Consider the following 61,438-nt stretch of genomic DNA (forward strand, 5'->3'; position numbering starts at 1 on the left):
AAAAGAGCGTCATTCATTTTGACGGGGGGGGGGGGCGGAGAAGTCAGGTTTCGCAGTGGGCTTCCCAGTGTTGGAAAATTGCTGAGGTTTTCAGAAGAGATCGTTTTTGTTACGGTCTTACAAGATGTGAAAATAGTTCTTCAAAAGCTGCTATCTGTGCCGCGTTTGCCTGAAAAACGCTTTTGACCCAATTCCATCTATGTATTTACAATCCGACAAATTATATATCTCGCAAAAGATGAAAAATAAATAAAAAAGGTGTGTTTTATTTATTTTAAACAGACCCAAGTCGAATACGTTCATATTGGCCCGACTTCGCTGGCTGGTATTTGATAGCGATGCTGTGCCTGCCGTTAGAGCGATCAGGCGGCAGCACATCATGCTTATCTGTACAGCTGACACGTATTATGTAGCTGGTAGCCACAAATTAGAAAATAGCAAATCTCTATTCTTAGCCTAATAATAGCCAATGATATCATTTATTTTTGTGCGGTCGCTCGTTGCGTTAGATTTGAGATGGAACAGAGTAGTAGGTCAAGTTGAATTCATGCCGCTCTACTTTTCTTGTACGAAACAGTATCGTACGTGTATATTTTTGATCGTCCGTGAAATTCGGGGCTGTACCGGATTTTGATGCAGCTCTGGTTATCCTCGTATATAGTGTTAGAAAATCTAAGTTCTTTGGAGAGAAGCTTGAGGAATATCATCTCTTGCATGCAGTGGCATAGGGCGATATATTCTGCCTCTGTTGTAGAAAGAACTGCAGTATGATGCTTTCGTGAAAGCCATGAGATAGGACTGCCTTTTAGCATTGTCACGTATCCTCCAACGGAGCGTCTCGTGTCGGGACAGTTAACGTAGTCAGAGTCACTGTAGGCAATCACTTGATCAGCTAGGTTTTCCAAGGTAACATCGGTCGAGTCTCACAGAAGAAGACCGTATTCATTCGTACGGATAGATATTTTAGACCACGGATGACTGCTTTCCAGTGATCCATACCTGGATTTGCTAGGAATTGGCTGACCTCTCGCATGTAAAATACCATGTCGGGTCGAGTGCCGTCCGCTAAGTACACAATGACTGCCTACGGGTTGGCGATACGAAATCGATTTCATCGCATCTTTCTTTTGACCACTGCTAGCTGGCTGCTTACGGAGCGTTTGGCGTTCCGTTCTGCTGATGTTGCAATAGGGTACGGAATATAGTCGCTGAAGCGGTCAACGACCTTCGTAGCGTACTTGTGCTGGTGGATTAATATCGTTCGATTCTTGCGGATACGTATAATGGACCGGCCTAGTATATACTTCACCGCCCCTAAATCTGACATGGGAAATCGCTTTTTTCAGGGCTGATTTCAGCTCACTGACGAGAGTTGGTGCAATGATCAAGAAGTCATCGACGTACACTGCAGTGCAACAAGTGATGTCACCAATTGTGCGCCGAAATACACATCGACCTTTATTTTTTTTTTAAGTTTCAGGAGATCAAGACTCTCTAGATAGGCAGTCAGAGTTTGGTACCAGACACGGGGCGCTTGATTCAGCCCATATAAGCTCTTAAGAAGTTTACACACTAGGTGATCCTTGCCCGGGAATTCGAAACCTTCCGGTTGAGCATTAAAGATCTCCTCTTCCAAATAGTCATTCAGGAATGCGGTCTTAACATCCATTTGGTGAATTTCAAAGTCGAGAAGAGATGCAATACTTAGAAGTAGTCTAAGTACCTCCATTCTGATGACAGGAGAGGATTTCTCGTTGTAGTAGATGTCATATTCCTGAAGGACTCCTTTGATCACACGACGCGCTTTAAAGCAGTCGATTTCGCCAGTGCTGGTATACTTCACAACAAATATCCATCGGCTACTTAAAATCTTCCTTCCTTTAGGAGGGGATACCAACACCCAAGTGTGATTGTCCATGAGGGACTTGTATTTTGATTTAGCTGTTTTATGCCACTGGCTAGCGTGGGAAGACTTCATTGCTTCCTGATACGTAGTGGGCTCAGACACATACCTAATAGCTAGTAATGTGTACAGTAAATGCTGACGTTGCTCCTGTTCGTGTGTGTCTTCCTAAGCGTTGATGGTTACGTCATTGGCTTCCTCAGAGCTATCAATGGCTTCCGCAGAGAGGCGGGGTCGCTTAGCAGTCGAATGATGCGGATATCAGAGTCCGTCTCCTCTCGAAAAGAATAAGGTATGGCTGTTTGATCAATAGCCTCCCTCAGTGAGAGCGGTACACGTTGGTTCAATGTGCCTGGTGCTGTTGTCTTTGCAGGGCCTGAGGTGGGTGACGGTTTTGTCACTGGTTCTGACACATGTTCAGGCTCCGGTGCTACTGTAGTAGCAGTTGCAGGTGGCAGAGGTACATGTGCAGGTGTAGCGGTAGATTGCTGCTTATTCGTGTGCTGTGTCGGCTCTGGAGTAGACGTCAGGCCAGTGAAAGAGGGAGATTCGTCCTCTTTAAAGACTACATCACGACTGTAGATAATTGCATGAGTATCGATGTCCATCAGACGGTAGCCTTTCCTATGGTCAGGCACGCCAAGATACATACAAAAACGGGCTCTAGCGTCGAGTTTGTTTCGGTATTGCTCCGTGATGTGGGCATACCCGCTACATCCGAACACTTAGATGTACTGCATGGATGGAATACGGTTGTGCCAAAGCTCGTACGGGGTTCGTCCATCCGTCTTGGAGCTAGGGGTCATATTGATGGGAGTGGCCACATGACAGACACACTCGGCCCATAACTGCTTGGGTAGCTTGCCGTCAAGTAGAAGGGCTCGGACACGCTCCATAATGGTACGCATGCGGCGATCTGCAACCCCATTTTGCTGAGGTGTGTATGCATTGGTAAACTGGGGCTTGAGCCCCATACCTTTTAAATATGATGCGGCCAAGCTTCGCGTACGCTTTAGCGCTGTCTGCTTGAAGCTGCTGAATCTCAAAGTTGCACTGGTTTGCATTGTCTTCGACACTGAACGCGTACTCAATGACAGATAAATCTTGTCTGAAAATATTCAGGGCTTTTTTTTTTGAAGTCGTTGTAGCAGTCATACAACTCGCTACGGATCTTAATTGCATGAGTGAACATGAATCGAGAAAAGTCATCGATGAAGATCAAGAAGTAGTAAGGCTAGGCACAGGTAGTGGACCACAGATATCTAAATGGACTTTGACAAAGGTGATCTAGCATGTTTAACAGCTCTATTAGAGTAAAATGGGGAGCGGTGTGACTTCGGTAACGTGCAGGCAACACAAAAGAAATCTGTCTTTGGACCTAACCATCGAGTCAATGTATGGCTTAGCTCCTAGATAGGTCATTCAGGACACGAACGTTAGGGTTGCCAAGGCGTTAATGTAAGAGCAGAAAGGAACGCTGCTTACCTGAGGCAATAAGAGCCGCTGGCGGTGCCTCCAGTTTGGCTTAAAACTGATACAGATCCGTGTTGGTAGCCATGAACGCTTTGACCTTAAAGAGCTGGTCAGTTTGCATATAGCACTGTTTGCGGTCAAAGTTGTAGCGAAAGTCGTGCTTCACAGCTGCTGGAATCGATAGCAGACTAAATTGGAGCTGAGCAGTATACAGGACGCCATGAAGAATAAGCTTCTGCATAGTGTCCTTGGAGTCAGTGACCTCCAGATCGACCCGTCCAATGCCTTCGATGGGGATTTATTTATTACCACCAACCGTAATTGAGCCAACACTGGAGGTGATGTCAGTGAACCACTAAGATTTAATAGTGACGTGGCGAGTGCAGCTAGAGTCGATCGTCCAGGTGGGGTCGGGTTCTTCCTTGGCTTGAGCGGTGAGGGTAAACGAAAGATTGACTGTGGTAGTCACTGCGATGAGACCGGTGTCACGACGTCCTTAGCAAGTTACCTTGCGATTATTATCAGAATCACTGTCGTCGTCATCTTCCTCATCATTGTCTGGCTCAAGAGGGCGGTCCTTGTCGCGATCTTGGCCGCGTTGTTTGCCGCCATTTCTATGCTTGTTCTTGTTGCTACCGCTGTTTCCCTTGAAGTCGCGGTCTTTGTTATTCTTGCCGTGACATCCATTGCCACCTGTGTTTGAGCTCTGGTACGGGTGCTCGCGCTTCGAGTTACCCTTGAAGGCGACGCTAGCAGGAAGCACTGTATCAGCCTTTACTTGTCCATCTCGCCATTCGTTTTGAAGGCCTCGGCATTGACGAATGTTGTGGCGTGGGCGAGCCCAGTACGAGCGGACATTGGCGTTGTCACGGCCTTGATCATGTGCCACAGGAGGCCCGGTAGTCACTAAAGCGCTCTCACCCTTGGTTGCAGAGGTCTCTGGTGTGCCTTTGGTCAAGGTGTAGCACTCTTGAACTTGAAGATCGTGAACCTTGCCTTCGATGCTCTACTTAAGAGCTTCATACGGGATATACTTCCGCTGGCCCTTCCAGATGCGGAGATCAACATGGGCATCGAGTGGAACAGGTAGATAGATTTCTGTCCATCGGTCATCAGCGATTCGGTGGCTTCTGACCCGGCTTTCATCGCGTTCTCTAGCTTAAGAAAGAACTCAGTTTAGTCGGAGCCTTCCTCATACTTGATATCCAACAAGTAGTGTTGAATGAAGTATGGATCACCATGAAAGGCTGTTCCCTCATACTTCTGGCATTGTAGTTGAATATCTCTTAGGATGTCGTGAGATTTTTGACCAGCCGCACGTGCATGATGTACATCGTTTTTATCAAGAAGGCTTTGGTATTGGCTTCTTGTCGACGGCGCTCGGTCTGGCTAAGAGGCTGGCGCTTCTCTTTCCGGCGGTTTGCGTGCCCGGCGAGTCTCACGATGGTTAAATGATCGAACAACCGGGAGGTCCTTTCTCTTGATTGACGTATCGGAGCTGGCTCCAGAGTCTTCGTCCGCGTCCGAGGGCAGCTTGATCTCGTCGTCGCTCTCGTCGTTCTTGGTAGCGTTGGCATGCCGTTCATCGATGGCTTTAGACATATAGCTGCCGCTGTCTTCACGCTCGTCTTCAGACACGCCATCGTAGTCAGGCTGCTTCAAGTAGCCGAGTCGGCGCTTGGCATCTAGTGCTGCGCACACACGGGTCTTCCAGACGTCGAAGTTCTCGGCGCTAATGAGGCATCGGAAGTCGGCGCTTGAACCTTGGCTTGGCTTCATAACCTATAGCCCCATAGGCAGGTCGAGAAGAAGAAGAGAGAAGAAGAATCTACTTGAAGGCGTCAAAAGACGAAATTAGCACTTAACCCATGTAGCCCGAGCTCTATTCTGTATTATACCTAACAAGTGTTTGACTTAATTAACATATTGCTGTTAGCTCGGTAAAATTAATCCGCTGCAAGCCGTTCGGCATGAGAAGTGTCTTAGACGCTGTGAACTCGGACATAGCTGATGTTTTGGTTGCCAAAAATGCAACAATGTACCCACCCGCTGTACGGTTTCTCTGTTTTATTGGCTTAAAAATGATGTGCAGCTAACGATGTCTGTAATAAAAAAACTTCGATTATTAGTATCCCCCGGGATCCGATAGCAAAACAGTTTTGGCGCCAGAATGACTGGTCGCGCCAAAGGTTTGTCAGCGCGTTCCCACACCAACTTTTCGGCCAGTTCTATACTGAAGAAGAACTAGGATAGAACTTGACCGAAATGTTGATGTGGAAAGGCATAGAGCTGCTGACAGGCAAAAGGAGGTATTTATTCCAATGCGGCATTAGAAACGAATACTTCGCTAACTAACATCGGCATGCTCTTACACATATTCGCTGCGTTTACGCTTACGGAACCGAATATTCTTCCTCAGGTGAGCAGGTATGGCAGTGCCGTTTGCCCAAGAGTCATGCCAAATTTGATCGCATGTGAGTCGGTTTCCTGCTTCGTATCGGCGCACGCAGTTGCAGAGGGGTAAGTATCTATCGTGCAGCTCCTCACAGGCCTCGCGAAAAAAAAACAGCTCTCAAACCATTAAGGTTTTGGTGGAGCCATAGCAGAACAAACCTTGCATAGGTGCTGACGTCGCATGTCCTTATATTTTCTCTCTTGCTGTTGTAGCTGGTGCTCGAGTCGAGGCAGTGGGATCGAGGCCAAGTCTTCTGCTTGCTTACTACTAGCCAAACTTGTCGCGGTGAGTGCTAATAATTCGACATGTAAGAGACGCATGTACTCTACATGACTTGGTGCTGGTTTGCCATCTTTTCGCATTTTTATCTTATGCACGATTAAGCCGTTCACCATGGCCATGTCGACGAACCCGAACAAAAGATGCCGGTACTACTTCTTGAAGGCAACGCATCGCTGGATGGAATACCTTTGGAGACGTAGCTGGTCGTTGGCGGTCAACGCCCCCCATTCCACTATGATAATCGGCAAGTAACTTAGGACATGGCACCACTTGAGATATCGCAGACCCCTTCTCCTTTCTGCTGACGGTGGTTGCCGTGGTAGCACAGCCGGTAGCAATTAGATTCACAGGTTTCGAGTCCATCCAGGACACAGCAACCAGGTCTGATGATCCTTGGACTGGGCAATACGATAAGTTCCTCGGGGCATCGACACGGGCCGCTTTTTCTGTGTGAACGCGAATCCAGCTGGCCACCCGAGACGGTCGCTTCGATGAGCTCCGACGTAGTAATACCCTTTCTCCAACAGCGTGATCGCAAGTGCGCACGATGAGTAGAAGTTATCCGCAATTACAAGACGTTTTTCCTGCTGCCCATCCAGAGCTTTGGAGACGTTGCGAATGAGCGCTTTCTGTGCGACACCTTTCGCTTTATACTTGGCTACGTGTTGCTCTGCAGGCGTCTGTGCCCTCTTCGACTCGTCCGAGGCACCCATGTAAATCTCAATGCTGAACCATACAGAACACCAAACACAATAGTCAGCTAACTCTGTATCCGACAGAAAATGCCATTCTGTATCATCCAGAACAAGCATATCAGCATAGCTTATGCTGTATCGTGCAGAGTAAATAGTCTGTATCATACCGAATACGCACCGAGAACCATACCCGGATTCCGCACAGCAGGTCATGTACACCTTTGTCCCGTACTTGTGCGGTTTGTCCTTGTTGTAGACGCGTACGGGATTGAACTTACTTCGGTTAGGAATGGTCCCCTCGTCGAAGCTAATGCGCGCTCTAAGTCCATACCCTCGGCGAAACGTCTTCTCCAGTGTCTGCAATACAGGTCGCGCTTTCCACGCCTTGTCATTCGTAGCTGCGCCCGCGGCAGAGCTCTGCAAATGGAGGTATCGCATGATGGTACTAAACGATCCCGAGACATGTATCTGTTGAACGTTCCTCGGGGTATAGATCCATCTTCCTGTGTCCGCCGGTGCTTGGCGAGACCATCCGCGTGACTGCACAACGACCGCGCTATCCGCAGACCCATCACGTGCAAAATTTCGCAAGTCTTTATCGATCTTGTCTTCGTCAGTTTCTCCACCAATGCTTCTAGTGGTTGTACTGTCTTCGGGGAGTCATTTGCGCAAGGCTCAAGCTGCTTAAAGTAGAAAAAACATACCCAACGGCTAATTGGCGAAGGCGGCGGCAGACCTGGTGGGCCCCCATGTCCCGTTGTATAAGTTACTTGCTTCATCAAGTTGTAGGTCGCCTGTACTCCGGATTATACAGAATTACAAACATGTTAGAAAAACAACCAGGCACAGCATATAAAGAGGTAGCTGAAAGTATCTGTATGATACTATCTTACCACAATGGGTTTGATCATAGATCTCCCAACCAGAAGCAGCCATCGTTCGCATAGTAATATCATCCTGTGCTAATTCGCTGCTGTGGTCTTCAAACTCGTCATCTGATTCCACCTCGCTTTCGTACAAATCTGATAGATCCCCAGGAGCTTCGGCAGGGTCTCTGACGGACTCAATGTCTTCTTGAGGCGCCAGGCGATGGCCAGCTATGTTGACATCGTCCGCATCAACAGGCCCAAATAGTCTTTCAGAGCTCATCGTGTCGATACACTGTGGGGAATCGAACACATCCAGACCGGACCCCGAATGCGAGAGCCTTGAATAAAATCGTTTGTCAGACTTCTCTAACCCGTTAAGAATTTTCACCTGGTTTTTGTGTGGGAACATACAAAATCGTAGTTAAATAGGGGTATAGTTTGACTAGGTTTACGACATGGCTTTTCCATTGTGCTCCTGGGGTCTGCTGCTTTTCAGAAATTCTAAACGTAAGCATACTCACCACAATATGCTAGCGGTTCAGTCTTCCACTCGAATTGCACATGTCTGTAGTCCAGCGCAGCTGCGTGCATGCCAGAGCTGTGTTATAAACACACGGGTCTAATGAAACCAGCCCAGCACACGGGCACACTCATACATGTAGTCGTCGTCAGTAATGTCTTAATCCGCCGTAGCTGACCGCATCGCAGGTGACGCAGTCAGAGTATCATGCATCGCAGTTGACGCAGTTGTAGCCTTCTCGTGTACGGTCGCAGCCATATTACTTTCTGCCCCAACAGACAGCACCTTCAGCATCTTTCGGACCGGAAGAAGCTGACCACCGCAAGTGGCTTTGATGTCTGCCACCATATCCCTGCTACGATGTGGTGCGCAATGATACGTTTTAGGTTCACGTTGCGCCGCTCCATGTGGTTTTTAATGTCAACCTGTTTCTGCTTGTTGTGCTTGCCGGAATAGGCGTAAGAGGGGTGACTCCCTGTGTATCTCCGAGTAGTACTGGCAGTGTGCGCCCCCACGACAGCTCTCGGCAAAGCCTTGCAATCCACAGGAAGACCTTTTTAACTCGGCGATTGCAACATACTCTGCTTAGCATGTGCGTTGAGCATTGATTTCTTGTTATCTTGATGCGTAAGCGACTAAAATTTCGTCCATTGTCGTCACGTATCCACTGATGCTGCGACGGTCAACGGAATTATTAGCATACGTAAGTCACTGGCTGACGCAACATCCATCAATAGACCAAAGGCACGTGTAGCCACCAGGTAGCGCAATACCCGCTTGACATGCGCGTAGTGAGTATGGTCGTAGCTGGCTGGTACTTTCCAAGATGTTTAGTCCGATTTAAATGTCAGGTTATCAAATTACTAGAGCACACGAGCCAGTCTCGGTAAGGATGATATTTGGACGTAGCAGGAGCAACCGCATTTAAGGGTGTCAAACCCTCAGGTGTAGCACACCCAATGCACGTCGCCAGGTGAAATCGCTTGAGCACTTCAAGTAAGTACTGTTCGTGGCAGTAGATAGCCGGTCAACCTGGGTTGTTGATCAAGCTCGTCACACCCAGTAAGTACCCTGGTCGAGAGCTCAAAGATTTCTTGCAGCGCGGATGGAATTTGTGCGCACAGCTCATGTGGACCCATTAGGTCATCGTTAGTGACTGTACCGCAGCAAAATTTTGCTGCCTTCTGCTGAGGCCGTTGCTTTTTGTCGTAGACCGAGTTGGATACTTATTGTGGGCTACTTGCTGATTTCACTGCTGGTGTCCATCCTAATCTACTTGCTTCGCCTGGTGTATAAGAGCGTCGAAACAGTACTGTGTAGATGAAAGTGAGTGGCGCTGGTTGTTTTGGTGGTAGACGTCTACCTGAAGTTTGAACTTGGTGGAATTTGACAGTGCTAGTGGTCGGTTGCTACCGCTACATGATGCGTTATTACGATGGACTTCGGCCGAGTTCTGAGGGCAGAAATGACAGAGCCGCGAGACGCAAGTGGGAAGGATTGGCTGGTCGCGTCAGGCGCCGTGAAGAAAGAGAACGCTCTAGTGTGGAGCGACTACGAGAAACACCGGCTGAAGGAACGTCGTCTGGAGCCAGGAATGCGAGCCAAACCACGAGTGGAACGTTACTTGGGAATGTTCCTGATTTGGCTGCCGAAGACACCGTGCGACAGGCTCCGGGCGATGTGGCTCAGCGAGGACACCGAGCGTCAGTCGGGAAAAATTGTCACGGTGTACAGTTAGATGGAGGGCTCACTATGCTGGCGGACTGCCTTCAGAAGGTCTATTCGCTCCAGACGCTCCGCACCACGTCCAAGCAAGTGGGGCCTACGGCGAAATCAGTGATGTTTTAAGTCTAAGGGAGTCGGCAAGCAACTGGTTGTGGCGGGAATTCGAGCTGGACCGCCACTTGCGAGGGATCTGCAAAAAGGTAAGGTGATTTTCACTAGTACCGACTATTTTATAGTTATAATGGGCGTTTAGTTATAATGGGTAGCCAATCAGAGCACTTAATTTTTCATCGTCATCTTAAACTTCCCTATTTTAGTTATAATGAGTTGAAGTAGCGTGCCGTAATTTACGCCTCACAATCAAAAATGCCAAAGAGGATAACGCGAGTCAATGGACCGGGGATAAAGCCACTGAAGCACTGCATCATAGCTATTTCTAATTTAAAAAGCTCAAGATTACCGCGAGCATGGTATAAGCTCTACCCTCGTACGCTTCTTCGGTCACCTTGCGCGATAAAAACAGAAAACGAGACGAAACCAAATCTACGCCCGGAAGAAACAGCGCGAAGTGATCGAAGATGATTGCAAACGCGTCCAAACCGGTGTCAAGCAGAAGAACCGCTCTGTTGGCGTCGCTACATCACTTCCAGTTGAAGCCGAGCTTGATACAGTTCAATAACTATATGCAGGTAATTGTGGTGTGATAGTAACTAACATAACTGTATCACAATTGGGTTAATGATTTAAGAATAGAGGGGCTCCAACTACAAGTGTTATGCTTAAACTGCTAGGATTGGATATTGCAGAGGAATACCAAGTAAGTGGATAGAGGCGATCAACAGCCAACTACGAGCGTGGGTCCCTGGACAGCCATTCAAAATGAAGGCGCCCGGTCGAGCTGTAATGATACGATGTAAAACACGAGGTGTGGAGCGACATGCCCGCCTCAATTATTGGCAATGTGTTTTGCCAGGCTGGTTTCACTGACCGCGATGAGAGTGTAAGAGGCGAGTGTCAGGGGCATCAAGAGGACTATGATACTGGCGACGTAATGAGGCTGCTGGAGGAGAGTGATCTCCTTGGCCACGATGTCGGTGTGATTGATTCTGACGATGACGTTGAGCCGTAAATTAGGTAATAAATGCTGTTTGAGCGAGGAAATTTACTATAGATTAGAATTGTCGAACTTGTCCTGAATGCAGGGGGATTCAGTCTCCCAAAAGGTGTATGCCCATAATAACTAAACAAAAGTCGGTAATGAGGTTGAGTGGGGAGTTCAGTCGTGGAGTTTCCTTCTAGCAACGAGCACAAGAATACATTAGCGTTTATATTACTTTGGAGCGTCGCTAACACTACTACATCCTACGTTGACCCAAGATACACGACCCCGATTAAAGGAAGAGCGCGAGAATCGTTAGCACGTGTAGCCTATTCGGTGTGATAGCGGTAACAACGTATCTTAATAGCACGCTCTAACTTTAAAATTTGAGTGAGCTACACCGACGTGGGTGCGTGATCTAATCTGGCGCGGAGTGTATTAATACTTCTTTCCTTGAAACAACACCAAAACAACATTTGTATTGGCCAATCCGAATTGAATATAAAAAAAAACAAATTAGCGAATCAGAGCTCGACCCTTTCAGGCGTAGAAAATTATCCGAATGGAGGTAGACGGAAACCGCCGTTTGAAAGCAGTAACTGCGTTCAATCAATTGAAGACTCAACTAGAAGCGGCACGGATGACCTTGCATAAGACGTTGCGGACTCATTATCGGATGCGGCATACGAAAGCGAGAGACACCGAATTCGCCGGTCCTGACATGGCAAAAAAAAAAGCTGAAGATGAAGCCAGGTTTATCCATCTCCAAGAGCGGCCGCAGACCTACCGTAAACGAGTGGAAAAACATCTTGCGTCGGTTTCTCTTCATGCAGCCAACTTTAAGAAGGTGAAACAAAAGAAAGCTCTAAAAGAGCGAGACGAGAAACTCGCCAGGCTGAAAAAGGTGATTGAGAATTTCGAGAGTCAAGGACCGTGCGCGATGTATGAAGAGCTTAAGGAGTCCATGAAGCAGCGTAGGTCTGATGTTCAACCAGCTTAAGAGTAGAGAAGTGATTACCCCCCCCCTGGCATAACACTAATAAAGTCTACGACATTTTTACCAGTAACCAAATAGTGTTTTCAAACTAATACGTACGAGTTCATACTTCTTACTACGCGTTCATACAGTGTAGTACTTCAACCGTCGGTCAAGTACGTGTTCATACCAAAATGTACGCGATCATATCAAATGGTACGAGATATTCAGACTAAAAGGACGAGTTCATAGCAAAAGCTCATATATTATTATCCATGAAATATCCACGACAATTGTTTTTGTAATAAAATACTGTGAAAAACTGTGTCATAACAATTCGAGAGTTTGATTGGTCAAATAACACCAAATAACCTCTGAATGTTGTTCGAGCATAAGGAAGTTAAGACCATACAAATTCTCAAATGAAGAGTTGTTGCTTCCTCGTACCGAAACAACGCAAACAAATTATTCTATGGGGTTAGATGCAATATAATACAAAAGATAATGTTTGTCTGCAGGGGCTACTATTCGAGCGTCATTTCGGGCAGAGTAAGCTCTACTTCAAAGTGATACATCGTCGCTTTGTGGTAAAACTATTAGCATAAAGCGATTTAAAAGTATGCAAATGTTGTTTTTAGTGCAGTATTATGTAATAAATTGTAGAATTATGTTATTATTAATTTATAAAATGACACCAGTTTGCTATTTACCGCGTTTTTTTAATGATTATCAAGCAGCCTAGCAAGTGGCAAATTCGCTTACCCAATCTATTAGTGATCCTCGTCTTCGACACTAGCTACTGTCGACACATTCCACAAATCCATGTTAGCTCTTAGAAAGCTTAGCATCTCGAAATTCGCTGGCATCATGCAGCTGCGCTGGGGAGCCATAATAAGCTTGCACTGAGAGAAGAGACGCTCAACAACGTTCGAAGTTGGGGGGGTCAGCGGCAGAAGTTTGCATTACCTATCGGTTGATTGACCAGTTCTCTGCCTCTTGGTACCAGCAAGCAGAAGTCCGGCCGCATAGTCATTCTCCCAATACTTACGCTTAGGAGCATCCATCGAACCGACCTCGAAAGGCTGAAGTGTCTTCTTCTCTGCTACCGTGAGAGCCTCCCCGCTGATTACCTTGATGACGGCAGCTTCAAAGACTGGAGAATGGACGATCTTCGCGTTGCTCTTGAGGTAGGCGCTCATTATCCGGTACTCGGCCTTGACAGAATCGAACAGCACCCGCACTTGTGCCACGTCTATACTTTTCCTTTGACTTTGACAATACTTACAGATGATGTCCAGGTTTTTTAGGTCCTCACACAGAGTGACTAGCTTGCGGTGGCGGTTTCCCGTTGGCACCATCTCCTCCACAGCTTCGACTTTCTTGATTTCTGAGCGGATACGGACGTAGCGCTGCGCCATCGCGAAGGTAGACAGCCAGCGTGTTAGGTTACGCTTCACAGGCAGTAGATCTGCGAAGCTGTTTGGGTGTCGAAGCTGGATCATCAGCGAGCTCACGCCTTTTAGAATGAACTCATATCCGCGTAGAGCTTATTGAGTATCGGGTAAATCTGTGGCTAGCGCATCCGATAAACGGTATGTCCAGCTTAGAAGCAATGGCTTGTTGGTCGAGCAGTTGTTAGCGACGAGAGGGTGCACCATTTCAATCGTTTTGTTGTACACACCGAGCACGTTACTCAGCAGCTGGATGTGCGCATCCGCGTCTTGTTTACCTTCCTCTAGTGGTGACACGCCGAGTAGCGGTTGCCGGCGCTTGCCGTTCACTTCGTAGACAGCAAAAATCCTGACATAATGAAAGGAGGCATGCGACCATCCGTCAAAAATCAGCCCAAACATCTGGCCTATCTCCTTTTCCAGGGAGGCACCGACCTTGATTGCTACGCACTTCATCAACTTCTTCAAAGTCTTGGAAGAGATTGGCTTCCAGCTTGACATTGCACGCGTCAGCTTGTTGTCTACCTCCGTGACAGGTAGATTTCAGGCCAGGACCCAACGCATCCACTGGAATCGATCGTTGGTAGTCTCCGACACAAAACCATAGTCGCTCAGAGACTGGGAAGCAGTTGCCGAGTTGTAGAGATCCCGATAGTCGCCGTGCCGCGCCGTTAGTGTGAGCTGTAAACTTACCTGCGTGTCGAGCGCCAGTGCATTGCAGTCTGCCAGTGTCCGATGCCCCCATCTACGAGCCACCGTCCACTGCCAGTGTCTGCAAAGACACATCCCAAGGACACTCATGCGCCTGGCAGTGCAGCTTGCGGCAGCACTACAACCGGCTACACTGAGTAGACATGCGTGCAATGGCGAAGGACTATGCCAAGGACTGTATGCACAAGGACATCGTTGGCTGTGCACTGTCAAGATGGTGTACTCAAACGAGAGTGCATTTATCTAGAGTTTAGTATTGACCTATTTGCTATTTGTATATTAATCTACTTTTTGCGGTACAGCGGTGTTCTGGCGGAGGCTGCTCCTCACTTTGCGTTTTGGCGCCTGCCGCTCACCCGAGAGCAGCAGAGAAGAGCAGCCTCTCCAGACACCGCAGTCCTGTCGCGGCCTTTTGCCCGGCACTTACGTGTTTACGTTCTTTCCTGATTACTTTTCTTAAGTTGAAACTTGGAGAACTTGACGACGGTCTCGTCGCGGCGCTTCTTCATGGTCCAGAGCTCGTTGTCCAAGTCTTCATTGAAGTCAGCCGTAGCCGACAGCTGGCCCACGTCTACGAAGATCTCCTCGAAGTTCATGCCCGAGTTGATGGCGACAACGGCGGCTTGCTCGACTTCAGGCTCCAACTCTCCTTCGATAAGAGCAACGAGGTTGTGAGCCTTCTGCTCATCTGTCCACTGCTTATTGCGCGCCAAACCGCGGAATTGACTGCTCCACTTGAGCCAGTCACGAGCACTTCCTCCACGGAACTTCTGGATCTTGATGTAGCCGTCTCCGCAGGAGTTTCAGCGGTAGCGGGTGTGATGACCATCGAGTAGGTCACGAACTCAGCCTTGTTCGTGCGCCCCATGCTTGATAAGGCGATATGTTGATTGTCTTGACTCTCTTATTTCCCATTTCCAAATTTGAGTATATCAACGTGACACGCCCGTGGCTTGCAGAGGAGCGAACCGGGTCCGAGGGCCTTGCTTGAGAGGGGCTGCGGAGCTTGAGGTAAAATGGAGAATGAATTTATAGATTAAGACTGCCTCGTGATCTAGCCTACTTCATCTAGCTCTTACTCTGGCAATCTGTGGTTCTTACTTGTGCCATCAGGTGTCTCTTAGACTTCCACAATAAGTGGATACACGCACGATTCCTTCACCCGCAATTTAGCGGTCGTACCACCCGTGTCAGGGGTTACATGGTGTGGAACATACAGGGGTACGGAGTACTCGAAGAGTTAACAAACGCTCAGTACATAAGTTGGAGAGCTAATAAGGTCTCTCAGTACGTTGGGTGAAAGCCACACATTGTGCATTTGATTAGGTTTAACTATGCTAGATAGTTAAACAGATAACTTTACCCCTAGGCGGCTTCGCCGCAATAATAGTGGTCATCGCCGGGAAACGGTAACTCACCCCGCGCCTACTGGAGAAGAACTGAGTTCTGTTGTGCCTCGATGAGGTAGATGCTAACGGGGCTCAGCCCAAAGGAGAGCTGAGCTCTCTTACGAGAAGAGTGTGTGCAAGCCGGGCTTGCTGGTCGTTTAAGCGAACGTGAAGGGCTTTGCAAAGCCATGGAGAGTCTTGATTGACTCGGGATCCTCGAGCAACTATGCCCGTCGCTCCACCCTGGAAAGGAGTCAGTTGTATGCTGAGGCACTGGAAGTGCCAACGAGAGATACGATCTGTGTCCGCCTCGCGACGGGGACACTGGAAATTGTGTCGAAGGTTTCTGTTGATCTTGGTGTGAATTTTGAACACTTCGATAGCGAGGAACGCTGTTTGGTCTTAGACCTGGGTGCGAGGTATGACCACATCCTTGGTATGGCATGGCTGGAACGCCATGAAGCCATGGATCGACTGGAAGTCGAAATCGCTGGGTGCGTTGCACCTTGCTCCTAGTGGAGCTTTGGTGAGTCATGAACCCACCTCTGCTAGGAAGCAGAAGCGCTTTTGGCGCGAGCACGAGGCTGAGACGGCCGTGGGGTGCTGGACATTGGTATGTCAGAAATTGTTAGCAACGAGGTTGCTGTTTGCCCTGAGGGCGTACGTGGTGCGGAACGTTATCCGCTGAGCGGTGCAGGTCAGGTCAATGACCAACTGCTGGGTCCTGGTGAAGACAAACGCGGAGTGGCGCGTAATCCACTGAGTGGTACGGACCAGGTCGATGACCTACCGCAGTGTGGCCCGAGGGCCACGGTCGACTGCGAGTCGAGGCATCGTGGGCGCGGCCCAGGAGATGCAGGTGAAGTGACACCTAGTTCACTGTGTGAGGGTCAAGGGCCTCTTGGCTTTCAGCCGAGTGTCTAGCGAGACACTGTCTCCTCTTTGAGGAGTGATGGTGCTGCTGCACCCGGTGGTTGATGAAGATGTCGCCACACCGCCCTCATCCGGCCTGGTTTGGTAGCGGAGGGAGAGGAGAAGAAGACGCAGGGCGTCTGTGACGTCTTCGACGTCGGACAAGGTGTCCAACGTGACGAGCGATGAGGCTCCACGTGATTGCTGTGAGCAGCTGTACACACTCGTCAATGGAGCGACGGATGAGGTCAAAGGCGACATCAGCCTTGACACTCTGCCCGCTGTAGATGCTCTGCTAGAGCTGGACGAGATGTCCATTGCAGAGTTTGGCGAAGCCTTGAAGGCAGGCGAGCTGGCCGAGGTGGTCCTGCTGGGACCTGAGGAGGAGTTGAACTCCGCATCCGTCGTGGATGACGCGGTCTTAGAGGACACCAAGACGGCGCTGAGCGCAAGAAGTGGATCGGCAATCCTAAAACATCCTTTGGTTCCCTTCTACCCTGTGGTGAAGAAGTATGGAGACGTTGTCTCGAAAGACCCACCGACGGGCCTGTCTCGGGATTTAGATGTGTGTCATGAGATTGACCTGGTTCCTGCAGCCAAATACTGCGTAACCAGGCAATGGTCTTTGCCGAGAGAGCAGTGTGACGTCATTGACACATTCTTCCATGCGAAGCACGAGTCAGGGATGGTGCGTGAGAGTAAGTCTCCGCACTCGACACCCACGTTCTGTGTCAGAAAGCCGAACGGCAAGTGGCGCATTGCTCGTGCTTTTAACAAGCTAAATGCGGCCACCGTCCCGGCACAAACGCCGATTCCTCGCAAGAATGTTCTGCAGAACAACATGGTAGCTGTACGTTGTACAGCGCACTCGACTTGATCGATGGTTACTACCAATTGCTCATGAGAGCGAGCGGCATTCCGCTGATAGCGGTGAGTACTCCAAGCGGTATGCTCTGGGAGTGAATGGTCATACCTAGGGTTGTTGAACGCACCAGCAACGCTCAGTCGTCTTGTGACGCAGGTTTTCAGGCCCCACCGGACGTACGCGCAGACGTACTTTGACGATATATTCGTTCATAGTCGTGCTGAGCACGGAAAGTCGGACGTGGAGAATTACATTGACCACTTGCGAGTGGTGCTCGAGTGCATGCGCACTAATAAGTTGTATGCCAACTTGGACAAGTGCGTCTTTGGCGCGGGTGATATCTTTTCCCGGGTGCTGCATTGGAAAGCGTGGCTTAGGGGCAGATCTTGCCAAAGTTAAGGCCATCGTGGACTGGCCGGTTCCCAAGCACTAAAAAGACTTACGCAAGTGGCTAGGCTTAGCCAATTACTTGCACAAGTACAGCGCGAAATACGCGGAGATGGCTCGGCCATTATCAGATCTCCTTAAGAAGGATGTACCATGGTGCTGGAGCGTCGAGCACGACGGAGCCGAGGCTGTGAAGGAGAGCCTCCTCCAGGCTCCGATCCTTGCGCTACCGGACCCGGATCGTCCGTTTAGCATCGTCTGTGACGCCTCCAATTTTGCAATCAGTTGTGCTTTACTACAAGCAGACGCCGAAGGGCGTGAGCGCGTGATTGCGTTTGAGTCTCGCCAGCTCAAAGCTGCAGAGAAGAACTATCCAGTCCATGACAAAGAACTACTTGCAATGAAGTATGATCTAGTCAAATTCAGGGTACACCTGCTAGGCTCTAAGTCTTTTGTCATATTTACTGATCATGCGTCGCTACGCACTGCGACACAGTCGCCTCATCTCTCTCAGAGAATGGCAAGATGGTTTTCCTTCTTTGCCAAGTACAGCTTCGAGGTGAAGTACAAGCCGTGGCGGCTTGATGTAGTGACCGATTCGCTCTCGCGCATGCCAGACTACGAGTTAGCTCATGTCACGACAGTGATGTCGTCAGTGCCTGACTTGATACGCAGATCGTATGCACAGGACGACATGTGCGTAGCGCTGCTACGGGCTCTTGGGAGCGAAGAGTTTAAAGACTCTGACAAGGAAATTGTCTGGACGCTTACCCGCGAGGCTGCATCGATACTAGCTCAATGGCGGCCTGCTGTACTACAGCACCGACTTTGAGGATAACCCTCGTGTAGTCGCTCCTGATGAGAATCTAAAGTATCAAATCCTCTTGAGGTTCACGATACGCCTGTGGGCACTTAGGTCGGGAGAATACCTATGGCTCGGTGAGATCGATGTACTGGTGGCCCAAGATGTATAAGTGGGTCGGCACCTATGTACGCACGTGTGAGACGTGACAACGGACAAAGTCCGCGCCGAGCACGGCAGCGCCGTTAGCGAGCTTGCCTGTCCCTAAGGGATGTTGGCAGTCCATAAATATGGACTTTGTGTTTGGCCTTCCCAAGGATAAGGCAGGAAACGCGGATATTGTGGTCTTTGTAGACCGATTGAGCGAGATGGCTCATTTAGCGGTGGTGCCGGACATCATTGATGGTGAAGGTACAGCTCTACTGTTTTTAGACCGCGTCTTTCGCCAACTTAGCTTGCCTGAGGCAATTGTCTCGGATCGAGACTGCGCTTCACCGCAAGGTTCTGAACGTCCCTCTTCAGAGTGCTCGGCACTCGTTTGGACATGTCCATAGCGGACCATCCGCAGACCGACGGTCAAATCAAACGCGTGAATCACGTTGTGGAGGACATCCTCCGAAGCGTATGCGCTGAGGAGCCAAAACGCTGGAGTTAGATGCTCCCACTCGTTGAGTTCGCATTAAATAATGCAGTGCACGTCTTACTTTCCCGAATAGGGTAGACGTATGTGATCATGAGGAGGAAGTGCGACCGTGTGACAGGCCAACACAGCGTTTGGCAGGCTCATGGAAATGGACGACATCAGATCAGTCAAGTCTTGGGTGGGTGAAGACGGAGTGAGGCAAGCGGTGGCGGAGGCGAGTCGTCCAAGACAAGTGGTGTGCTGCATGGTTCGTTTGGCTACGTGCGGCGCGTGGCTTGTGAGCTGTGGTGTGTTGGCGAATGGCGTTTTTTGTTTGCGCGAGGGTTGTGGTTTGCGTAAGGTGGTCAATTGGCCGAGCGGTCTAAGGCGCCAGTTTAAGGCACTGGTCCGAAAGGGCGTGGGCTCGAATCCCACATTGGCCAACTTCTTCTTTCTTTTGCCACTGGCTTGCCTGTTTTGGCGTATTTACTCGCTTCGCCGACCTCTCGCGTCGTCCAGTGAACCTACCCGTCTTACCGGATCGCCCATCTTACTCTCCAACGACTCATTTCGCGTGGGTTCAAATCCACCATGGGCCTGAGTTCCGATGTCAGCCTTTGTCATTTAACGGTACTCGCACTAGAACACAGACCGTGCTGGGTTAAGAGGACTATGCTGTGACACCCCGTCAACGCCTTATTACTGTAAGGGCGCTTGCTCGCGTGGTTTGGGCAGTGCCGAGACCGAGCATCGAAGCTGGCTCCTGTTCGTTGGCACGCGCTCAGAATGGCCAAAACACCAGACGTAATAAAACGAAGCCATCTGAAGGAAAATGTTCGCATGTTTGCTGAGCTCCCGGTGAACGCCGAAGACGTACGACGTTCAAGATCGATGACATCCACTAAAATATGGACGCCGCCGCTATGCTCTACGATGCGATTACGCAGAAACTTTGAGGCTGGATATGACATTAATCCTGATTACCTACTGCAAGAGCTAGTGACGCGCCGGCTCAAGCCAAACGAGTCGGTATCGCAGTATGTTGACGACATTGCGAAGAAGGTGACACTTCTACATCAAGCTAATGGTGAGTTCGCTGAGTGGCAACATGCAAGCCTACTACTGTCGAACAGCGTGGAAGCGTTTAAAGATCTCGCCCGTGAACATGGCGATTGGCTTAACAACCATGATCGTAAGACACTTACACTTGTTGAAGCTCTACAACAACTGCGCGCTGCTGAGAACCAGCGTGACCAGCTGCGTGCACAGACCAGACAACCGGTCGCGCATTCAATGCAAGCTGCTCACGTCGGAACGGATCAAGGACAAGGTCAAACTCGAGGACGCAAGCGCAACAAGCAACAGCGTAAACGATCCAAGGGTGTTGCAGATAAGAAGCAACGTATGAACTGCGCAAACTGCCAAGGAGAAGGACATTGATATGTCGAGTGTACGGCTCTCACTGGCCAGCTACTGAAGCCAGAGCTTGCGAGAAGACTGCAAGAGAGACAACCCAGGGCTCCGGTGTCGCTGGTGAACTCCGTACGTCGTGTGGATACGGTAGCGTTGGAAGAAGATGGCCAAGGAGTGTTTGCCGGCCTATCACTATGCGATGCGAATGCGATTGACCTTACGAATGATGCTGCGTTATCGCCTACGGCTACGCAATCACCTGTATGGTCACTAACGTCTCCTGCGGAAAGTGAAGAAGGAGGAGAGCGTCGCGTTGTTGAAGGTGTGCAAGCAAGTACGCAACGCCCTCAATCGTCGGTTGCGCAAGCAACGCAGCGACCGCAGCTGCAAGTTGAAGTTCCCGTTCGACACATACAAGTTGGAGGGCAAGGACTACAGCAACGACAACTAATCTCACTGCCTACACTGCAAGCACCAGTAGCTGTGCAGACTGCCATACAATCTGCGGTACAACCCGAAGTGCACCTACTGGACAACCTGCTGTTCAACAGGATGTACAAGCTACTGTACAGCAAAATATGCAGCCTACTGTATCGACTGGGCAGACTCAGTGGGAGGGCAACCGGTCTACAGCTGGACTAGGACCTACATGAGAATCAGTCATCTACTACTTGGGGCAAGGACTGTCGAGTAACTCGAAAGGACCTACACTTGAGCCATGGCGCAATCAAGCTGAACCACAAGGGGGTTCGGCTGTGTCGGGGGGTAGCTGTCGAGGTCCTGACGCCGGGTTTAACAGACGCCAAGAACCAGGGATGCGCAATGACTCAGACCTAACTTGGAGAGTGCGCACGAGAGAGGACTTCGGAGTCAAGATGTTGGACACTTTGACCCTCCTATCCAAGGACGAGGACGAAGTCATTCACCACCCCGATTCTTCAATCAAGAGCGATCTCCACCAAGAGGAAGAGGCCGTTCTCCGTCGCTGCGAGGACGTGAACCAAGAGGGTATCCAGGGCGTTGCCGAACCCCACCGCGTCAGCAGCCGTGGCGTAACGAGAGACCGAGTCGCTATGAACCGCCACCCAAACGCGATGATCGACTGAGTCGCTATGGACCGTCATCTCTGCAGCAGCAGTGGCGTGATAATCCTTCGAGAAAACGAAGACCTTCACCTCGACATGGCAACTACCAAGGGCGGAATATGTCTCCACGTCGATTTGAAGACCGTCGTGACAACAGACCGCCTAACTTTCGTCAAGTCAACGCTGTGAACCAGAACCAAGGTATGCAATCGGCGTAGTCTGAGTTTGTGGAGTGGATATTTGATTCAGGGTCCCAGGCAAATGTCTGTGGTGACCTGTCATTGTTTACTACCATAAGGGAAGACTAAGCTAGTCGACTTGACTTTGCGAATGGCACAGCTGAACACACTTTTGTTTGTGAGTCTGTGCTATTGCGTGTTGTTAACCAGGCAACTGGCCAGCTCGAGGACCGTCTCCTGGACGACGTGGTGTACACACCGAACGCGAAGGTAAACATCGTTAGTTTGGGCTACCTCCAAACGAAGGGCAACATCACGTTGACATGCTCAGAGGACCAACAGACCGCTTGGATCGCCAAGCCAAGCACATCACTCAAGTTCATGATGCGTGACAGTATCTACCGACTACGTGCAGAGCGAGTGACTGGAGTGATGGTGATGGCGGCTCTAAAAGAGGACATGGACAGCAAGAAAGCCATACAGCTGCTCCATCAACGATTTGGTCATATGAGCATGGAGACGGTGAAAGTGTTGGCAAACAAACTCGATGTCGGAGTTAAGATGAATGCAAAAGGTCTGGCTTCCTACGAGTGCGTTGCTTGTGCTGCCAGTAAGGCGAAAAGAATGTCTTCTAAACGGATTCCATCGCGGAAGTCCGAGCCTCTGGAGACTCTCATGATGGACATTTGCTCTGTGAGCGAACCGTCTGTGGATGGAGCTACTATGTTTCTCTATATCATAGATGAGTCTACAAGGTACAAGTGGCCGTTCCTACTCAAGAAGAAGAGTGAAACAACGTTCCACATCAAGGTCCTGTCGAACAGGCTGCGAACTCGCTTTCCTGAGAAGAAGGTGCGACGACTACACTCTGACCAAGGAGGTGAATTTGCAAGCCAGGAGCTAAGTGACTACTTCGTCGACCAACGGATTGAGCAGCAGTTTACCTACGCACTCTTTTCAAGAGAACGGCATTGTGGAGCGTGCTAACGGAGTGGCTCTACCAAGGATCAGAGCGATGCTGATGGCTACACACATGCCCAGCTCCTTGTGGGGAGAAGCCTTTCTGCATGTGGTGACGACGTTGAACCGGTTGCCCACCAAGCCCTTAGGATTGGTGTCCCCGCACCAGAAACTGTACGAAGCGGAGCCTATGCTGGATGACTTGTGTACTTGGGGCTGTCTAGCACACGTGCGTGTTCCCCCTCAGTCAAGACAAACGAAAGAAAAGCTGGAAGCAAGGGCAAGACTGTGTTTATTACTGGGTTACAGTGAATTGATCCTAGGCTACAAGTTCATTGACCTGGCGACCGCTCAAGTGGTGACAGCTCGTAGTGGGAATGTGAAGTTCCATGAAGAGTTCACGACTGATGGCATCTACATGAAGCATCTATTAGAGAACGCATTCTTTGATGGTGATCATACTGTACTCGAGACTTTACCTGTGGCGCGCATCAAGACCAACATGGAGACGTACCATCCAGGTTGAAGTGACAATATATCTAGTGCAGAGAAGACACTTGAGGCGGTACCACTTGCAGATGAACCTGCGGAAACTGAGTTAAGCTCGAGTGGGAGTTTGTCAATCGTTGACGCACCTGTGAGCAAGGACAGTGCGGAGACTGCTGGTGTTGCAGTACCAGCCGTGTTGCAGGATCCTGCTGAAGAGGCCAAGGAAGGCTCGGAAGCGAGGAAGCGCAAGAGACGCAGAACAAAGAAGAAATCTGCAACGGTGGAGAAGGAAACAAGTGGCTTCGAGACACAAATTCCATCAAGGGAGTCCTGCCTAAAGCGACCAAGAAGGAAGCAGAAGGTGAACGCTCGATTGTCGGATCTCGTGGTAGGCCTAGTGCAGGCTATGACTACGGATGTGCAAATTCCGACGACGTACAAACAAGCGCGTGCAAGCAAGTACTGGCAGCAGTGAAGAGCTGCAATGTTGGTGGAACTTCAATCGTTGAAAGGTCACAAGACCTGGAAACTTGTACCCCGTAAAGATGCCAAGAAAGTGCATGTAATGACGTGTAGGTGGGTCTTTGCTGTGAAGCGAGACGAGCGTGGACGGATCAAACGATTCAAAGCGCGACTAGTGATCCATGGATTCAAACAACAAATTGGGATTAACTACTCTGAGACCTATGCACCTGTGATCCGGTTCGAAACCATACGTGCGGCTATCTACTACGCTGTACGAAGAGGTTGGGAGGTGTTGCAATTTGACGTGAAGACGGCTTTTCTGTATGGAGACTTGGACGAGACTATCTTCATGAAGCAGCCTCCTGGCTTCCAGGTGGATGGACCTGGATTCATTTGTAGATTGTTGAAGAGCCTGTACGGACCGAAGCAAGCACCGAACGTTTGGAATTGCACGCTTCATGCGAATCTAGTTGCGATGGGCTTTACCAGGACGGACTCTGACTATGGCCTATATGCATTGAGGAAGGATGGTGAAGTCAAGTTGCTACTGACTGTTTACGTGGACGATCTACTGCTGATGGGATCACGTGACCTGTGGGCCACGATCGCTGCCTTACTGCAAGAGACATTCGAGCTCACGACGATGGGCACAGTCAAATATCTCTTAGGCGTCGAGATCCTGATTGATTGGCCGCGCCGGCAAATAGTGTACTGCCAGAAGCAGTACGTACTGGTGTTGAAGCGTTTTCATATGGAGAGCTGTAATGGCTGCGCTACACCAGAAGCTACAACACCCTCGAAGACAGATGTGCCTGCTTCGAAGGAGTATCTTCCCTACAGAGAGCTGGTGGGTGCTCTCCAGTACCTCGTTATGCATCAAGACCTGACATAGCTCATGTTACCCGACACCTGGGCAAGTATCTTGCGAGCTACGATCATGTGCACTTCGCACAAGCCAAGAGGGTGCTGCGTTACCTGAAGGCTACATGTGACTATAGACTAGTGATGAATGTAAAGCTACAGACTGATGTGCAAGTTAGTGGCTACTCCGATGCTGATTATGCGAACAACCCTGTGGATCGACGAGTATCAGTGGCTACAACACTATGCTGGACGACAACGTCATCTCCTACGCATCTCGAAAGCAAGAGATCAACGCACTCAGTACCTGTGAAGCGGAGTACGTAGCAATGGCAGAGGCGACCAAGGACTTGTTGTGGCTTGCTGGCCTATGCAAGGAGTTGAGCCGTAAGCATCCAGTACCTCAACTACTTGGAGACAATCAATGAGCCATTGCCTTAGCTGCGAAACCTGGCAAACATTCGAAATCGACATGATCAGACGTCACGTGAAGTTGAAGCAACTTACAACCCAACACATCGGAACTGATGATATGGTAGCCGATAGCATGACAAAGGCACTTGCAGTGGTGAAATTCACACACTTTCGCAAGGCTATGAAGGTATTACCTATTGTGTCAAGCGATGACAACGAATCCGATGACATGGCTACAACTACGAGTACTGCTACTGCGTTGACTACTGCTGTTGATGCGGAGGCTGTACCTGAGCGACATTGATGAAGACGAGGGCGATCGAGTGGGAGTGCTGTTACTGAGTGGACTGCTATTGCTTATGAGCTTTGACTACGCTACTACTAGGCCTATGACGGCAACAAGGATGCGCGTGTGTGATCGCGTCGACTTCGAAGTGCGTTGCCGAGATCAAGTGGGCGTGTGAGCTGTAAACTAACCTGCGTGTCGAGCGCCAGTGCATTGCAGTCTGCCAGTGTCCGATGCCCCCATCTACGAGCCACCGTCCACTGCCAGTGTCTGCAAAGACACATCCCAAGGACACTCATGCGCCTGGCAGTGCAGCTTGCGGCAGCACTACAACCGGCTACACTGAGTAGACATGCGTGCAATGGCGAAGGACTATGCCAAGGACTGTATGCACAAGGACATCGTTGGCCGTGCACTGTCAAGATGGTGTACTCAAACGAGAGTGCACTTATCTAGAGTTTAGTATTGACCTATTTGCTATTTGTATACTAATCTACTTTTTGCGGTACAGCGGTGTTCTGGCGGAGGCTGCTCCTCACTTTGCGATTTGACGCCTGCCGCTCACCCGAGAGCAGCAGAGAAGAGCAGCCTCTCCAGACACCGCAGTCCTGTCGCGGCTTTTTGCCTGGCACTTACGTGTTTACGTTCTTTCCTGATTACTTCTCTAAAGTTGAAACTTAAGTGTATTTACATTTAAATGGCTCCTACTCTAAGAAGCGATCGACACATGGAGAACAATCCCCCCGTGACGAACCCTACGTCACCACTGTTAGATGCTCAATCAGATTGCTGTTACCCGTACCCGGGGTTTGCTTGTGCGCCGTGTCGCACAAATTACAGCGAAATAGCCCGTCACCAAGGCTCTCGAAGAAGTAAGCAGCAATATTCTTGTTCATCGTAGGATCGGGCGCGTGTTTGTAGATCTAGGTAAAATGGAAAATGAGAGACTCGGAATGAAAGTTAGCTAATGTGGCCAGCGCGTTACTGTGACTGGGGTCACACAGCACCTTGCGCTAGAGGAAGTTATCTACCGAGAGTATACAAACTCTCAGTGAACGGCAGTTCACAGGTCCCCTCTTTATTTAAAGAGGGCGAAGTGACCTAAATAAGGTAGATTGTAAACTGAGTATATTTATAGGTAGGTTAAGTATGGGTTAAATACAAACTTTAAGTTACCTATAGAAATGCAATGTCGTTTGACCAATGGTTGGCTTTGAGCGACCTTGGTACCTTGTACCAAATATCCCATAGTATGACGTGTCATGCTCCTGAAGTGTGAAGTGTCGCACTTCATGTAACCAGGGTACACTTAGGGCTACGTACCCCGTTACAGTTACGGTCAGCAATATGCGGTCATACCTATTTCCAACCAGTTACACCTAACCGGGGTATTTATTGCAGTTATTGATTGTATTCTGCATTGTAATGCTTTAAAAAAAGGCAATAATTTTTTTTTCCATGAAAACACCGTAGTTAAGTTACGGACATTATTTTTTTCAGTCTATGGCATGCCATGGCACGAAAATGATTGGATTAACGTTTGCTAGGGCTAGAGTTTAAAGTATATGAAATGGCAGTAAGTGCCACGGATGGCTGCTGCAATTGCCATGTGCCATGCTACTTTTATCTTCATGAATGTGTGTTCTAGAAAATGTTTTTTAAAGATGGCACAATGGCAGAGCGTTTCTATTTTTCACCGCGCCATGCCATGGTTCAATTTCTAGTGCCATCGCATGCACGCGTGGCAGTGGTTTTACTTTTTATATATTCCGCGCCAGAATATCTTGTGCCTGCTTTTTGTATGCCGTTTTTTATTGCACTCCTGCTGAATCAATGGGTGCGAGCACCCTCCATTTGCTTTTTCCAAATTTTAGACGAAATTATCGCCCGAAAAATAAAAAAAAATCAGTCGTGACAAAAACTAACAAACTGGAAAAATGGCATTGTTCAAGTTATCCAATAGCAAAAAAGAGTTGCATTGCAGCAACTCTCCAAGTCCCGACCCGAACCATCGTTTACTTCTCCAAACGTGGCTTTTTCGATGCAGTGCTGGCAATTGTCTCCTCATAGCAGTCCATCAGAGTATCCAGCTCTTTCTTTTGCAGCAGCAACAAGTGCTGATGCTCTGAGAACCATGACTTTGTTTTTGTGATAGTCACGAAAGCAATACCATTTTGTACAGAAGCTTCCATAACAAATGAAGCCTTCACTTGGTATTTGTGTGAGCATTTCGCAGCGTAGTTCCGGGCACCTTGAAGCGTCTTGAAAGTCACCACGTCCTTGGTAACCATTGAACTGTCGGGGCCTCGTAAGAACTCCTGCACCTTGGCATTTACAGCAAACTCGGCCTCAGGCATTTCCCACGAGAAAGGCTTGTCGAGTCCTTGGATTTTATCTTGCAGCCACGCGATGCGTTTGGATGCAATCGATACCAGGACAGCAAACATATCGCTCGAGTGATTTGCATTGTCCAAATGTGGTGAAGCGTCTTCAATGACTTGGCCCAGACGACTGGGATCTGCAGTCTTGAAAACTTTTGCCACAGCATCAAAGTCGACGTTTTCAAACGCGAGACCAAATTTCCACAGGAATCCGACAGCTCCCGGTACGTTTAACAGCTCATCATTAAGTTCCGCTACGTTCTCAACCGCTCGTTGCAGTAGAGCATTCCGAGCGGGTGCGTTGGTCACAGTGTCGGCGACGCGAAGTGCCATCAGCATGGAATCATTATTACTAAGCGCATCCAGTGAGTTTAGAAAAGCTTCACCAACTTCTTTCCACTCAAACGCCTGCAAAAGCTTGGCAACGGCAGGAGCCATGGCCGTCTTCTCACTCAGAAGAGAACTTATTTTTGTGAAAATCTCGCTAATGAACAGCTGGACCAGTCCCACGTCACGAGCTTCCACCAGCAGCTGACATAGCTCTTGACACAGCTCGGGAGCTATCAGCTGAGGCCCAATCTTTGCCTTCAGCTCCGATTGAAGCGCTTCCATTAACCGACGGAGCGCTTCGACACCACCCGACTTCTGACTGTGCAAAATGTGAATCGCAGCTTGTGAATTGATACACTCCAGTGTCTTTTCCACTGCCTTCTCCCCAGGCCACGCAATGACCGCATACCGAGAGTACGTTGTTTCCATCGTAGGACCGTCGTTTCCTGTGTACTCCTCCATTTCGCAGCTGCCGTGCGTCCTCCACAACTCGTAGTAGTTTTCGCTCCCTGGATTCAAGAAATTTATCTTCGTTGTCGATTTTGTGGTCCCAAATCGCTGTCCAGTCGTAGAGTACCACGTAGTCGTATCCTCTCGTCTGTAAATGTCCCAATGCCCTGGTTCGTACCCGTCAATTGAGTAATACTGAATCTCATGCTTCATTTCAGCGATAAAAAACTGAAGCTTCTTGTCGGCAGAGACAATGGAGTTTGCGTCTTCAAGTGCTGCGTACCTCGATCGATCGATACCTTTCAAAGCACCAGAGCCTAAGCCTCTAATACTCTTCTCCGTATACTCGTGCGATAGCAGCAGCGCAAAAGACTCCTCGAGCCCCAATTTGCTGTAGGCTTCAGCGAGTTCGTCACTCAAAAGCTTGTCGCTATTCTTCTTCATATGCTGCATGTGCAGTGGCAAGCAAATTGAGTATACGAGCACAAGGCGAACCCCTTTCGTCACCTTCTCCAAAGCATGTTCTGCGTCGGCATAGTGAACCGCGTAGTGGGGAAGGAAACCAGAAGTGCCCTCCTTTTTGCCGAAATCATGGCGATATTTTACTTCCCCACCTCGATAAATTACCAAGTCGCCTCCTTCATGAGTGCTGGGAAGTTGGACCACCAAAGTCGCCACCATTCCATCCTCCTTCTCTGTATCTTGATGCTTGAGGAAGTGGCCGTCTTCCCCATAAATCAGCATCTTGTAAAGAGTACTTTGCATCGGGATCGAGGTGTAGCCCAAACGTTCTGCAATGTTTTTGGTAAGTTTGTCGATTCCAATCTGCCACTGCGTATTCGTGAACTGAACTTGGTCTGGTGAGAGCTGCCAGCTCTTGCGAACATTCTCATCCAATTTGGTGTCAAAATTGTGACCAAACGGAGATTTTTCGGCTTTTGCAATGAGTTTCTCAGCGTTTTCTTCTGTTAGAGGAACGGAGATCGCCCCCACTCCTTCGACAACGAGTCCAGGAATTGCAGGCAACGTGTCTGCCAACCCACCAAACGTATATTCTCCAGCTAAGGTACTTGCTCGAGCCAGAACTGTGTTAATTTCCAGGCAGCCCGAGCCTACGGGGGCCGGAACGTCAACAGACTTGCCCTTCCCTCCAAAAGGCCATTTACGCTGGACAGGGCCTAACTCCTCGTCCTCGTCGGAATACTCCATATCGTCGTCACTGCTGGACATACTTGCTTGGGGGTGCAGATTCGAAATGACTTTGACGGGTAACTACACAGAAGAAGTCACGATGGATGGTTCTCGATGGATGGAAGCACTAGTATTCAAAATGAAAGGTATTTATCAACGAATAGTTTACAGAATCCTATAATTCTAATTGGCTGAAGATAATTGACTTTTAACCATTGAATGCCAACCGTCCACCAAATGTAGCCATTTGTGCGACTTCGATTGATTTCCGACCAAATTTGCCGCTTTGGTAGTGAGTCACTCAATTACAAATGTCCTGCTATTTCAAACGGCCCATATCGTACTTAAGTAGTCGCATTTCGTACTTCAGTGGATTATCTTTTAAGGCAAGTCTATTTGCACTATTGCATGCGCACGGAAATTTGGAGAAGAGCGCAAAATATATGCATCGCGTCCAAATACTTCGCATCAATTAGCTTGAAAAAAATAACACTGGTGTTGACAATTTGTTCACAGTCTGCCACTTCAACCACTTCAACCAGGCAATACATGTACCTACTCATGTGTAATGGCTCTGTGCAGGCAACATGGAACGAGCACGCGTCAGCACTTGCACTCGTTGCCGTGCTGCTTGGAGTCAATGCCGGGTGCGATTTCCGCAAGTGCATCAGATTAACAGCAGACGCAATCAAAGAAGAAACGCGGTGCGACCTGAGCATGACTCAAACACCAGTTTCGCAATGAAGCCATCTCTGACTGCGACCGTCAAAAGAGAGGAGGACGCTTTTGAGGTGGGCGCTGTACAGGTATTTGTCTCGCTGTGGTTTGTCGCCACAATTGTCGATGAGTGTACAGTACTGAGACCTGTACTTCGTATCTACAGAATTTTTGTAAGAGAAGATAAATTTACAAGTAACTTTACTTGAATTGTGGATTCTTTTTCCTTACTTAAAAAAAGCTAAAATTGGGGCAAATACAAAATTTGAGTTAAAACCGCTTAAGTACGAAAAACGTGAATAGGAATAGCATTCTCACTTGTCGACGAAACGCTTAAGTACGAAAAACGTGAATAGGAATAGCATTCTCACTTGTCGACGAAACGCGAGTACCAGCAGATTTGCTGCGTCTGGCACGCGTTTTTTTTCGACGTTTTTTAAATGCATAAGAGGGTCAACTTTCTACCAATCACAGGAGCATTCTGCTGCTTTTCGACCAGTCGTTCAGCTTTCTCGTCGATGCAAGGGTCGTCACCGCCAAGCACTTCAATGCGCCCACAGAATTCATGCTCTTTTTCTGTCAAAACCTTGTTAAACCCGTCATTTTCGTTTTATTGGGGTACCAATTCTTAAAGTGCTTTAGCTATGTGGTCCATAATGCAGATCCATCAAGTTCTGCAGCAGTATCATGCGCTATGCACGCGACCGACAGTGCTCATCATCCGCAGAAGAGTCTAGCTCGCTTGCTCATTCCCCAACACTTCACTCGAGCCACACGCGTATTGTCCGCCCCATAGTGATCACGTCCAATAGCCATCAGCTCAATGCACCCGTCGCTGAACCTCGAGGCGTTGTGGCCATCGCCGCCTAGATGCGCGTTGCCTCCGCGCCGCAGTCGCAGCCTGCGTTCCACCCTAGCTCGCGCTGTATTCCCGCGCGTAATGGAGTTCAAGGTCATCTCGCGTGAGAGCGAGAAGCACGAATTTATGCCTGTCGTGTACCTCATTGACCGGTCTCCTGCTTGGCGCCGCCGCGTGCCGTCGTTCGTGGAAACAGCAATCGTAGAGGACTATATCACGCCACTCGTAGCCCGGGTCCCCGACTCTGCTGATGCCACGGAAATGACCCGAATCCTAACAAACGTACGCAAGGAGATGGAGAATCGCGCCAACCTCATTGATGAGACGCATTTGGACGGCGTCAGTACCGATGAAACAGACTACAAGATGGGAGTGTTTGTGGACTTTGCCCCCACACCGAGCAACCCAGGCAAGGCGCCACTAAATCGCGTTGTATTCCAGATCGCCACTGCCTTACGATCAGCTTCCTACAGACGTGCACTCGTAGTGCCCGTGGCAGTACACTACTGCTCAGCCGCTTCTTTCCTGGACGTACGACGATACACAGGCATCCGCTATGGCGCCCCCGTGTTGCTCGAGGAGCGCGAAGTTGCGATCTTTGGAGAAGATCCGACCGAGCTCACGCAGCATTTCAGCGCGCGTCTACGGGCGTCACTCACCATGCCTCCACCTCCATCCGTCGCACAGATCGAGATGTTACGCTTAACACGCACACTGCATGTATACTGCGCCAAGGTCGTACGCGACGACTGCTTCTCGCGAAGACAGCGCGCCTCCATGAACGAGGAAATCATGCAGATCCACTTTCGTACATCGAATCATCCAGATATGCACGAACTGAAACGCAAGATGATGAAGTATTGCGCCACACTGAAGCACTGGAAGCTTCGGGATGAGGATATTAATTCAGCCAGCGTGTTGCTAGCCGTCGAGGATTTGCCAAAGCACCCATTGCATTTCGTGTGGCTTCTGGCTGCTGCGCTGCGCTTTGCATTCAAACTACCAGGCCGGCTCTTCCTGGCGAGCGCATGTGACCTCCTTTATCGTTTTCCACCGCGTAAATCACACAACCGATCGCTGCCATTGGGTGCAGCAGCAGTTAAAGCGGCACTGGGCTGTCTGGCGCTTGGTGTATTGGTCCGTGTAGTTCCATCGAGCTCGTTTGGATGGTTATTTGCTCTGCTGGTAGCAGTTGTGCTTATGGTGGACGCAGCTACAGCGCACACGGCCGCAGCGGATGTACAGCACTTGACACAACACTGGAAGAAGCCCCAGTTCTACGTTATGGATGCTGAAGAGTGGACGCGACTTAAGGAGACTCGTGCTGTATTGGCGCGTAGTATCCACGACATTGTTGCACGCTACATGTGCACCAATCTCCCTCCGCCAGTATTGCAGGATGCGTCGAAGTCCGCAGCTTCCCCGACTTCCGCTCTGCTGGACAACGACGAATACACGCTGAACGCGCACCACAAAATATTTATTAACGCGCCGCGCTCATTCCCGCTGTCCTTTGCAGCTAAGCTGAAGCATCCCGAGACAGCTCGTCGAGTCGTATACGCGTCAAAGATGTTACGCGATGAAACGTGGCGTAACATTTACGAAACTTTAGCGCCTGGACATCTGCGTTTCCGTGTACTTCTGGCAGACAACAAGGGCGATAATCTCCCTATGGACGAGCTACTTGCTACTCCTTTCTTCGGCGCTGTGCTCTCTGCTTATATCATCTACAAGACGCGGTACCCGGACGGTGTCAGCTCGACTTCGAGTTCTAGCGGCGATGATAGTGGTCACGTGATCTCTGACGAAGTGCAGGCTCGTTTAAGTCTAACGGAACAGGGTGTGGACGAGCAAGAACTTGGAGGATACGACTCGATCCAGGAAATTATTAATGTAGCTCTGCAGATGGCGCAGGATGAAGAGGAACTGACTGAGTAAGATGAATGGGAAACGGTGTACGAAATACAAAATTGACTGTTAAAATGTAGATTTTAGAGTGGTTGAAGAAGTGAAATGTATGTGCTACAGTCTTCCCTGGTTTGGTCCAGGAATCGCTGGTTGTCTCGCACTCTGCCTGGGCGAGTTCGCCGCCTCTGATATCAGCAGCTTATCGATAGTGTCTCCGGTTCGGTTGTCGGCATGTAGTGGCAGCTTCGCAACGCCGAAGATGTCGAATTGATCTCGCAACTTGGCTTCCTCGGCTTCAAACACGCGGACGCGATGAAAATTACCGCGGGAAATCTACAGTAGAAACAGTTAAAGTGCTATCTGAGTATGCAAGATACTCTATGAGCCGTACCTGTCCTTTGTAGCTGCTCGAGTAAGCAGCAACGTCCTGGAAAGCGCTGGAGCCGCAAATGAACCCTTCATCATCACTCTTTCCCCAGTCACTTCTCCTCGCCGAACGAAGAGGACTGGCGATGGGTTGGACCTGGCCATTGATGGAGAGCTCGCTTTGGCTGCGTGCCACTTGAGCCGCTTGAAACTCGTGCACCTTGCGCTGCATCAAGTCTCCCAGGCGATCCACAAGACCCATGTCGGTACAGCATTCATACACCAAATTCAACTTTGAGTTCTACAACAAGTTACAAAGTTGCTGTCAGTTGCAATGCGTCCCCAAGAAAATAACAATGACTAAAACGCTTACCAGTCCATAGATCTCGCGTTGAAGCTTGTCGTTTTGAGCTTTCAGTTCCTCCATTTTAACTCGACTTTCCATTGCCTAACAAGTCGATTCTGCAGTTATAAGCAACTGCATGTCCACAATGAACTGAAATATACCTCACCTCACGCATCCATTGCGCATACTTTCTCCCATCGGCACCACATTCGCCTGCTTGACTCCGCGGTGAGTACATTGCGCTTTACGATCAGAAATCCAAAAACAGGTTACTGCAAAGAGAATTGATGACCCTCGTCCTCTATGCATAATATGGAAATATGCATTGCATATTTCCTTGCTTTTTAAATATAGGCAATTGAGGAACAAAGGAATCTAAAGTCGGAGATACTTTCACCAAAATTCAATAGATTGAAAAATTGCAATTAGAGTTCCTGGCGTTGAACAGCACGGTCGATCGATATCGTCTGAGAGTACGGGTCGTAACGAGCCTGGAACGGCTTCTTTAAATCTTCGCAGAACCCACGCATCTTCTCCTTCGCGTCGAACTGGGAAAAAATATATTAAAATCCAAGTCAGCACTTCGATACGTAAGTAGATCACTTCCTAAGCAGATATTCATATCCTTACCAAGCTGTCAGCGACATAATAAACGGGTTGGTAGGTTGTGATGGGGTATTTCTGCTTACAGGCCGAGAACGGGTCCCAAGGCCGGTACTCGGGCATGTCACTGCCCGCAGGACGGTCTGCTGCGCAGGCGTACTCCATCTCGCCGAAGCTTGACAGCAGTCCAGCTCCGTAGGCCTACGGTAGAAGACAACACAAATACCAATAAATAACTTGTCGATACAACAAGCCCAAACTGCATCAAGCCACGCACCTTGTATTCTCCACGCTGCTTTGTGATTCCGAACTCCACAGAGAACCAGTAGCACTGCACAAAAGCCGTTAGCGTATCAGGGAGGCAGCTGGATCGAAGCAATATGTAGCGTACCGTGGCAAGACGCTCGATTTCTTCATCTGATGCCCCAAGGGAGGCAAGCCCAACTTCGTGGGAGAAGTCCGCAAAGTCGGGGTCCTGTAAAACACCCAACAAATACACCCGTTAACCACCTCTTCTGAAGCGTATAAAAGCAAATCAAAGACAACTTACAGCAAACATTGGGGCGTGACCCATCAGCTCGTGGCAAATGTCCGGCTCCGGTGTGTACAGCGGCATCGAGTGGTGGCGAATGTACTATAATCCCATAAAAATTGTCGGTTTATCACAGTGAAGCTTGATGATACAACGTAGCAGCTCTCACCTGCGTCGAGAAGAACACACGGAACGCAAGTCCATTCAGGAAATCACGAGACGAAAGTAGGCCACCGACCGGGCGAAGAGTGAAGCCAGTGCACTCCTTGAGGAAGTTGGAAATGTCCTCTTGTTGCGGGATGTTGTCCTCGGCGTAGCCGCAGTTGCTCTCGAGAAGCGGGATAATGTAGTTGAACTCATCGCATGCATGTTGCTTCCACATTTCCTTCATGCGCTTATAGATGACTCCCCATGTATTGATCTGTTGCAGTCACATCGAGTCATTAGTTCACTCTTCAACTTTCAATAAAGATAGTACTGGTAACTTCAGCGCACCTCATCTTGCGTGTAGTCGAGACGAGGAATGGGGTCTCCTTGACGGTAGTTCTGAGCGATCTCTGCGAACATGTTGCGACGTCTACGGTACTCTTGGTCCTACGCAACACAATACGAGTCAGCTAAACGCAAGGTGCATGTATTCCGGTGGTTCACGTCACGTACACTGAAGCCCGGGTGGTCCGACTCCAGGTCGGTTCCAGCGTCCAGGATGTTGGCCACCGAGCGGTCCAGCTCGTTTATCTTACGCGGGAACCACGGTACTATTCACATCAATCAGCACGGTAAGCTCGGAGTCCACAGTGCCAACAGGTCCGCATAGCTCACCCTTCTTGTCGTTGAGCACCATAACATCAAGGCAATTCTTCTCGAGGTCGGTCATGAGATCATCCACCTTGTTTTGACCGCTCTTTCCCTCGAAGTCGATGAAGAAGCTGTAGTTCATGTTGTGGCCCTTGGCGGGACGCGACTCGATGCGTGTCATGTTGACGTCGTGCTTCCAGAAGAACTTAAGCGTCTCCTGCAATGCGCCCGGGCCGTCCTCCACCTGCAACAGGATGGACGTTTTATTGTTTTCGCGGGGCGCACTGAAGCACCGCACCCCATTCTGCAGCAGTGAAGCCACGAGTGGAGCGCGGGCATTGGTAGGACGGATCTGTGAAATTTGAGCAATAGAAACTTGAGCGTCTAGCTGCTTATTGGCAAAGAAAATTACTGATACGCACACCATGAGTGAGGAAAGAGGTGCGAGGTAGAGAGAGAAGCGAGCGCAGCATCGTGGCGAGAAGGTGTTGGCAACGCGTCAAGTTGGTAAATGACGCCTGTCAAGCATTGAAGTAATTTTGATTAGACGCTGGTGTATCGATTCGACGCAGGAGCAAAGCCTACACTACTGAGGCGTCTCATCGATGTGAACCTATAATGCCTAGTGCTTTCTTCTAGGTCGACCAGAGGCTCAATAACAAAACACAGTGTAGCAGCCCGGAGGCTCTAGTTTCAGTCCTTAAGGCTGATTCTACGTTTTGATTGGTTCATACAATTTATTAATCTATGATGGCTGCTAATGTTTCGGCTTTTAAAGGTTTTAGAATCTTCTCCCCATAGTGAAAGAAGCGAACGGCAGGTCAATATGAAGCTCACGGTCAAGACGCTGCAGGGCGTCGCCTTCCCCTTAGACGCAGAGCTCACGGACGCGGTAAGCAAGTGGTCTATCTTCTCCTTCTCGCATCTGTCCATGTCTCTACCCGTCTCCGACTAGAGAGAAAAGGATCTCCATCGATCACTGACCAACATATTTCTCTTCTCTGCAGGTTTCCGCTGTAAAGCAGAAGATCAAGGAGCTGCAGAAGTTCCCCGTCTCTCAGCAGAAGCTCATCCACGCAGGAAAAGTGCTCAAGGACGACAGCACATTGGCGGAGTACAATGTCAAGGAGAATGACTTCCTGGTTGTGATGGTCACCAAGCCCAAGGCGGCAAAGCCCTCAGCTGCTGCCCCCGCCGCAGCTCCGACGTCAACTCCCGCCGCTGCGGCCGCGGCTGCTTCCCCTGTCGCTGCGGCTCCCGCTTCGGCTGCCCCCAACACGTCTTCAGCCTCCAGTAGCACTTCTCCGGCTGTATCCACCCCGTCAGCGGCTCCAGCCACGACTGCAGCCAGCTCGTCATCAGGAGAAGGCAGTAATGTCGTGTCCGACGAACAGATGAGCGCCACAGTGCAGCAACTCGTAGACATGGGCTTCCCGGAGGATCAAGTGCGAAGTGCGCTGCGTGCGGCATTCAACAACCCGGAGCGTGCAGTGGAGTACTTGATGACGGGTATTCCCGAGCAGGCTGCAGCGCCCGCACAGACGGCTGTTCCTTCGTCTGGAGCTAGCGCTGGCAGCGACGACGTGGCCAACTCTCTGGAGGCTCTTCGTAACCACCCACAGTTCGATGCTCTGCGTCAGCTCGTGCAGTCCAACCCGGCGGCTTTGCCGGCGGTACTTCAACAGATCGGCGCTCAGAGTCCCGAGCTACTGCGTCTGATCCATCAGAACCAGGATCGCTTCGTGCAGATGCTGAACGAGCCCATTGGCACCCGTGAAGCTGGATCGGCCCCCAGCAGCGGCTCTGGCGCTGGCGCAGCACCGTTCGACCTGGGAATGGGAGGAAATGGCGCGATGCCGACTCCGCAGCAGATTCAGCAGTTAGTGGACTCGCTCACACCAGAGCAACAGGCTCAGATGGCTGCGCAAATGGGAATGAGCCCGGAGCAGCTTCGTGGGCTTTCTCAGATGCTAAGCAACTTGCCTCCAGGAGCGATGGAGCAGATGATGGCGTCTATGGGCGGCGGTGCCGGTCTTGAAGGAATTGGAGGAGGCGCCGGTGCTGGCGCTGGCGGCCACCGTATCATGCTGTCCGAAGAGGAAGCGGCAGCCGTGGACCGACTGTGCGAGATGGGCTTCGAGCGCACGGATGTGATTCAGGCGTATCTCGCATGTGACAAGAACGAGGCGTTGGCGGCCAACTTCCTCATGGATAGCGGAGACAACTTTGGTGGAGGCGCTGCTGGTGGCGCAGGAGGTCAGGGCGACGACAACGAAGACATTTACGGCTAAATATCATACACGTGAGCGAGCGAGCTGGCTGGCTAAGTGCGCGACACTTGCTCTTGCTTTGTAGTTCGTACGTCGAGCATGTTGTGGTCAGGACCTAGAAGCACAGGGCTGACACAGATTGCTGCGAGGCCAAAATGCTGATGGAGATTTTTGGCACAATGACGTGTTGAATTTTCTGTTGTATCTTAGCATTGGAGTTGCCTACGTTGGCTTCGCTCTCCTTGAAGTCCGCAATACTGCGTAGTAGTAGGTGCAAAGTAAAAATATCGTGCTCTTTTGCTGCTAAAACTTCCTTGCCAAATTTGGTTTCGGTCTGGATCGTACAGGCGTGACTTGGAGAAGTTGTTGCAGCACAGTGTTAGTCATGGGCGAAGAAGTCGAGAAACATGTGCTGCGCAAGTACGAGCTGCTGCAGAAGTTAGGCAAAGGCGTAAGTGTATTCGTATACTTTTAAGGGTATTGTGCTTTAGAGTCTAATGGTTGTGGTGGCCTGTGCAGGCGTATGGCATTGTGTGGAAGGCCATCGACAAGAACAATCGGCAGGTAGTGGCTTTGAAAAAGTGTTTCGACGCATTCCGCAATGCGACAGATGCGCAGCGCACATTTCGCGAAGTCATGTACTTGCAAGAGCTGAACGGACACAGCAACATTATCCGCTTGCTGAATGTCGTCAAAGCTGACAACGACCGCGATATCTACCTCGTGTTCGACTTTATGGGTGCGTTAACTATGAGAGACTTTCAGCCATTTTGGCTGTTGACATCTCATACGTCGCTGTTGCTTTAGAAACGGACTTGCATGCTGTTATACGAGCCAATATCTTAGAGGAGATCCACAAGAAGTATATCATCTACCAGTTGTTGAAGTCGCTTAAGTACATGCATACAGCCGAGCTGCTGCACCGCGACATCAAGCCGAGCAATCTACTTCTTAACTCAGACTGCCACACCAAACTCTGCGACTTTGGACTTTGCCGTTCCGTGGCCGAGATCAGCGGACCCAATCCAGTTCTCACAGATTACGTCGCTACCCGATGGTACCGTGCTCCAGAAATTTTGCTGGGCTCGACAAAGTACGCCAAGTCAGTGGATATGTGGGCTGTCGGCTGTATCGTGGCAGAAATGGCCACTGGACGACCTTCTTTCCCAGGCACATCGACCATGAATCAACTTGAGCGTATCCTGGATGTCACCGGCCCACCGTCTCAAGACGATATTGAAAGTATCAAGTCACCGTTCGCCAATACGATGCTGGAAAGTCTGCCTGCACCAAAGAAGAAAGCGTTGGAGGAACTCTTTCCCAAGGCCTCGCCAGATGCACTCGATCTTATCAAACAATGCTTCTGGGTACGCTGAGAATTTATGCTATGCCTAACAGGCTACCACGAGTCTAATATCTTTCTTTGTTTAGTTCGATCCGTCCAAGAGGATCTCGGTCATCGACGCGTTGAAACACCCGTACGTGGCACAGTTCCATAACGAGAAGGACGAGCCCAGTGCTCCAGCTCCTTTGCAGATAGTAGTTGATGACAATACCAAATATTCCGCCGCTGACTATCGCGACCGCCTCTACCGTGAGATCATCAAGAAGAAGAAAGAGGTCCGACGGAAAGCAGGCGAACAGGAGACGGCCGCTGTGGCTGGTACAACCACCACGCAGTAGCAGACTGCAACTATTAAAACGCAGTAGCATCATTAAGATACAGCGGGTGCAGGAAATGGTTATTCACTAGGATAAATTTCATGATCAGTAATTCAACATTTTGAATCGTAGCTTTGTTTTTTAAACTTACACTCAAACAACTGAAGGCGTCACAAAACCCATCTATACTTCGGTCACTCGAGAACGGGGACTAGTAGCTCGCTGACTCACATTACTCACTAGCACATGCACTCCAACGTCTTCGTCGGAGAATCCTTCTTCGCTTTCGTCTTCAATCTGGTTCACTTCTTCATCGTCACTGACTTGCGTGATCATTTCGTGCTCCTGCTTTCCGTTCCTCTTATTGCGAATGCAAACAATGGTCACACACACTGCCAACACACTGCTGACAACAGCGATGACCAGCGCCACCCAGAGCCATGCAATGCCGATGTGCACCTGACTGCTATTGGCACCAGTTTGGTCGCGAGTGGACAACGAGGTATCTGGATCCGCGCTCACTGACGGAGAATAGCAGAAGGAAACCTCCATGTCAGTCGCGTTCAAACGTGTAGTCACAACCGTTTGTACTTTGTCGTTGAACTCGAGTCTGTTGACAAAGCGACGCAATATGTCTGCAGCGACATCGGGTACATCCATGGGCACCATGTGGCCTGCTCCAGTGACCACTAAATAGGTCAGATTGCCTCCTTGTTGCGCGAAACCTGCAGGTTCCTTGCGACCTTGAACTCGCCACGTATACTTGTCAGCCTGTTGATAAGCATCCGAGCCATTCCAGTTCAGATTCAGCAATAGTTTCTCCGTTCCGTAGTGGTTGCACATCATATCCCATTGTCCATTGTAGAAAATCATCCGCAGACCTTGTTGAAGTAGCGATTCCACCTTATCCAGTGTACTCACACCGTCGAACTTTGACAAGGCACGGAATACGCCGTTGCTGCACAGATCGAAGCGGAAGTTCTTGTCTTCATTGCCGTGCACTGCTTTCCGTACTTCCATTTTATTCATATACTTGGCGATGTTGCTCTGCCCTGACGGGTACGATCCAACATTGCGCAAATACTGCCGCACATCGTAGAAATTGAGACTGTTACCTCCATTGCCCGGCTTGACACTGCCCGTGATAGAGTCCATATTATCCAAGCAGCTTCTCGAATAGTACGTCCCAGCATCCAGCGCAGCCAAGCACTCGGCATACGATGCCTTCAGCGATCGCACCTGGCCGAATGTCAGTAACCCAAGTCCGTGAGCGTAGTCGCTGTACTCGTACTGAATTCTCGGATGCACCCATCCATTGCCAATGCCAACACCGTCCAGATTGATCTTAATTTGGTTTTTAGGATCATTGTTCTGCTTCATAATATGATCTGAGAACTCGGGAATCCAGCGACCAGCGTGTGACTCACCGAACATGTACACAGCTCTCGAGTTACTAACTCCATCATCTCCATCTGACAAATATTTGTTATGCCGTTGCAGGAACTTGGTCAAGAACTCGTAAAAGTCCTGGGCTATTGTCTCCTCATCCAGTCGATAGTCATTCCCCTTAGTGTAGGACATACCTGTGCCTATCGGCTGGTCCACAAAGAGCAAGTTGGCGAACTCGTGCCAACTGTGTTCGTTCTTGCCAATGGTCGAGTCATCCTTTAACGTGAATGGTGAATTGCCCAGGAACAATCCCTGCATACTGGTACATCCAGGACCACCATTCAGCCTGTAAAAGCGTAAAAAGGTCAGCGATAAAGTAAAGTATCACCACGATGTGTCAAATAAACTGTACCAGATCACGAGCGGCGCCTTCTCCGGGTCCTGAGCTGCCTGGAAGTGCCAATAGAACATTTTGTTCTTATCATTGTCGTGCAATGCGATGCGCCCCGCGTGTTGCGTTACTTTGGCCGCCGGGTCCAGTCCAGGCAGGTTTTGAATGAGGTCATCTGACGCCTCTTGCTTTGGTTTCGGCTTGGCGGGCTCCCTCTTCGTGGCTAGAAAGCGATCTTCTTTTTCGTCGTCCTGGACTACAAGTTCCTGGACGCGCTGGCTGGTGGGGTGCAGCCGCTGTGCAGACGTCATGCTACCCGCCAAAGCGGCCGCGAGCACGTGTCGCGTCACCATCATGAGACTTTTGTGCGAAGGTAACCTTTCCTGACATTTCCATCATTTTTTGTCATATTTTGAAATTTCAAGTATCGTGGTGGTTAGTCCATGTACAGTACTGTATGTACACGTACCCGCGTCGGTGGCTGTAGCTCACTCAAATTTTAGAGTTAGAGCGTGCTGTTTAGATATGTTGTTCCTGCTATCACACCGAATAGGCTACATGTGCTAACGACTGCGATTTCGCAATACAATCAATTGATTTTGGCACTGCGACACATTACCATGCATGTCTTATTAATACCGGTAGCTTATTGAACTCAAGTACTATGTTTCAAAATGGTTTAGTCTACTGTAGTGCTGTAACGGGGTACGTAGCCCTAAGTGTACCCTGGTTACATGAAGTGTGACACTTCACACTTCAGGTGTATGACACGTCATACTCCAGGATATTTGGTAAAAGGTACCAAGGTCGGTTAAAGCCAACCATTGGTCAAACGACATTGCATTTCTATAGGTAACTTATAGTTTGTATTAAACCCAAACTTAACCGACCTTTAAATATACTCAGTTTACAATCTACCTTATTTAGGTCACTTCGCTCTCTTTAACTAAAGAGGGGACCAGTGAACTGCCGTTCACTGGGAGTTTGTATACTCTCGGAAGATAACTTCCTCTAGCGCAAGGTGCTGTGTGACCCCATCACACTTGGTAGCACTCGTAGTCAATCCATGCCACCGCGGGTAGACTACCTGAACCTCTCCGAAGTTCGTTGCCATGGATAGGAACGACTTCTCCCATATGAACGACTCTCAGTTCGAGTCGGTTCGGAAGATGACAGGCATCTTCGGGATGGAGGCCCTGCAGAGCCTGGTGGTGTCAACACCGGCTGAGCAGCTCGAGCGCGTCAATGCATTCGACGCGTACGAGCAGGGCCTCATCGCGCATGTGCGGGAGAACCTGCAGGCTCCGGCGGCGGAAGCAAATCCGCCTCACCCGAAGCCAATACGGCTGAAGGCTAAGCCGTATGAAGGGAAGGAAAGCGAGAACCTTCACTTTTGGGTCCGAGAAGTAGAGCTCGCGATGGACGCGGCTCTGATCTCGACCGAGCAACTGCGTGTTGCTTTTGCACTCTCCAACCTTAGCGGCCGTGCTAAGAGTGGGGTGTGCACACGGGAAGCAACATCCCCTGGATGTAACGGGGTTACATGGTGTGGAACACACAGGGGTACGAAGTACCCGGAGAGTTAACAAACTATCAGTACATAAGTTGGAGAGTTAACAAGATCTCTCAGTACGTTGGCTGAAAGCCACACGTTATGCATTTTATTAGGTTTAACTATGCTAGATAGTTAAAGAGATACATTTACCCCTAGGCGGCTTGGCCGCAATAATAGTAAATAAAAGGTTGACGCTGCATTTGCCACTTGGGATCAGCTGAAGCAACAGCTTTCGCGCGTGTTCGCGCCGCCTAATCAGGCGTACCGTGTCCGGTCAAAGTTTCTTGCTACCCGCCAGGGTAAGAAGGATTTATTGGACTATGTCCAAGAGTTGAGAACTCTTATCGCTGGAATGGCGGCGGACCCTCTTCCGGAACTGGTCAGCGTGACCGTGTTCATGGAGGGACTTCGTGTGAGCGCAGCTCGAACGGAAGTGTTCCGTGTACACCCTAACTCTTTTGAAGAGGCGGTGGATGTGGCATTGAATGCCGAGCACAACTTCAGGTCGGCGCGACCTGGTTGGAGCGCTGGTAGCGCAAGCTCTTCGAGCGGTCCAGAGCCGATGGACCTCAGCTATGCTGAAGATGAAGAAGCGGAGCTTCTTGCTGCGGAGCAGCGCGCCGGCATCCGCAGATGCTTTGTGTGCAATAGCACTAAGCACTTGAGGGCCTATTGCCCTCTGCGCAAGAAGCGCGAGGCTCCGGCGAGCCAACCCTCCAGGTCATCGCCGGGAAACGGCAACTCCCAGTAGGCGCGGGGCGGCCTACTGGGGAAGAACTGAGTTCTGTTGTGCCTCGAAGAGGTAGAGGGCAACGGGGCTCAGCCCCGAAGAGAGCTGATCTCTCTTACGAGAAAATTGTGTGCAAGCCGGGCTTGCTGGTCGTTCAAGCGAACGTGAAGGGCTTTGCAAAGCCATGAAGAGTCTTGATTGACTCGGGAGCCTCGGGCAACTACGCCCGTCGCTCCACCCTGGAAGGGAGTCAGCTGTATGCTGAGGCACTGGAAGTGCCAACGAGAGATACGATCTCTGTCCGTCTCGCGACGGGGACACTGGTAACTGTGTCGAAAGTCTCTGTCGACCTTGGAGTGAAGTTTGAGAACTTCGATAGCGTGGAACGCTGTTTGGTCTTAGACTTGGATGCGAGGTATGACCTCATCCTTGGCATGGCATGGCTGGAACGTCATGAGCCATGGATCGACTGGAAGTCGAAAACGCTGGGTGCGTCGCACCCTGCTCCTAGTGGAGCTTTGGTGAGTCATGAACCCACCTCTGCTAGGAAGCAGAAGCGCTTTTGGCGCGAGCACGAGGCCGAGGCGGCCGTAGTGCTGGACATTGGTATGTCCGAAATTGTTAGCAACGAGGTTGCTGTTTGCCCTGAGGGCGTACGTGGTGCGGCACGTTATCCGCGGAGCGGTGCAGGTCAGGTCAATGACCAACTGCTGGGTCCTGGTGAGGACGAGCGCGGAGTGGCGCGTAATCCACTGAGTGGTATGAATCTGGTCGATGACCTACCGCTGCGTGACCCGAGGGTCGCGGTCGACTGCGAGTCGAGGCATCATGGGCGTGGCCCAGGAGATGCAGGTGAAGTGACACCTAGTTCACTGTGTGAAGGTCAAGAACCTCTTGGCTTTCAGCCGAGTGTCTTGCGAGACACTGTATCCTCTTCGAGGAGTGATGGTGCTGCTGCACCCGGTGGTGGTGACGGAGATGTCGCCACACCGCCCTCATCCGGCCGGGCTCGGTCGCGGAGGGAGGGGAGAAGAAGACGCAGGGCGTCTGTGACGTCTTCGACGTCGGACGATGCGTCCAACGTGACGAGCGGTGATGCTCCACGTGATTGCTGTGAACAGCTGTATACACTCGTGAACGGAGTGACGGGGGAGGTAGAAGGCGATATCAGCCTTGATACTCTGCCCGCTGCAGATGCTCTGCTAGAGCTGGACAAGATGTCCATTGCCGAGTTCGGCGCAGCCTTAAAGGCAGGCGAGCTAGCCGAGGTGGTCTTGCTGGGACCTGAGGAGGAGTTGAACTCCTCATCCGTCGTGGACGACGCGGTCCTAGAGGACACCAAGAAGGCGCTGAGCGCAAGAAGTGGATCGGCGATCCTCAAAGATCCTTCGGATCCCTTCTACCCGGTGGTGAAGGAGTATGGAGACGTTGTCTGAAAAGACCCACCGACGGGCCTGCCTCCGGATCGAGGCGTGTGTCATGAGATTGACCTGGCTCCTGGAACCAAATACACAAGGCAATGGCCTTTGTTGAAAGAGCAGTGTGACGTCATTGACGCATTCTTCCGTGCGAAGCACGAGGCAGGGATGGTGCGTGAGAGTAAGTCTCCGCACTCGACACCCACGTTCTGTGTCAGAAAGCCGAACGGCAAGTGGCGCATTGTTCATGCTTTTAACAAGCTAAATGCGGCCACTATCCCGGCGCAAACGCCGATTCCTCGCAAGGATGTTCTGCAGATCAACATGGTAGGCTGTACGTTGTACAGCGCGCTCGACTTGGTCGATGGCTACTACCAATTGCTCATGAGAGCGAGCGACATTCCGCTGACAGCGGTGAGTACTCCGAGCGGTATGCTCTGGGAGTGGCTGGTGATGCCCCAGGGGCTGTCGAACGCACCAGCAACGTTCAATCGTCTTGTGACGCAGTTGTTTAGGCCCCACCGGGCGTACGCTCAAACGTACTTTGACGATATATTCGTCCATAGTCGTGCCGAGCACGGAAAGTCAGACGTGGATAACCACATTGACCACTTGCGAGCGGTGCTCGAGTGCATGCGCACTAATAAGTTGTATGCCAACTTGGACAAGTGCGTCTTTGGCGCGGAGGAGATACCTTTCCTCGGGTGCTTCATTGGGAAGCGTGGCTTACGGGCAGATCCTGCCAAAGTCAAGGCCATCGTGGACTGGCCGGTTCCCAAGAACCAAAAAGACTTACGCAAGTGGCTAGGCTTAGCCAATTACTTGCACAAGTACAGCGCGAATTACGCGGAGATGGCTCGGCCATTATCAGATCTCCTTAAGAAGGATGCACCATGGTGCTGGAACGTCGAGCACGACGGAGCCTTTGAGGCTGTGAAGGAGAGCCTTCTCCAGGCTCCGATCCTTGCGCTACCGGACCCGGATAGTCCGTTTAGCGTCGTCTGTGACGCCTCCGATTTTGCAATCGGTTGTGCTTTACTTCAAGCAGACGCCGAAGGGCGTGAACGCGTGATCGCATTTGAGTCTCGCCAGCTCAAAGCTGCAGAGAAGAACTATCCAGTTCATGACAAAGAGCTACTTGCAATGAAGTATGCTCTAGTCAAATTCAGGGTACACCTGCTAGGCTCTAAGCCTTTTGTGATCTTTACTGATCATGCGTCGTTACGCACTGCGACACAGTCGCCTCATCTCTCTCAGAGAATGGCAAGATGGCTTTCCTTCTTTGCCGAGTATAACGTCGAGGTGAAGTACAAGCCGGGGCGGCTTAATGTAGTGGCCGATGCGCTCTCGCGCAGGCCGGACTACGAGTTAGCCCATGTCACGACAGTGACGTCGTCAGTGCCTGACTTGATACGCGGAGCGTATGCACAAGACGACATGTGCGTAGCGCTGCTACGGGCTCTTGGGAGCGAAGAGTTTCTAGACTCTGACAAAGAATTGTCTGGGCGCTTACGCGCGAGGCTGCATCGATACTCGCTCGATGGCGGCCTGCTGTACTACAGCACCGACGCTGAGGATAACCCTCGTGTAGTCGTTCCCCATGATGAGGATCTCAAGTATCGAATCCTCTATGAGGTTCATGATACGCCCGTGGGCGGGCACTTAGGTCGGGAGAAGACCTACGGCTCGGTGAGCACGATGTACTGGTGGCCCAAAATGTATAAGGGGGTCGGCACCTATGTACGCACGTGTGAGACGTGTCAACGGACGAAGTCCGCGCCGAGCACGGCAGCGCCATTGGCGAGTTTGCCTGTCCCCAAGGGATGTTGGCAGACCATGAGTATGGACTTTGTGTTAAGCCTTCCCAAGGACAAGGCAGGAAACACGGGTATTGTGGTCTTTGTAGACCGATTGAGCAAGATGGCTCATTTAGCGGCGGTGCCGGACACCATAGATGGTGAAGGTACAGCTTTGCTGTTTTTAGACCGAGTCTTTCGCCAACATGGCTTGCCTGAGGCAATTGTTTCGGATCGAGACCCGCGCTTCACCGCGAAGTTCTGGACGTCCCTCTTCAGAGTGCTTGGCACTCGGTTGGACATGTCCACAGCGGACCATCCGCAGACCGATGGTCAAACCGAACGCGTGAATCGCGTTGTGGAGGATATCCTCCGAAGCGTATGCGCTGAGGCGCCAAAACGCTGGAGCCAGATGCTCCCACTCGTTGAGTTCGCATTAAATAATGCAGTGCACGCCTCGACAGGCTACACTCCGTTCTATGTGAACGGCTTGGTTAACCCTCGCGTCCCATTGACGCCGCCACGCAGTGGCTCAGGGCTTGATGGGGGAGGGATAGCCGAGCGGCTCGCTGATGTCAGCCCTGTTGCGGTTCGCAAGCAAGTCGATGACTTTGTCTCTTTGAGACTAAGCGTAATGCGTCAAGTACGCGACGCTATGGCTGAAAGCCAAGACATGCAAAAAGAACATGCAGATGCCAAAGGCAGACGCAATGAAGAAAGGTTTGAGGTCGGAGACCTAGTTTTATTAAATGCCAAAAACCTACCTACTCATGCAGTGTCTGCAGTCTTTAAGATAAAATTGAGACCACGGTTCATAGGGCCGTTCAAGGTCGTGGCCAAGAAGGGCCTAGCGTATACGCTTAACCTTCCGAAGAAGATGCGCACGCATCCAGTTTCTTACGTTGGCTTACTCAAGCCGTATCAGAACCCTGCTCAGGTGAGCGCGGAGGCGTTGGCGCCAACGGTGGCTGGGCCACGACAGGCTGCGCAGCAGCGGGAGGCCGAACCACGGCGGGCTGAGTAACAGCAGGTGGCGGGGCCACAAGACGCAACAGCAAGTCGATCTGACCTTGCAGCTGAGCGACTTGACGCTCAAGGTCCGCGACTCGGTTCTGAACCGACTGTGGTTGTTCAAACCAGTCCACGCGGTGGTTCGTCTCATCGAGACCATCTGCAAGGCGACTCAGAGAGTCAGTCGTATCATGGAGATACCGGTTCAGGGAACCCACACGCTGCTCCAACGCGAACACGTCGCTGCGACTCGCGACGCGAGAGTCCAGCTGAGGCTCGGCCTCCTCCTGCTCTGCTCGATGAGCACGGCGAGCTCCACTTCCATGTGGAACGCCTGATGGCGAGGCGCATGCGCCAGGGTCGTACTCAGTACCTTGTGAAATGGAGGGGTTATCCTCACTCACAAAACCCTTGGGAGTTTGAGGTTGTCCTCCGGCAGGACTGCCCTGACGTCGTCGACGCTTTTGATCGGGCACACTCACTGCCCCGTTGCTACGGCGTACGACCGCGTCGTCAGGCGCCGAGCGATTCCCGCCGCTAGAACGCGGGGCTGACAGGTCGGTGGCTGAGCTCAAGCTCCGACCAGTGGCTGGAGCAGCCGGCTCATAGGAATGAGCGGTGCTCGCAGCATGAGCAAGAGGTGGTGACGCCTCGAGGTGATGGGGACGGGGTCCCAGTGTCCGTCGACGTGCTTTCGACTTAGCGAAGTCTAAGCGCAAACGTCTCTCAAGACGAATATCAGTTTCAGAGAAACTTGCTCGTAGAGCATTGTAGGAGGGGAGCCGTCGAGCTCCCTCCACCCAGCTTCGGAATTGTGCTTCATAAGCACGCTGGGATTCCCCAGGGTTGAGAACAACCGGAATGGTTCGCATGGAGGGAACCGGTTGGCGGTTGAGCTGCATATGCAGGCGCGCCTGATACTCCTGAGGAGTTGTGACTTGTGGAGTCTGATATCGCTCTCGGAGCCGGTGCCGTTGCACTTGCTCATCAGCAGTCGAGGCCGCAGGCCCACACGTGTACGTGTTCAGCGGCTGCTGCGCCGCGAGGCGGGCCGCTTCGGCAGGTTTCCGCGGCTGGAAGCCGTAGTCACGGGTGACGTTAGAACAAGTGGTCGGACCACAGGTCGGAACGACTGCGAGCGCTGCTCATTGGACAACTGACGGCCTTGGGCCTCGTCCAGGTCATTCGTAATGACGTTGTGATCGTATCGATCTTCCTCGTCATACCGCGACGATAGCGGTGGCGCATCGCGCAGCGAGCGAATCGGATTCGAACGTTCAGAGAACGGATGCGGTGTCCGCAGGTCTCTTCTTGTTTGAGATTGCGCCGTTGAGCGGCTAGACCTCACAGAGGAAGCTGGGGAAGACGCGGCACCAGTGTGCGACCTCGGAGAGGTTGGGTTGGAGTGATCCTCACTACCCATGGGCTCGTCGTAATCGACTTCGCCCTCTTCGAGTTCCGAGAACAGAACATCGTTCCCTCTGGGCGGCGCCCGCGGCTCTGACGGGCTTTGAGCTTTGCTCTCTTCTTGTTGACGGCTCATGGAGCGTTGACCGTGGCGACGGCGATACTCTTGGTGGTACTGTGCCACCGAAAGAGACGAAGATGCTCTTGGAGCAGTTGCGGAGCGCAGTTGGGGGTCTGGGACCGACGAGGCAGGGGCGGCGCGACGCGCTGGAGACGTTGGGCCGTGGGCCGGAGTGGAAGTGCCAGGCATCAAGGATGCGAACGCGTTTGTGAGCTCGTGGAGCTGCAGAACGCAGAGGTGAGGTCTAGTGACCTCCGTCGTCTTGACAAGACGTGACCTCGCTGAGGAAAGTTCGAGAACGGTATGTTCTCATCTTAGTGAGGGAGAGTGTAACGGGGTTACATGGTGTGGAACACACAGGGGTACGAAGTACCCGGAGAGTTAACAAACTATCAGTACATAAGTTGGAGAGTTAACAAGGTCTCTCAGTACGTTGGCTGAAAGCCACACGTTATGCATTTTATTAGGTTTAACTATGCTAGATAGTTAAAGAGATACATTTACCCCTAGGCGGCTTGGCCGCAATAATAGTAAATAAAAGACTTCTGGTTTTGAAGCATAAAAGTTAAGGTGTTAACTTTGAGTTGGGCTGTAAGTGTCCTTTGGATAAGGAACTTAGTATCACTGACTCTCTGAGTCGAACGTCTTCCTCTGACGCTAAAGCTACGGCAGCCCCGCTGCACTGGATGTTTCACATCCTGGGCTCAGCTGTGCGAACAGCTCCGAGCCGCGTTCCTCCCGGCGAACTACGAGTACCGCCAGCGTTCGCGCTTCCTCTCGTGTAAACAAGGAAGGCGCGAGCTGCACGAGTATGTGCAAGAGATACGGGAGGTCACGGCGTCCCTAGTGGGACACCCACTCAGCGAACACATCAAGATGACTGTGTCCATGGACGGCCTTCGAGTGGGCCCCGCACGCACTCAGCTGTTCCGGGTGCAGTCAAGCACTCTTGAAGAGGCGATTCAAGTGGCTCTTCAAGAAGAGTACAGCCATCGCCAGGCGCGTACGCCGGCCTCAGCATGGCCTGGGAGTTCTTTGTCGGCTCCGGGCCGAACAAGCCCCAACGGACCAGTTCCCATGGAGCTCGGGTCCACCGAACAGCGTGACATCCGCTGCTTCGGCTGCGGGAAGATGGGCCACTTCATGCGCGACTGTCCTGCGAAAAGACTCCGCAGACGGTCCTTCCCCAAGCCCGTCCTCAAGGGTCGCTGGCAGAAGCCAGGATCCCGGGGACAGGGGAGCGCTGGGAACCAGTAGGGGCGGGGCGCCCTACTGGGGAAGAGCTAAGTCTTCGTGATGGGTGCGCGGGTGGCGCGTACCACGGGGACTTAGCCCCTGAGAGTCTTCGCACTCTCGAATCGGCGAAGAGCAGCGGCGGGTTGCTCGTAGTACACGGATGTGTACGGGGATACGATCATCCCTTTAGAATCTTGATCGATTCTGGGGCGTCGAAGAATTTCGCACGCCGCCAGACGGTTGCTCGCAACAGAAACAAGCTGTCCGATGCTTTGAGAGAAAGCAAGGGCAACGGGACGGTGTCAGTGCGACTGGCCGACGGGAAGGTCGTCACTGTCCCCAACGTCCAAGTGGATCTGGCCGTCAAGTTTAAAGATTTTGATAGCCTCGAACAGCTCACTGTTCTCGATATGGATCCATATGATATGATCCTGGGCATGCCCTGGCTTGAGAAGCACGAGCCCTGGATCGACTGGCGAGGCAAGTCAATCGGTGCCAGCCGCCCTGCGCAGTCCGACAGAGCATTGGTGAGTCATGTTCCCACCTCTGTCAGGATCCGGGGCGCCCGCAAGGGCTGTCAGGGTACCAAAGCATCCGGCAGATGCTTGGGAGTCGTCGACGTATATGACGACTTCGAGGATGCTTTGATGGTGGCAGCGCTCAGAAGAGGCGCTGGCCAAGTGGGTAACTTAGGTCCACAGGCGGGTAACTTAGTTCCGCATACAGCTGCAGCTGTCACGAACACTGAGAACAGCGTGTTCAGAGTGGGTAACAGAGCTCCACTCACGGTCGCCCAGACCTTATCTGAAGAGGAAAACGTCGGATACGCTTCCTGTGTGGGTAACACAGTGCCACACGCGGTCGCCCAGACCTTAACTGAAGAGGAAGGCGTCAAACACGCTTCCTGTGTGAGTACCACAGTACCACACGAGACCACGAGTGCCTCGGATGTCACAGCGCCGACATCCCTAGACGTGGGCAGCAAAGCCCGACGTCACGGTCGCCGTCGTCAACGACGTCGCCGCCGCCTCAAGTCGGATCCGATCGACGTCGCTTCAAGCGACTCGGAGTCCAGGGCCCGGGCTCCTCCGACAAGGCCGGTGGAAGAGTGTTTATACATCTTCGATGGCGAGACCGGCTTACCCGTTAAGGCATCTGGTGTCCACTTGGAACCGTTGCCAGAGGTTGCAGAGATACTGAACCTCGAGGAAATAACGGCTGAGTCTTTCCTGGCCAACCTCAAGGCTGGAGAGATTGCTGAGATGGTACTCATGAGACCTGAGACCACTCGGGAGGAGCTAAACTCCTCCTATGTCTTGGACGAGAACGTCCTGGAAGACATGAACAAGCAGCGTCAGGCGCGCTTGGGTTCTGAGATTCTCAAGAACCCCAAGGGTCCGGTGTATCCTTTGGTGAAGGAGTATGCGGACGTGGTGAACAAACACCCACCGACCCAACTCCCACCAGATGGAGGCGTACGACACGAGATTGATCTCGTGCCCGGCACAAAGTATTGTGTCACGAGGCAATGTCCTCTCCCGCGCGAACAGTGCGAGGTCATTGATGCCTTCTTCGCCGCGAAAGCGAAGGCAGGCATGGTGCGGGAGTCGAAATCCCCGCACTCGACGCCGACTTTCTGCACTCGTAAGCCGAACGGAAAGTGGCGTCTGGTTCACGCTTATAACAAGCTGATCAACGCAGCGGTGCCGGCCCAAACACCAATCCCACGAAAGGATGTGTTGTTGAACAACATGGCCGGGGGCGTACTGTACAGTGCGCTGGATTTGGTAGACGGATACTACCGAATCCTGATGCGAGAGAGCGACATTCCGCTCACCGCGGTAAGCACTCCAAGCGGCATGCTTTTGGAGTGGCTCGTCATGCCGCAGGGCTTGTCTAACGCCCCGGCGACGTTTGATCGCCTGGTGACGCAATTGTTCCACCCTTTGCGTACCTTCGTACAGACGTACTTCGACGACATATTCGTCCATAGCCGTGCCGAAGGAGGCACGACTGCCATGGAGGTGCACCTAGGACACCTCCGTCGAGTGTTGGACGTAATGCGAGCGAACAAGCTCTTCGCCAATATCGACAAGTACGTTTTCGCGTCACCAGAGATTAAAGTTCTCGGTTGCTTCGTAAACAGCGTGGGCGTTCGGGATGACCCAGACAAGGTCAAGGCCATAACAGCATGGCCGACGCCCCGACCCCAGAAGTATCTTCGAAAGTGGTTGGGCTTGGCCAACTACCTTCACAAGTACAGCGCAGGGTACGCGGGCTTCGCTAAGCCCTTGTCGAGCCTCCTTCAGAAGGACGTCGACTGGCGCTGGGAGCAGAAGCACCAGGATGCTTTTGACAGCATCAAGGCCAGTCTCCAAGAGGCCCCTGTCCTGGCCCTGCCGGACGAGACGAAGCCGTTTAGCGTCGTTTGCGATGCCTCCGACTACGCCATCGGATGTGCATTACTGCAGGCCGACACGGCGGGACACGAACGAGTCATCTCGTTCCAGTCCAGGCAGCTCAAAGCCGCCGAGCGGAACTACCCTGTTCATGACAAGGAGCTCCTGGCAATGAAATATGCCCTTGTGAAGTTCCGTGTTCACCTTCTGGGCTCTAGGCCCTTTGTGATCTACACAGACCACGCGTCCTTGAGGACGGCGACTAACTCGCCTCACCTCTCTCAAAGGATGGCGAGGTGGCTGTCCTTCTTCGCGGAATACAACTTCCGCGTCGAATACAAGCCGGGCAAGCTCAACGTGCTTGCGGACGCCCTCTCTCGGCGTCCCGACTATGAGTTGGCTCACAACACGCGGGTGACAACGGATCTATATGATCGGATACGCATGGCGTATCGGGACGATGAGGCTGTCGCGCCTATCGTCAAGTTTTTTATGGCCGGAACGAGCGCGAAGTCCGACTGGCTCTCTTCGCGACAGCGCTCACGGCTCCACCGATATGAGTTTAAAAAGGGTCTCCTCTATTACCGGGTATAGCCCACTGATCCTCCACAAGTGGGCGTACCCAACGACGAGGATCTGAAGTTCGATATCCTCGCGCATGACGCGCCCTCCAGCGGCCACTTGGGCCGTGAGAAGACCTTTCTGTCGGTCTCTCAGTCCTTCTGGTGGACCCACATGTACAAGTGGGTCGCCCGGTACGTTAAGACATGCGAAACATGCCAGCGGGTCAAACCCGCAGGGCACTCTTCGGCTTCACTACAGAGCTGCCCGTACCGGCTGACTGTTGGAAGTCGATGAGTCCTGACTTCATCTTTGGGCTTCCCGCCGACGGACACGGCAACACCGGAATTTTGGTGTTCGTGTGTCGGCTGAGCAAGATGGTACATCTTGCTTTAGTTCCCGTCACTGTTACGGGCGAACAAACCGCAAGGCTGTTCGTCGATGGCGTGTTCCGCTATCACGGTCTCCCGCAGACGATTGTCTCGGACCGAGACCCGCGGTTCACTGCTGCGTTTTGGAAAACGCTGCTCCCTTTACTGGGTACTCGTCTGCAGATGTCCACTGCGGACCATCCGCAGACAGACGGCCAAACAGAGCGCGTCAATCGAGTACTCGAGGACACTCTGCGCAGTGTGTGCGCGGCAGCACCACGTACGTGGTCGACGCAGCTTCCAGTTGTTGAGTTTGCGCTCAACAACGCGGTGCACGCGTCCACGGGGTTCACGCCGTTCTACTTGAACGGCTTCCGCCACCCCAGAGTGCCTAGTCACTCTTCGAGGAGACACTGACTCCTTTCATTCTAAGTGGGGGAGAGGCTCAGAAAGCCCTTCCTCCCAGGTCTCGGATGTGAGACCAGTTTCGCTGCGGAAACAGGTGGAATCCTTTATGGATACGAAGCTGAGCATTGTCAGCAGGGTCCGCGATGCCATGGCATCGGCGCAAGATAAACAAAAGGAGTACTCCGACAAACATGGAAGAGGAAACTTAAGTATATTTAAGGTGGGGACTTAGTGTTGCTAGACACGAGGAACCTACCTCTTGACACTGGCAGCCTGTCGGCAGCAACAAGCTGAAGCACCGCTTCATCGGACCATTTGCAGTCCTGGCCAGACATGGTGCGTCGTACACCATCGACCTTCCAAAGTCAATGACGACGCACCCGACGTTCTATGTCGGACGTCTTAAGCGGTACTTTGACCCGCAGGGGGTTGCTGACTCGCAGACCCCCCCCTTGACCCAGCTCCTCGAAGCGAGGGCCGGTCACAGTCGTCGACGAGGTCGTCGGAGCAGGCACCCAAGCCTCGGTCGGGACGGCAAGGCTGCGGTCAAGACCGTACGCCGGAGGGGCTCCATACGAACGAACCCCGGCGCCATACGTCGAGTACGCTGAGTACGCCGGGTACGCACCATACGCGTACGTCTGGAAGTGTGCCGCAGGCGGCTCCGGACGTGGCAACAAAGCCTCGATCCGTCGGATCATGCGAAAGGCCTCGTCCAGATCGGTCGAAGAGGCCCGGCGATCCACCCGCAGGTGCAGGCTCGCGACCTCTCACTCCAGCAGGTCCAGGCGGCCCGCAAGACGAGCGAGCTCGCCCTGATTCCCGGCCTGGGCGGCAGCATCGCCGCCCGTCCCAAGGCCAAGTGCAATCTCAAGCACGAGGACACGTTGACGGAGGCGGTCAACCTCAGGGTCCTGTGTCGGACCCGCAGTCGGAGCACTCGGACGAGAGTGGCTTTCGGGAGGCGCCGAGTACTCGTACTCGTACGAGGGCACCTCCGCCCCTGCTTGACCGGAATAAAGAGGCCCACTTCCACGTGAAGCGGATCCTCCAGGAGCAACGGCGTCGTGGTAAGCGACAGCTCCTCGCGAGGTGGAGGGGTTATGCCCACTCCGAGAGCTCGTGGGAGCCGATTGAACGGCTCCTGATTGACTGCCCGAAGGCTGTCGCAATCTGGGAACAGAAGCGGCGGCAGCTTCATAAGTAGTCCGGGGCTTCTTGACCGAACGGGGTACGGACGATGAATACATACCGTACCCGCGCTCATCGTGAGCGCTAGAAGCCGCGCGCTTCGGGATGTCCCTTGGTAGTATGCGCTTGCTGATCAAGTGGGCAGACCTCACACGAAGATCACGCTGGTCCAGGATGCGGGACAGCAGCTGATCTTAATGGAGTTCCCGTAACTCGTGGGTGAGTACTTAAGAGTCTCCACCCATGCCCAGAACATGTCCTCACAAGAACTCCACGTGGGACAATTCTCGGGCATAACCCAGGGGAATCCCCAAAGAGGATAGAGACCACCCCGGGTCTCGGGCTTCTTACGACAGGTCGTGAAGTCCTTAACGGGAATGCGGTGTGGCGCGAGAAGCACACACCGAGCGGCCTCCAAGCTGTCAACGAACAACTGTTCTTTCTGAACAAGGGCTCGTTCATAGATGCCCCTAGAAGTGTGGCCGCCCACAAGGCCACGAGGAGCGACGAGGACCTCTAAGAAGAGGTCAGCCCCAGAGCTCTCCTCGGGAGGCCAATACCCTCTTGAGTTGATGGCAGCTCCCTGGCTGACGGGTGCCGCCACCGAACCCCCACGCACACGCTGCGCAGCTTGGAAATTCTCCTGCTGCTGGTCGAGGTCATTCGAGACCTCCCGGGGCTCAACGATAGCACCCTCCTCTTCCTCCTCCTCTTCCTCCTTCTCCTCCTCTACATCCGAGGAGTCGAAGATACTCTGATAGGAGTGACGAGTCTCCTTCTCCTCGCGGAGTGGAGACTTAGAGGCTGTACGCTTCTTTGAGGGCTTGGCGCCTTCGGCTTTAGAGGCCTTAGCACGCGCAAGACCCTCGGCAAGCGAGAGACGTTTGCGAGGGTTCTCTTCCTCATCGCCACCGGCTTTGGGAGCGCCCTTAGCCTTGACGGCCGGACTCTCAGAGCGCACAGAAGTCCTGGGACTGTGATCACCTTGATCACCAGCGAGCGACTGCACGCTGTCATCTTTGTGCTCACTGGGCACTGGGCTGTGCCCTCCCACAGAGCCCGCAGGAGCATCGTGAGTGCTCTCGGACTCGGCATCGTCCTCACTGCCCGAGTTGAACTCACGTTCCACGAACCGAGGGTTCGGACGATTGTCTGAAGATGAGGGCGACGGACTGCGGCGCTTGCTTGCGCGCTTGTCCACAGTCGCGTCACCCGAGGAACCGATCGCCTCAGAGGCCACCTGAGTAGCCTCCTTTAGTGCCGAGCCTTTGCCGTAAGGCTTAGTGCTCTTGGCTTGCGCCTTACCGGCAGCAGCCTTGGAGCGTGTCTTAGCACCGCTCTTTGCAGTGCCACGAGGCACGGTAACGGTCGAATTGGAGACCTAGACGAAGAGCGCACAGGTTGCTGCTCGAGGCTCTAGCTGTGAAGTGAGCCTCCGCCGCGCTCGCGCGGCCAAGTCGATGGTTTTCGATATTGAGAATGAGAGTTTGTGACGAACATCTCTTCATTCTGATCGGTCGGTAAACCGAACCTAAGTGGGGGAGGATGTGACGGGGTACGTAGCCCTAAGTGTACCCTGGTTACATGAAGTGTGACACTTCACACTTCAGGTGTATGACACGTCATATTCCGGGATATTTGGTAAAAGGTACCAAGGTCGTTCAAAGCCAACCATTGGTCAAACGACATTGCATTTCTATAGGTAACTTATAGTCTGTATTAAACCCAAACTTAACCGACCTATAAATATACTTAGCTTACAATCTACCTTATTTAGGTCACTTCGCTCTCTTTAACTAAAGAGGGGACCAGTGAGCTGCCGTTCACTGAGAGTTTGTATACTCTCAAAAGATAACTTCTTCTAGCGCAAGGTGCTGTGTGACCCCGTCACAAGTGCACATGAAAGCATGGGTGGGAGGTGGTATGTATCATGATGATTATGTGTAACGGGGTACAATCTAGTGTGCCCCAGGCTACATGGACCCCTGGTACACGGTACCAGGTGCTCTCGGAGCCAGTCAGGGCATGACTACTATTTGTAATCTCTGGTTTGTATGGAACCCAGGCTAATCGTACTTATAAATACATCAGTCTTACATCTACTCCTCTAAGTTGCAAATCGTTCCCTTTGGGGGCGGGAACACGTGGACTAACGTTCACTCGGGTAGTAAATACCCTTAAGCACTTCCTCTGTGCAAGGTGCTGTGTGGCCCCGTCACACTTGGTAGCACTCGTAGTCAATCCTACACCTTCGCGGATAAATTGAACTACCTGAATCGACGTTTGAGCCACAATGGACCGAAGTGAGTTTCCTCACTTGAACGACTCACAGTACGAGTCTGTTTGGAAGATGGTGTGATTAAGTGTTTTCTCAGAAATAAGAGACTGGATCTGACGAGGGTCACTATCCCAGATTAGTGACAACACCTGGCGATTAGGGAGGATCGGGATTGCCTGGCATGGATCCGCGCTGCTTGAAGTGAATTGGCCAAGGTAAAGTGGCATTCTATATGGGTCGACGATGGATCCGGCATGGATAACGTAGGGAAAGGCAGGATCCACCAAGTGGAGACTCGGTTCCATCCTCACCTGATTACACCTAGGGGATATGGGATATACCATGTGCAGGTGGATCAAATGGGGATCCTATGAAGGAAGGACGGTAGGTGTCATTTGAAGGTGGATCTGGTATCAACGACAAATGAGAAGGCAATATCCACTACGATATGTCTCAGATCCTACTCTTTTAAGCCCGGATCCAAAGGGGTGAGGATCCCACATCGAGTGACCTGGATCCAGGATATGGGGAGGGTGGATGCAACGGATCTCGATCTTTCGTGGAACAATGAAGATCACAGACGGTCGTAAGACTATGTTGGAAGATTGGAGATCTCAGATCCATGAGGAGCGTACACTTGTAGTGAGGTGGATCAAAGCGACCTGGATCCAGATTAGTGTACCCTTAATGTGGCGACCACAATGATTACGCCATGAATCCGGTGGATCTGATGCTAATACAGCTGGGGTGATGGACCAAGGAGAAAAAGGACGTGCAGCCGAGCCTGGTAGAGGATTTAACAGGTAAAAGACATAGAAGTAGAAATCCAGGCAGTTATAGGCCTAACTATGAATCAGACCTCAATTTGCACGGTATCACGCAAGTGCCTTCCTGCCCTCAAGAATCGGAACTACATTGACCGTACGAGCTTGGCGAAGGGAATTGCGAATCTAGTGTTGGTAGTGATAGCTGGATAGTACATTGGCCAGATCCTACAACCTAGTGAGCTTTCCTTTACACGTGCAGATCCGAAAGGTTAACCGGATTTACTACTTGGCCGGCTACACCCTAGAGGCTCTCAACTTTCAAGTTCCCGTCACAGGAGGCGGCAAGTACGACGAAAAGGAAAACAAAGGCAAGGGAACACACCCGCAAGGCAACCCTACGGCCAGATCCCAGATCTAGGCCCTTAAGCTCGAATATTCACTTAGGATCCAGAAACATCTACGGACGCAGAGTGAAGATCTTACAACTACTGCTCCACTCCATCCCCACGTCTCGCCAAGACACTCAAGCTTTACCACTTGAACTCTTCGGAAGTTACCGAGAGAGCAAGATCCCGCCGTACCGACGGGTACTCAAGGTGAGGAAAGTTCAGCAGATCACGGATCATCGGGGGACCCCTCCGTTAGTCGGTGTCTGGGCGCTGTTGGTAAGTTGAATTCAGCAATCTCGCAAAATTTTGCTGATCCCGCTACACCGCAATGGTGCGCGTGCCCGGATCGTTTGGTGACTCGGGATTTCACCGTGAGTCCCAAGAAGATGCTCAAGTGAAGATTGATCCGGGGGAAGAGGCGTCATCGGAGGTCGGATCGACGAAGACGCTGCTGAATAAAGCAAGATCCGCGGATCGATGGAGTCCTGGGAGGAACTCTGTCGACGGAAGAGAGGTGGATCCGGATCCGGATCTAGAAGAGAAACCTCGCTATCCTCCCTAGGTCCCCTCGGGGACCCCTGCGGATCTTAACGCAAGTCAAGATCCGCTAACAAAACAAGGGAAAATGAAGGCAAAACGGTATGCATTCGCAGATTCACCGGTCAAGCCAACACCGTACCTAATCCCAAGCCCGCTAGTCGAAAAGACGAGAAAGAAGACCGATACGAGTAAGACTACGCGGAAGAAAATGCAAGCTCCAGAGTCGGAAGAAGATCAAGCTGGTCTGACAGGGATCTCAAGTTCGTATATCGCCACCAAGCTCTACGCAATTTTCTGCATCAAGATCCCGCCATGCGGATCCTGAATTAACGACTGATCGAAGATCCAAGGGAACCGGTGAGAGCACCAACGAAAACGACGAACAAATTGGTGGCAGTCAAGGATCTATTACGTTTGCTTACGGATTCAGGCATCGTAGCTGGTGCGTTCGATGCAGAGGATATCTTCGAGCTAGACTTGGATGTCATAGTATCAGCGACGCGGGACCTCTTCGTCAGAGTTAAGTCCATCACCGGAGAAAGGTCGCACACTATGGATCCAGTGTCGTCGCCGAGGATCAGCCAATCTGCATCATCTAACTACGAATCCGCGGCTGAGTATGGGTCAGATACGTCTTCTGAGCCGCGACACATGACATTGGGCCCCTCTGGGGCGTCCATGCTGGAAGCGCGGGCAAGGATCCGAGGACAGGAGGCTCCCTCGAGTGTGAAGACTCGGAATCCAGGGCGCCATACCTTTGATCTGATACCATCCAACCAGGATCGAGCCAGATCTAGCAAGACGCTAGTGGGATTATCGTCATATCGGGCTCAAGGTAATCGTCTCACCGGTCCTGTCCCGCCAGTAGACCAGACGGCTACAGGCTCTTCCGACATCTCCTCAGGCACCTTGCAACGACACCTCGAAGCTGCAATGAGTCGTTTCCTGTCCGAGCAAGACATGAGAGCGCCCAAGCCGCAAGCGCAAGTGTTCCATGAACATGGAGCACGAGACGTGGAGATGGAGTCAGTGGAAGGAGACAACTCCCATGATGAGTTCGATCCAGATATTCTGGACGTCCCATCCCTCTCGCCAGCCGCGGTAGCAACAGCGGCAGCCGGAACGGATAGATCGTCTATGATCCAGAGGGAACGGATCTCAGCCATATCGGATCTGAAGGAGTTCACGGGCAGGGATCAAGACGAAGACCGAGCGCGAACATGGATCAGCAAAGTCAAGTCGACCCTCATGAGAGATCAGGCGTCGGATGCCGAAAAGTGCCTGACATTTGCGGACCTGCTAGCGGGGGCAGCCAAAAACTGGTATCGACAGCTGGGCAGATTTACCAGGAACAAGTGACCGGAGTTGCTGCGCAGTTTCCAAACGCAGTATTGTGGATTGGGGGTGTCGGCGGCACGACAATACTACCACGCTCGCCGCAGATCGGACGAATCTCCGCTGGAATATCTTCATCGGCTAAATGTGGCCGGTCTACGGGCCAAGTTGAAGATCAAGGATGGGGGATCCAAGGTACTACGGGAGCACGTGGATCATTTCATCGAAACGTTGGGAGATGTGGATCTGGCCGACAAGCTGACCCTGCTACGTCTTCCAGACGCCGATGAGCTTGAAGAAGTACTGCGAACTGTGTATCGCGCGAAACACCGTCAGAAGAAGGCGGCTGTCGGATCCGGCAAGTATCGCCAAAAGGCTCCGACGCCCACGGCCCCAGCTCGACGTGTCCACCAAGTATGCGCCCGACTCAGGAACTGAATCGAGA

At 51.5% G+C, this 61,438-nt stretch overlaps 7 protein-coding genes across 7 annotated transcripts; 3 read left to right on the top strand and 4 right to left on the bottom strand.

Moving 5' to 3' along the window:
* Positions 1-27,302: 27,302 nt before the first annotated feature.
* On the bottom strand, positions 27,303-29,678 carry PITG_02207 (uncharacterized protein; the record flags this gene model as incomplete). Its single annotated transcript, XM_002907118.1, has 2 exons — positions 27,303-28,596; positions 28,627-29,678. The coding sequence occupies 2 exons, from the start codon at positions 29,676-29,678 to the stop codon at positions 27,303-27,305; spliced, it is 2,346 nt and encodes a 781-aa protein (XP_002907164.1).
* A 1,501-nt stretch (positions 29,679-31,179) lies between these two features.
* PITG_02208 (uncharacterized protein) lies at positions 31,180-33,153 on the top strand (the record flags this gene model as incomplete). Its single annotated transcript, XM_002907119.1, has 1 exon — positions 31,180-33,153. The coding sequence occupies one exon, from the start codon at positions 31,180-31,182 to the stop codon at positions 33,151-33,153; it is 1,974 nt and encodes a 657-aa protein (XP_002907165.1).
* An 84-nt stretch (positions 33,154-33,237) lies between these two features.
* PITG_02209 (uncharacterized protein) lies at positions 33,238-34,073 on the bottom strand (the record flags this gene model as incomplete). Its single annotated transcript, XM_002907120.1, has 5 exons — positions 33,238-33,456; positions 33,515-33,592; positions 33,686-33,790; positions 33,863-33,937; positions 34,002-34,073. 5 exons carry the CDS (start codon positions 34,071-34,073, stop codon positions 33,238-33,240), a joined length of 549 nt encoding a protein of 182 aa, XP_002907166.1.
* Positions 34,074-34,239: 166 nt separating this feature from the next.
* On the bottom strand, positions 34,240-36,159 carry PITG_02210 (phenylalanine-4-hydroxylase, henna-like protein; the record flags this gene model as incomplete). Its single annotated transcript, XM_002907121.1, has 9 exons — positions 34,240-34,383; positions 34,466-34,639; positions 34,716-34,769; positions 34,830-34,913; positions 34,989-35,072; positions 35,140-35,391; positions 35,466-35,564; positions 35,631-35,728; positions 35,793-36,159. The coding sequence occupies 9 exons, from the start codon at positions 35,947-35,949 to the stop codon at positions 34,261-34,263; spliced, it is 1,125 nt and encodes a 374-aa protein (XP_002907167.1).
* A 435-nt stretch (positions 36,160-36,594) lies between these two features.
* On the top strand, positions 36,595-38,059 carry PITG_02211 (UV excision repair protein RAD23; the record flags this gene model as incomplete). Its single annotated transcript, XM_002907122.1, has 2 exons — positions 36,595-36,660; positions 36,776-38,059. The coding sequence occupies 2 exons, from the start codon at positions 36,595-36,597 to the stop codon at positions 38,057-38,059; spliced, it is 1,350 nt and encodes a 449-aa protein (XP_002907168.1).
* Positions 38,060-38,403: 344 nt separating this feature from the next.
* Positions 38,404-39,721, top strand: PITG_02212 (mitogen-activated protein kinase, putative; the record flags this gene model as incomplete). Its single annotated transcript, XM_002907123.1, has 4 exons — positions 38,404-38,489; positions 38,558-38,777; positions 38,846-39,405; positions 39,470-39,721. 4 exons carry the CDS (start codon positions 38,424-38,426, stop codon positions 39,719-39,721), a joined length of 1,098 nt encoding a protein of 365 aa, XP_002907169.1.
* A 162-nt stretch (positions 39,722-39,883) lies between these two features.
* On the bottom strand, positions 39,884-41,833 carry PITG_02213 (serine protease family S10, putative; the record flags this gene model as incomplete). The annotated part of the gene is made up of 3 exons (XM_002907124.1): positions 39,884-41,435; positions 41,502-41,662; positions 41,753-41,833. The coding sequence occupies 3 exons, from the start codon at positions 41,831-41,833 to the stop codon at positions 39,884-39,886; spliced, it is 1,794 nt and encodes a 597-aa protein (XP_002907170.1).
* Between the last annotated feature and the right edge of the window lie 19,605 nt (positions 41,834-61,438).

This window comes from Phytophthora infestans, genomic scaffold (genome assembly GCF_000142945.1).
Source record: "Phytophthora infestans T30-4 supercont1.3 genomic scaffold, whole genome shotgun sequence".
NCBI lineage: Eukaryota > Oomycota > Peronosporomycetes > Peronosporales > Peronosporaceae > Phytophthora > Phytophthora infestans.